We start from the raw sequence: 71,094 nt of genomic DNA on the forward strand, positions 1-71,094 counted from the left end.
AGTTAACGTAACGTTATTAGCTGTTAGCTAGCTGACGAATGCGGATGTAACGGTGTGTGGAGTTACTGTGAAAGTGCTGTAAAAGTTAAACATTAGCATTAAGCTAACAGTAGCTCATCACGGAGCCCGAACACAAACTGACCAGATTTAAGCGCATCTTACCTTTGACACAAATTACCGTTATTCCATGTTATCAATTCAGTAGCAGCACATAACAGTGTGTCATGCTGACGGAAATACAGAGTACTTCCGCCGGTTGTATTTCATAATAAAAGCATATACATTACATGAGGCTATACTTACACTCTCTCCCAGGGATGTTAAACTCATTTTAGTTCATGGGCCACATACAGCCCATCTTGATCTCAATAAAAATAAAACCATTTCATAATAACCCATAAATAACAACAAACAACACCTCCCAATTTTTTGCTCTATTGTTAGCATAGAGAAGTACAAGTGCTGTTTGATTAAAGACAACTTATTTTCAGCTAAAATAAAATGATAAATATAATAAGTGCAATTTCAACATTATGTCTTTTTGTTCCTATATTCAGTCAGTCTGCTTCTCACTGTCATTACATGTGCATTTTTCCATACATTCCCGTGTAGTAATGCTGGCATCATCACACCAAACTCAAGTGGAAGCTATTGAGAAAGCAGGTAAAGTTATCCCCTGCCTTACAAACTATTTGCATATGAAAGATTTTTGCAGTGCCTTACTAATACGATTCCACTGATGTTTAAACAATAATAGTCTGATTAAAATTCTTTGGTAGTGACGCTTCTGAATTACAATAATTTACGCAATATTCAGTATCAAGTTAAATATGACCACAATAAGTATTCATTGTTTTTCGGAGAACTGTATTTGTGTCAGGGTTAAAAACTGTTAAACTGGCTCCTGAAACTTGACACCTTGTAGCCTTTACCAGTGCATCGCTATTATCTGTGCAGAGTCATCCAGTGGGCCGGATTGGACCCTTTGGGGCCATATGTTTGACACCCCTGCTCTAAACTCTATACATTACATATGGCATGTATTACAGAAAATACTTTTCAATTTAAGCAATCCATTCCCATCAACTCGCAAGTGTTTGTTTTTAAGAAATATATATTTATATGCATTTTTGCAAGGGATTCATTTGATCTGACAACTATGATGGGCAAAATCTCTTGGAGCAAAAGCTCCTCAATCGCTTTCACTTTGAAGTCAGCATCTACAAACAGGAAGTCATTGCTGCTTTTTGCATGGTTTTAAGTAGCTTGATGAAGCTCAAAGCATGGTGCATGTTTTGTGTAGATACTTCCTTTGTATGGTTTTCAAAATACAGGTCATTCTTCCTGTTGACATCGGACCTAATTCTGATTTACATAATATTTTTCTATTTTTCTTTCAGTATTTTATTTGCATCTATATATTTGCATACATTTGCTTCATGTTTCTTTGCCACTGCAAAGCTATTTCAGCAGTGTTGTTCGCAATACTAATAAGGGCATGTATATTTGACTTCAGCAATATGTCAGTTTTTTTTATAGATTGATTAGATTTTGGACCAATATTAGTCCTGGAATCTGATGATTTCAAGGTTCTGGTGCAAATATAGGATTTTAGCAGTCCCTGGAATCAGGTACATGTTGGCTAAAGGATCTTTCTTCAGTTTTATTCAGTATACTTTTCTCATTAATGCTTTAGATAATGAAAGCACCGCTTTATAGAACATAATGATGATTTAGTCAAAGGGGTGAAGGGGTTGGGGGGATTTGAAACTGTGTTGTGTAATATTTGTGTGCACACTTGTGTCAGTGTGCTAACATTCTTTATTTGAATAATTGCAGGACTTTGTTAGAACCTTTGTTTGAAATGATCTTGTCCTCTTCTCTTTCTTAGCAAAGACCTTGGCCATGACAAACATTCTCATCAAGATGAATCCCCATCATGCAAAGCCTACTGGTCATTTTGTCCAAAATCTGTCTCATCCCACCTGCTGGGCCACACTGGCTCTGAGGATAAAGGTCCTGTCCTCCTGCCAACAGAGGAGGTGGGTGTCCAGCTGCTCTTCAGCCTGCTTCAGGTCAGTCTTGATTCTAGATGGCTCAGCATGTCATCATCCTGTTGAGCGATGTGGGAGGTCTGCACTCCTCAAACGCCTTTTTCACTACTTTTTCTTGTGTCCTTCTACTGCTGAGAGATTCCCTTTTAGAAAGATACGTGTCTAAAATTACAAAGTGTTTAATAAATAGTAAAACAGAAACAGCAGGATGTATAAATCTCTCTGTTCCTTGCTGTTGCTTTGCTCTTTATTATGTTAATTTGATTATAAATGTCTTTTCCTGAATAATGACTGTAATGTTTTGTTTTTCATTTCATTCAAGATTAATTTTCTTTTTGGTTTACTGTAATGCTAATGTATTTTGTGGTGGATTTTGCAACAGATATTTCCTGGGACATATTTCCTTGGGTGCAGTTCCTACGGTGGCGTTGTCGAGCTGTAAATGTTTAAGCCTTGGCTAGCCTCTAGTCACAGACATACATTTAACCTATTATGTTCCCGAATGCCTCAAAGAATATCTTCAGAGCATGAGCGAACACTGTTAATAAGTTTTTCTCTTCTCAACTACCATTACATAAGCTTTTCACTTCACTTAATTATGCAAAAGAGGAAGTACTCAGATCCTTTTCTTACAGTTAGTTAAAGTAAAACTATGCACAACAAAAATCTGAATTCAATTTCAATACACGAGTATTATGAAAATGTACTTAACATTTGCAGAATGGCCCTTTGAATATTGTTTTCTATTATTTTATTGTTTTATTATTAGTCCACTAAGAGTTTTTTTTTAACACGATAAATAGTTGTAGCTTAGTTTCTTCACCCTTGACAGTCAGACAGAGTGTATTGTTATAAACAGTGCCCTCCCCAAGCTGCTCCTCCCTCCCCTCTATACCTCCTCCATACTGTGAGGACATGACTGTGGACTGTAGGCTTACTGTGAGAATGACATTAACATGTGAGACAGGCCTGCACTGTTTGCAGATGTCAGAGACTTGTGATAAGCAAGCTGCAAGCAGAGAAAATTCTCCAAAAGATCTACACCAAAATGTCCTGAAGACCTCCATGTTTTTGTTTAGTTTCAATCAGGGGGTTTTCTTTGTTTTTCAGATCTATATTACTGAGAGAATTTGGGCTATTTACCCTGGCATGATTGTCCATGTTTATCATGATCTTTCAAACTAAATGAAGTAATTTCAGTTTTACAAGCTCCACAGTTTAACTTTTTGTGGCTGTGTGACAACATTTGTCATTTTTAAACATTAGACAAAATGTAGAAATGAGACTGACCCCCCCCCCCCAAAAAAAAAAAAAAAACCCAGTGTAATATTACAAAAGAGTATCAAAACTTGGGAGGGGACACTGTTGATGTTGTGGTTTAGCCTGTGAGACTGTGATGACAGCAATGACGCTTCACCAAACAAATCTATCTTCTGTATTTATTTCATACTTTGTGTTACCCAATGTCACTGTGAACAAGATGGCATGGATTGGGCAATGCCATGTGGAACGACTACACTTCCTTTTCTTTTGTTGTCTTGTGATTGACCAAAATAGGCCGTAATTACAAAGTATGGAACGTTTTGTCGACATCCTGTAATTGTGCATTTACTGCATGACTCATACATCCTCTGGTCTCGCTTGCCCAATTTAAGAGCCTGGATTGTCCTCTGGTGGTCAAATGTTGTTCCATGTTACTTGTCAGGTCTTTGTGCTGAACATGGTGTGTTACCTACACAGATAGTTTGTCAGTGAGCTTCAGTTGTCAGATAGATAGATAGATAGATAGATAGATAGATAGATAGATAGATAGATAGATAGATAGATAGATTAGCATCTAATGTAATATTTTTAATTGTACAAAATCTTATTAACTTATCAACAGGCTTAGTGTACATCAGGGTTATGATGAAAATAAGAACAGTCACAGGAGTCAGGTAAAGTACAGAATATTACTGGTCATCTTTCAGACAAAATATTTAGAAAATAGGAAGATGAAAAAATCTATTATGCATTTCAGCATAAAGTCCAAGAGTACACCCTCGTGATCGGACTGATGAAGCTTAAGTTTGGTACATCCACACATATACTATGAAAACACATTCTCACTCCGAACTCATCAAATACAGATGCTTAGTCAGTGGCAACATCATCAACATCATCAAACTATGATGCATAAGAACCCCTCCAGCGTCAGATTTGGATAATCAGGGATGGTGTGTCAATTTCCTCTTGTTATGTCTTTTCAAAAGAACATCAGTTTTCACAGGAAATGTAGTTCCCTCCTGATAAATGCATGCGGTCTCCACAAAATAACCTTAGAATTTAGGTAAAACACGTTGTTTTTAGGTTTACTTCCTTAGATTTAGGCAACAAAAGTGTGTGGTGAGGTTTAGATACAACAACAGGGTTTGGCTTAAAATAAGTAAGTTTGTTACTAATGTAATGTCACGAGTCATACGTCATATACATCATGTGGCATACATCACTGGCCTAGCATGCTACACATATTAGCACACTACAGTGTTTTTAAAATAATTGACATTTAGTTTTCCATGATAAACAAACAGCAGTCTCCTGGTTGAAAGTCCAAAGTTTGTTTGACTCATCCATCTTCCCTCCCGCACACCATATGCAGACACTCGCTCATTATACTACAGCAGTTGCTTGGAGCGTCAAAAAAAGGCCGCCGTGTTGTGCGTCTCATACTGCCACTATAGGGTGCATCTGTGCGTCAGGATCTGATGGCTATCACATAAGGGAGCTTCTCCTCGACTCCTCAAAGCTCAGGGACAGGGTAACTGTTCCACTGCCAAAGCTCACCCTTGGCATATGCTTTCCTGAAGTCATGTCGCAGTCGTTGCCGTTGGTCTTGAGGCTAATGGATGAGGACGGAGTCGAGGCAGAGGATCCGCCGATGCTGCCGGACTTTTTTCGTGCAGCTGTGTTGTGTTTCAGCGTAGCTTTGGCAGCCACTTTGAAAGCGTGGGCTGCAGTGCTGCATCGGACTTCCTCGATGGTGTTCCTGGAGGGCTTGAAGAGGATGATGTAGACCTTGTTGAAGAAGATACAGGCCAGCATCCCAAAGCTGGATGCCAGAATAGCAATGACCTCCACAGCTGAAACAAACTTGCCATAAGTACTACAGTATGCAGGGATGAAAGAGATCCAAACGATAAAGAATATGAGCATGCTAAAAGTGATGAACTTGGCCTCTGTAAAGTTCTCTGGAAGTTTCCGTGATTTAAATGCAAAGAAGAAACATATAGCTGCAAGGAGGCATGTGTAGCCAATAAGAAACCCAAGAGCCATCACAGATCCCTCATTGCAGGTGATAAAAATGATCTCATCGATGTCGTGATTCCTGTAGCTGGATGGAGGGGCGTTGTAAAGCCAGACCACACATATCATAACTTGGACAAATGTGCAAAGAAACACCAACAGAAACTGCAGGTTTAATCCCCACCATTTACGATGGAGGCTTGTGGGGATCTTGGCTTCAAATACCAAAAGTACTCTGTTAGTTTTCACCAGGATACAGGAGATACAGAGAACAAAACTGATCCCAAAGGCAGGTTGGCGTAAACGGCATGTCCAATCCTGGGGCTCTCCAATGAAGACGAGGGAGCTGGAGAAGCAACAGATGAGTGAAAACAGGAGGACGTAGGACAGTTCTCGGTTTGTGGCTTTCACAATTGGGGTGTTGCGAAATCTGACAAAGACTCCCATCACAAAGGCTGTTAAGACAACTCCAAGCACTGCACATATGGCCAAAGCTATCCCAAATGGTTCTGTCCAGGAGAGAAACTCAATTTCCTTCAGGAAGCAGAATGTGTGGTTCCCATTGGACCAAGAGTTATTTGGACATTTGGTGCAAACACTGGCATCTGTATAAAAAAAATCTGTGTTAGAGCATCAGCATTAGCCAGCTGTAACATTAGCAAACATGAGATGGTAAATGTTTGGCATCTCAATACCTTTATGATAACTGTACTCTCCATCTGAGCACTCAGTGCATTCAAAGCAGCATGTGGGCATACTGTCTATGATCCCCTTTCTTGTGCCAGGATCACAGTCCTCACTGCAGTTAGAGAAAGGCACCTATAGGATGTAAACAGACAGAAAAGTTGAGAAAGAGCAGGAAATAGAGTTATGATGCATCTAAAAAGGTGTTTAAATGTAATTGGTCTGAGGTTTTCTATAAAAAATAGTGAGTTTGGAAAAGGGTGAACTATTTTAGGGGCATATCTGCTTTTACTATGAAGTCAGCAGTAGAAAAACAACAGGAAGTCAGGAGCCAGACATTCATACAAAAGACCCCCCCATTAGATTCGAATCAGCGACCTCGTAGTTCATAGTCGGCACCTTAACCTTTCAGCCTCAGTTATGCTTTCCACACAGATGGTTGCACAGACATGAGCTGATGCAGAATTGTGATGAGTTACTTTTATACTCCACGCAGATTTCTCCTTGCGGCAAACCTATATTCTCCCAAATTGTAGGGGGCAGTGTCTTGAAAACTCACATCTACAGCATGGTATCTCCATTTTCTCCACCCAACTGTGTCTGCGTAGTCAGAAAACCTTGGATATGCACAGACATGTAAAAAAACAGCAGCATAGGACCCATGCAAAGGGGTGTGTCTGATGGTGTGATGTCATTTTGTCCATGCATAGCCTTGCGACCCTTGCTGAAGCGTCAAGTATAAATCAAGCATTAGATTATCAGGGCTTCTTTCGAACTGAGTGACTGTTTTCTCAGGCTGGATTATAAAAAATAACGGCAGTCTATGACACTTGAGACAGCTAACACTGAAGATAGCACTGAAATGAATCACAGGATTGTGACCAACACAGAAACGTTTCCTATTAGTTTCATGATGTGTGATCAGTCATTCGGCAGGTTAGGGCAGACTACGTTACAACATTGGCACTGCGTCCTTGTTTTTTATAATTTCGAAATTTTTTATCAATTATCATTTATCAATCATCTAAACAATCTGAATCAATATTTGTGGCATTTCAGTGTGTGGATATTGTACTTTAATGTATCACATGGACACAACAATGACTCCGAATGAATACTAATGTTGCTCTGAGTTTGCAGGATGTTTATATAAGCAACTGTCTGCTAACATGTTTACATAACAAGTGTAAAAGGTGATCATTACGTATGTCAGTGTTGTATAAACAATGAGTTCTGCTGCCCCCAAGTGGACAAAAATCAGTTGATGTAGCTTTGATGTATACAATTGTCCAGTTATAACTCCAAGGCCATTTTAGCTGTAAGACTGAAGGGAAATAGGGCCCTGCAGCAATTTTGATAATTTACGAACCTTTCATGTCCCTGAACAGCTTTTTATCGGTTTCAGTACGTTCTGTCCTTGCTGTGATTATCTGCTTGTAATTTTGATTTAATCATACCAGGAGGAAAAATAGACCAAATGACAGGGGAGAAAAACAGAGTACATTAATGGGAACATCCTCTACAAAACAGTTTGACTAACCTCAGAACTGTATCCATTCCACAAAATCTTTGTCTTATCAATGAACAGCTTGGCTCCCCTCTTGATGTGTATGTTGTAGTATCCGACCTCCTCAAACACCACAGAGCCGTCCTCAGCTGACCTGTGCCAGTTTATGATGGTGTAGTATGCTGCCAGGTCTGCGTTCTCATCAAAGTGCATCTTTTCCCCCATACTGTTGGTGTAGTTCAAATGTCTGAGCTGCTTCAGGACCTGTGAGGCAGAACCACACATTTGGATGATTCAGACTGGCTAAATAAATGGTTAGGTACTTAAATGCGTTGGGTACACATGCAACATTTTACCTGCCATGCTTCCATTTTCTTTATATCTGCACAGGAATTGTTGGCAAAGAGTCCGTGGCCAGGTGTGCAGGTGAGTATGTCCTGCAGGGCCTGTGCAATAGAATGAACTGCAACATACACATTATAGGAGATTCGAAGGTGTGTGTAGTCCAGGTACGGGGTCTCAACACTTGTGATGTCTTCCTCACCAGTACACAAAGGCCTGAAACTAGTGCTGTCATTCTCACTCTCTTGCTGTCTCAGGCTGTCCTCAAGATAACAGTTGAAGGTTTCCTCCCAAAACTCCCTGACAAATTCATTATGACTGTCTTTCTTTGGTTGGACTTGCTGTAAGAAATCTTTAAAGCCAGGAATATGTCCTGCCTTTAGAGCAAAGCCAATGGTACCTGCCACAACATCAAGATACTCTGGTTTAGCAATAAGAGAGGAGCTGGCCCACGCTTCACTGGCTAACCAGATACGATCTGTGATGTTTCTCTTCACCATCTCTTTGATCAAAGGCTCGACATCTGGGCCGCTGGCAAACACAACTATGACTTTAGCTGTGGAGTTCTCGATCCTGTCAACCAGTGCTTGGATTTCATGATCCTCAAAGTATTGAGATATGAGCTCATTCAGGTGAATGCAGATGTCTCGCTCCTCCATCTCCTTCTCAAACTTTTCAATTCCTGGACGTCCATAGTCGTCATCTGAAGCCACGGCTATGACCCAGTTCCACTGGAAATACTCAATGATGTCTGCCATGGCTGTGGCCTGGTACTCATCTGTAGGAATGGTTCTCATGAAGGACTTGTACTGATTCTTGTTGCTGAGGAGGCGACTAGAAGAGGCATAGCTGATCTGAAACAGGAAAGATTTCAGGTTAATCTATCAGGTTTTTATTGTGTCCTGCTTAATTATCTTCATTCAGTATAATTTTTTTTATCATTTTGTTGATAAACCCATCATTCAGGAGGCCTTTCCTGTAAAATGTGTAATCCACTGCAAATCAATTGTATGTGGACATCATTTTCAAGATACAAGGTTGCCATGTGACTATGCAGGAAACACAACATTCAAACTTGGCCACTCCTCCTTAGGCCTCATTTATCCTCCTCTTAGATACAAAGAAAAATCAGTTAATATCAAACTTTATAACCGTCACTGCCCACATACTTCCATGCATCCTTTATGATGGCATAGATAAATCTATAAGATGGCACTAGAGGGTAACGTCAAAAGTTTCTGACACCAACAAATATGGTGACGGTGGAGGAAGTTGCACCACCGTTCCACCATTTTTTAAAATGTCTTCGGCATGTCCTACAGTCGTGTCTCATTTGAAACACACTACAGTGATACTACTTTGTTTCATCCGTGTCTGCAAGCTTTCAGAAAACGTGCACAAATATGTACAAAACTGATGCAGAGTATGAACAGAAGGCTCCCTCCGTGTCTGTATACATATCCACTGTTGAGCTTAAGTGAGCCTTTACACTACTTGTATGTACACTGCAAGCTTCTGTTGTAGGAACATTACATTTGTTGTCATGGAAAATCTGATACTTTAGCAAGCTAACTAAGCTGACTGTTGGCACCTACCTGCCCAACAGAAATTGGGCCACATCTGCATTGTTCACCCAGATTCACTGTCATGTTTAAACAAGCCTTGCCTCTTAGCATTTGGCCTCACTATATTTGCTTTTTTCCAGCGCTGTGTCCATGATTCTCATAGCTTCCTCTTGGATGCATGCTGCAACTACCTGGTCGCTACCTTTTTATAAAGTCATGACCTTACCTGCACATTGTTAATGGCTGGGGGCTTCACACCCATGAACCTCCCAAACAAAGCAAATAAGAAGAGAATAAAGGCAATAAAGTCTCTGATAGATACAACACCACACAACTCTAGTGAAAGTAATGATTGAGAGGAATTACTTATGTATGAGCATACTTTTTTGTTTTTAGGAAAATCCTGCACAGTGTACCTTTTAAGCCATGACTGAGGTGGAGTTTTAATGTAACACTGTTAAGGTAACGTACCTGAGGGATATAAAAAAGACCCAGTAGGTTTGCGACTGCTGTGGAGACTGCGGATCCAGCTGCTCCTACTACTGCAATGGTTGCTGGGATGTGATCGGTGCAGTTACAAAATTCATCTAAATTCAGGGAGTCAATCTTATTTTGAGCCACAAAACTAAGCGTAGCTTCCAGAGCTTTTGACACTGTGTTGCATGTGTCAAAGATCCTGTAGCCCAGGGTGATGTTGGGCAGGAGAGTACTGCTGTTGTTTATCTCATCAATAGCAAAAATCATGGCCTGGAGCCAACGAAAGCCACGGAAATTGAACCTGTTGAAGCAAACAAGGCACAGACTTAGACTAGATGAGCACACTCATTCAATCAAATCACATAAACATGTCTCAAGGTTTTACCTGACACACTTTGTGGATTCAGGCCGGGCTGCGAGGTCTTGGTCTTTGGATGCAACTCCAAAGTGTATGGGGAAAAGACCTCCGAGCAAAATATCACCAGTCATCTGTGCTCTCTGATGGGGCCCATAAGTTGAGATGACATAACTGGACCCCAACACTATCACGTAATACAGAACCAGCCTCATCTTTGTTTTTCAAATGGGTAGGATTATTTTCTACAACTCCCCAGAGTGAAGGTGTTCTCGGTATTATCTTCTCCCATCGATCTGCGTGCTGCACTGTTTTATGTTATTCATATTTGCACTGATGAGACTGTCTGAGGAAAAAGGAAAAACATGTTATGCTTTTGTGGTGAAATAGGCTTAAAGTACATCTGATATTCATTATAATTTATTGTGATAGTGGAAAATTAATCAGCGGCAGAGGAATGCTTTACTTGAAATTCAACAAGATATAAACATCAATCTTGTGCTGTAGCAGTGTGGCTACCATCCAACAAACTCCAATCACTGAGCTCACTTTCCCATATAAACAGGAACAGAGGGCGAGAATGGTGTTACAGGCCAACATGACCCGAGGCTATTATTACCTACTCACTACGCAATTACATTTTTAAGAGTTTGGATGCTTTTTTTAAGGAGTTGACCGCTCTAGTAATGTTTGTGGCTTCGAGTAAATAAATCTGAATCTGAAATTCAACATTTCACACCTCAGTAACACTGCAGTCGTGCCGCTCGAAATACCCGTCTGAACCGAAATAGATTGTGGATTTACATGACTGAAGTCACACTCTAATGACCCTCCTTCCTGCAAGTGCTTGGTCTCATGCTGTGGCCAGTGAACCCAGTCACCATGGAGAAAAGGCTGCTGCATCTGGCTAATACTGTTGGAAAAATGCTGGGGCAGAGCCGTGATAATGAAGTAACTAACGGCTGGCTGTAACAGACACTGTTTGCCATATTAATCATTATTGAGAGAAGTTCTGCGCATGGCAATATTAAATCTATTTTAATTTCTCAATATTTTGAATAAAAATGTCAATTTCCAACAAAGATATTGCAAATATTGCAGAATATAATGTTATTATTATCCAGTGCAAATGTTATATCTAATGTCCCCAAGTCTTGGGTGACATTGGAAAAATGCCCAAATTTAAAAGAAAAAAGACAGATCTAGTATTCACATAATTCCCTCCACTTCCAAATTGATAAAAACAAATTCTCAAAGCACATTTAAAGCTAAATCAGGAACATAACTGACCGTAATTTCATCACCTTTTTAATTACTGATTAATCCTCAATTAAACCATAATCAGAAAGGTAAGCTCACTATGGCTTTATACTATAAAACAGTTCTTAAGTACTTTTTAACACCAAAAGTAAAGCAATTAAAACATCAAGAATGGAAAATAATAATCAAACTTACCTCCTGAACTTCTGAACTCCTGAGTTTGTGATCGAAACACGCTTTAAAACAGTTTATCTGCAGGTACACGTGCAGATTTTAAGGCCTTTTTCCTCAAAATATCCAGGGTGTTGAATGAATTCACTGGACAATGGTGTGAGTTTCTGAACCTCGTTGTGCAAATGAATCATTAACAGGGAGAGGGGTAGTCCATTTCCTTCAGCTAATGAAGTCTATGCACAGCTCACTCCTCCTGAGCTAAAGCCATCATGACCTAAAGTGGCAGAGCTTTACTGATTTAGAAATGATCTGCCATTACTGCAGCATTACGGGAGCATGGACACTAAGTAGAATATGAGATAAAGGAGACACATTGTGAAGGTTATCTTTGTCTGCAGCCTTCATTAACAGATGTGTATTTCATGTTGTGTAGCTGGATGTGTCTGTATTACTACAAACGTCATAATTTCTTTTTCAAGCACATTTTAAAGGTATATTTAAAAAAAGATCTTAAATTAAGTCCAAAGTGCCACTGTGCAATTTTATTCATGCTCATTTTATCAATGAGAAACTAATATATAAACTTGTTTCTCTTGGCACCTACAATTTAAGATTTGATGTGATTAAAATCCAGTGATTAGTTTTCTGGGCAGGTTTAATCTTTTATTGCATTTTTCAGAAGGGCTGCAGCATGATACCAGGAACCCCTAGAAGCAGTGGATCGTACCATTATGTTCCTCAAACAATTAGCTGCCGCCTCATGCTCTGATGAACGAGTCTTCAATTTGTTGCTGAGCAGAGGTCTCCAGTGAAAACAATGTCACTTTACAACATGTTGACTTATCTTTGGCACAACCTGACGCTTTGTCCATGAGACATCGGGCACACAGGAGATACTAAAAGGTTAAAAATAAAAAGTCTGCACTCTTAAGTTACTTCATAGTTTGTTATTTGTTTCAGTCTTCTTTACAGCCGGAAGAACATCGTCTCCCTGACTCTCCAGTTGTAAAAGAGTTTAATTGAATAAAGAAAGGCTAATTTGGACCACAACATGGTGACCTCAACATGTTAGAGCTGTTTGATCAGCAACAAGAGATACAGAAATACTTTTAGGAGATGCATCAGCAGAACTGGAAACACTGCCCTCATGGGGAGGATGAGGCCAATGATCAAACACAAGTAATCCGGATTTAGTAGGATTAGTTTCAAGTATTGAATATTACTAAAAAGGGATTTCCAGATTTTGTAGTCACCATATCACCATTCTTTTAAAAGTTACTATAATTCTTATTGAAACAAATCACTTTCTAAAGATAATAAGAGAAGTCTCTAAATATAGTATAGGGAGTTTTTTTAAATCCAAAAAAGCAACAAAAGGAATAGTTGGACAATGTGACAGAGAACTAAGGATTTATAGACTGAACAGGTTTTAGGATACTGAGTTGAGCTGTACTCAGTGGCGTCAATGGGATATGGGGGCATGGACCTCTTGACACAATAGCTGCCCACCACTGGCCCCTTCCTCGTGAAAATAATTGAAAATGATTGAAGCCTTTGTGTGGTGTTTTCAAACTTGAGAGGGCACGTTCCCATTAAGTGTTCTGTTCCATACAATCAATGCACTTCTTCAAATTAAAGCTGTATACTTTTTATGGAAAAGGACAACCAGCCTATTTTAAGAACAGTAAATCGCCTAACATGTATGTACAGATATATAAATGATATTAAAACAGGACTGTTGTAGAGCTCACAATGTTAACTGTACCTGTATTAGTCTGTGCACATCAGGTAATTAGTAACATTAACTGTAAATAAGAAAACAAAGTATGTGATTCCTTAACTCTCATACTAATATAGTTTTCAGCTTGCTAATATGCAACAACAGCATACTAGAATTCCTGAAATTCAGTTATGGCTTTTGGGTTTGGTTCCACCCCAGGATTTTCAGTGGCCTCATCTGGTGACCCCTGTGAAACATTTCTGGGGGCACCACTGCTTTTACTGTTTTCACCCAGCATTGATTTTTTTCTTCAGCTCAGAATAGAATGAAATAAATAAAATATGAGCTATCTGAAAACATATAAATCTTTTCTTGCATTTAGTGCAGGGTTGAATGATAGAGTGTAAATACATACAATAAATAAGTCACATTTGATTACTCCTGCAGCCTTTTCTTTGTGTATCATTTTAATGAGTTTCATGGATAAAAGCAAAGTGACAGCATTACTTCACACGGTTTTCAATAGGTCTCTGAGTATTTAAAAATACTCAGTAAATAAATACTGTAAATAACATGGCAGCAAATGGTTATTTTGTGTATTGCTTGTTGCTTTTTAAAATCACAGTTAAGGCATCAGAAATTGTGCTGGACAAAATACTTTCAATGTCAATCATGGGATTATTATTATTAGTAGTAGTAGTAGTAGTAGTAGTAGTAGTAGTAGTATTTTATAAAAGTCAAGAATGGGAGTGAGTGTTGGGGTGACCTCTCACCTGGTAGAGTATATCTCCCTCTCTCTGACACCTTTCCTGTCTATCTTCAGCTGTAGTATCATCAAAGTCAAAAAATACCCAAAAACAACAACAACAACAACAAAAAAGAAACGAAAGAGAGTGCATTTAATTCAATCATACATACATGAAGAAAGTGCTTAAAAACTTTTATGACATGCCAGAGGTGCCCTCAAACAAATCATTCTGATCTGGTCTTTTTCCGAAATGGCACATACGTCTGAAATGTAACATAATGTGTCAAAAATGTTGAGCGGCGAAGAGTTCACAGTGAATGGATTTATCCCCACAAGTAGTGTGTGGTCAGAGACAGATCAAAACACAGTCTCAAACACACACACACACACTACAGCATTCAGCCGAAAAGGTAAGGATGTCTTTCTCATGAGAATATAAGCTACTGGATATAAGTTTGTTCAGCTCTAGGTGTATAGATCATTTTGAAATTAAAAGTTGCCATCTGAGTCGATACATCATGTAAATAGTAAACTAATAAATGTACAGTAGTGAAGCTGCTCACACAGGCCTTTATAGTAAATGATCCACGATAACACTTGAACTGATCACCATCAATACTCACTGTGTCTGACAAGGACCAGTAAAACTTTATAACTGTATTGAACAATGTGCAGGGTGAGTAAATGACTTACTGTGGGTGTTAGTGTGAGTGTGCTTATTGAATACAATGTACAAGGTGATCTTTTGTTAGTGATTGCTGGGCTGAAAGATGTCCTACATTACATATATTTTACAGCTAAAATAATAAAATCATGGTGGCGTTGTGAAACTGTAATCGCTTTTTGCACACTTTTACAGTTTCAACCTACTGCAGCATTTGTTTTTATCAAGAGCTGAACTTGTTCTGATAAAGTATATGGACTATAATAAGATAAATGCTGCAGATTAGGATAACATGAATACATTTATTTGTGTGTTACATTTTGAATGGGAGCATTTGAGTTGGAAATGTACTTACACTAACTTTATTTTTAATGGAAAATGTTATTGGGCATGGTGTGTGTTATATTTGGAGCAGCATCCTGTATACTAAATGTTAATATGCAACCAAAAATTAGTGTTTTCAAACCACTGTCTACTGAGACATTTTCTCGTTTGTCTTCAGGCCGTTTTAAATTCAAAATATATGCTTAAATTTTTTATGTTGCTGTATGTTGAGCAACCAATGAGACACAATGACTTAATTAATTTAAACAGCTCTGTATAAATACATAAGGGGGCACAACTTAAAAAAGTTTAGTAAAAATTCTACAATTTTTTAAAAGTGTATTCAGCTTTTAGAACAATGCTGACCTTGTCTATATTTCACAAAGCTATTTAGTTGACACAACATGCACACAGTTCAAAATGTTAAGTTGGCAGAACTTTTTTCATTCAAACATTGAAGTAGGCTCAACTATTTTACTTCTCTCGGGGCAAGTTGGCCCAACTTTCCACAAGTTGGGCCAACTTTCCACAAGTTGAAATGTGACGTAATGTCAACCCATTGCTGTCGTTGGGTGAAGTAATTATTTCTCTAAGTTGGCCCAACTTTTCTACTAGTCAGAATATGAAGTTAGCTCAACCCTTTGCAGTTGTTGGTCCTACTCTTAATACAGAGTTTCCACACCTCCATAAACATCAAATTCAAAGCCTTTTTTTTTTTTTTTTAAGAAGGGGGTTGCTAGGAGCAAATCACCGTACTCGCGAGCAGAATATGCCAAGGTGCCAGAAAACCATGTGTCAAACTTGTGTAGAAAAGAGTATCTGCACACTTTGATCAATGCAAGTATCTTTAATGACCCAAGCTTTCGGTCAGAGGACCTTCATCAGGGTAACAAGAAGGGGGTTCAGTGGCATAAGGTAGTTACAATGGGCCCCAGTGCACGCTATTATGAGGGGCCCTATTACGCTCTAGTTACAAGTTATGAAGCACACACACACACACACACACACACACGCACACACAGAGTTTTAGGTGTATATATTTTAGCAACAGTGTGTCTTACTACCGCTTTTATGTTACATCCACTCGCAGATACTTTATATTGGACACATTAACATACATATTACACAGCAATCATCATTACATATCTGTATAAGACAAATCTACAAAAGAAAATAGGACATTATTAGTTTATCTTAATAGTTTTTTATTGGTAAATTATAGTTTTTTAAATAGTTTATGTAGAATAAGTTTATAATTTGTAATAGATTGACACTGTTTTACAAAACCAGAAAACCATGATGGAGATGGGTTTACCTTATTTAGGGCATGTATGGAAAACAGCGCCATTTTCTTTTTAATGTCAGTTCTTCTTTGAACACGGGCATATTTCCAGGTGGCAGTCAGGCCCCTCAACCCCATGGGCCCCAGTGCAACCGCACTGCCTGCACTGTCTATATTTACGCCCCTGAGGGGGTTGCTAACGTGGTGAAATGAGACAACAGAATGTCATAATGCCAACCCATGCTCTACATCTGTCAACATGCATGATACTGTGTTGAATAAACATTAAATGCTTAGTTTTAAAAGAAATTACAGTGCAATACAGTCTTTGTTACTCAGTTAATCTGCCTGATAATCCGATAGTATTCTTACGAAAACTGCATGTTTAAATAATAACTACTGGTTTAAAAAATACTAAAAACTGTATCTTCAGAGATTTTAAAAGCACAATATACCATGCTGTCATTAATTCAGATATAAAAAGTTGGTCCAGCATTACAAAATGTATCAATTCAACATTAATCAAGTTGTTGTTTTTACAGCGAGGATGTCTGGTGCAAAGATACTGACACTCCTGCAGAGTCTGTCGCGTAGGAAACCTCTGGAGCCCGAAGGAGAGGTGTCAAACTTCCGCCGATGCCTGACCACCCTTGACCTCGTGGCCCTGGGGGTCGGCAGCACACTGGGGGCCGGTGTGTACGTGCTGTCCGGCGAAGTAGCCAGAGCTGTGGCTGGACCGAGTATCGTAGTTGCCTTCTTGATAGCAGCAGTGGCCTCAATCGTTGCAGGACTTTGCTATGCTGAATTTGGAGCTCGTGTTCCCAAGACTGGCTCTGCCTACCTGTACAGCTATGTGACTGTGGGGGAGATATGGGCTTTTATCACTGGCTGGAACTTGCTGCTGTCTTATGTCATAGGTAAAGAGGTTATTAGTCATCTTGGAAAAGTCTCTTTAGTAAAAACTTTTGTTGTGTTGTTTCAAATGAGGCTCAAATCTAAAATAAAAGTTAGGTTGGAAAAGTTTTTTATGGTTGCTTATAACACTGGTGACCCTACTGTCAGCCATTATACGAGTTTCTGTTTATTTACCCATGTTGTATCTTTTTTTCTTCCTTTTAACTGGTTTTAAGGGACGTCAAGTGTTGCCAGAGCATGGAGCGGGACCTTCGATGACCTCATTGGAAATGTCATTGCCAGCTCTCTGGGCAAACAGGCTGCGATGGACTTACCTGGATTAGCTCCCTACCCAGACTTCTTTGCAGCCGGCCTCATAATGCTCTTGGCAGGTAAGTTAATCTACACCCCTGTGACTTGTTACCAAATGTAAGAATTTATTATCGGAATTTATGGGTGGAAAATGAAGGAAAAAATAGTATAATCACATTTTATGATGTATTCTTTATTTCACACTGAATATCTTTAAAACAATGTGCCACTGTGTTCACAGTTATGATCAATGTTGTTTTTTCTGTGTGTTTTCCTTGTAGGGATTCTTGCATTCGGTGTTAAAGAGTCAGCTATTGTAAATAAGGTTTTTACAGCAGTTAACATCCTGGTGTTGCTGTTTGTCATCCTCTCTGGATTCATTAAGGGCGACATCAACAACTGGTACATTGGTGAAGATTCACTGCTAGATGGGTATGAGTATGGGTGCTTATTTTTATCATATGCATAAAATGAAGAAGAAAAAAAAGTGTTTCCACACCATCCAACACCAACATGTAACATCTCAACTCATGATGTGCTTTGTTGTGTTTAATAACAGTATCTATCCTTCAGTTTGTCAGTTATTGTTGCATGACCAAGCATCAGCATGTTGAATCTTTGCAGAAACTTCACATTGCTGAATGACACCACCAGATATGGCAGTGGAGGATTTTTCCCTTTTGGTTTTGAAGGGACATTAGCAGGAGCAGCCACATGCTTTTATGCATTTGTTGGATTTGACTGCATCGCAACAACAGGTAAATGCATTAAGAACAGATGGGGCAAGACTGGAAGAGGATGCAGGAGCATAGCAGGATATAAAATACAATAATTTAATGTTTATCTTCAGGAGAGGAGGTTCAGAACCCTCAGAAGTCGATCCCAGTCGGCATCGTGTCGTCCCTCCTGATCTGCTTCCTGGCTTACTTCGGTGTGTCTGCAGCCCTGACTCTCATGATGCCGTACTATTTGCTCAGTGCTCATAGCCCACTGCCTGTGGCCTTCACATACATCGGTTGGGGCCCTGCAAAGTATGTAGTAGCTGTGGGATCCCTCTGTGCGCTGTCAACAAGGTATGAAACACAGTGTGCCATTCATAAACCCAACTCAACTGAAAGCCAAATCAATCATTGCTTGGATTTTACCTTGATTTCAATTCACAGGATAGTTTAATTCTCATCGTCCTTGGCCAACATCTATAGTACATTCTAAAAATGACATGATAATTATTGGTGAGTTATTTGAGCTTCTTCCCACAGCCTGCTAGGATCAATGTTCCCGATGCCTCGTGTTCTTTTTGCCATGGCCAGGGACGGACTTCTCTTCAGACCTCTCAGTAAAATGAGTGACAGACAAAGTCCTGTTATAGCGACCCTGGCTTCAGGGGTCGTAGCAGGTAAAACTGCCCATACAGGTCATAATGATTTGAAAGCTTTTCTCTGTATATTTCTGGAAGCTTTAGTTAGTCCCTGTCTTGGTTTTGTTGTAAAAAAAAAAACCTCCTGTTTTGACCTCAGGAGTTCATGCTCACTGCTGAAATGGTTAATGAATACTGCACTGATTCTAAAAGTGTAAGTGCATTCATTTGAGGGGCAATATGTGGTGAAAGGTTAGTGTGTTCCTGCTGAATAAATCTGCAGAATGAACCCTTATCGTATGTGTCAAGTGATGATGATGATGATGCATAATTGTAGACCAACATCTGGGTAAAGTTATTGCTGAAATATGATTTATAATATGATTTATTGAAATTAGTGCAAGAGGATTCTGTAAATTCTTCTTCTTGTCATTATTATTCATGTTTTTTCAGCTATCATGGCGCTATTGTTTGACCTGAAGGCGCTGGTTGACATGATGTCAATTGGAACCCTCTTTGCCTACACACTTGTTGCCATATGTATCCTCATATTAAGGTAAGAGTCATCAAAAGTGCTTACAATATTGAAATCATGTACGGTATTATTACTCTTTTATGGTATTCCTCACTTTCACAGGTACCAGGCAGACCTCAATGAGGATTCAAGTTTCAGCAAACTGGAACCGTTTACAGTTGCTGGAGTGCTATTTCCTCCTTCACAAGCAACTTCACGGACATCAAAAAATGCATCTGTTTTAATTGTTTTTATTAGTGAGTGATCTCAACATCATCCTTAAATAGTATACTGGAGATGATTTCCGCTGTTAATAATCATTGGACTTATATTGTTCTCCTCAGTCTTTATAGTTATCATCCTGAGCCTCATTATATCTGGGACTATAAATGCCCTGCAGGCCCTTAAATGGTGGAGTTTACTTTGTGTCTCTATCATCGTGCTGATGCTGGGCCTCATTACCCTGATCATCTGGAGACAACCACAGAATACAACCAAAGCTGCTTTCATGGTATGCCTCAGCTATTGGAAGCACACACGTAATGATGCACTTTAATATTGATTTCAGCCACTGGAGCTTCATTACTGAAATCATAAACTTTGATTACTAAGCGTAGGAAAACACTCCCAACAGAAAAAAAGCCAACCACTGACATTTCATGTACTGTATATCTTGCATCTTGCAACCGGGAAGTAGTACATTTATTCTTTGCATTGATATTATTGTCATAATGTTTTTGCTCTTTCACATACACAGGTTCCCTTTGTGCCATTGCTTCCTATTTTCAGCACCTTTGTCAATGTCTACCTCATGGTTCAACTCGGGACAGACACATGGATCCGCTATGCAGTGTGGATGGCAGTAGGTATGTGAAGAATATCACCATCTGTCATTCAAGCAAAACATGCATAAACATCACATAAACAAACATGACCAAACTTTCTCTTTTTAGGTTTAATCATCTACTTCTGTTACGGCGTTCAGCACAGTGTGCAGAAACAAAGGCTCCAAAATTCAAACAACCATGTCAGCATTCACAGCATCACCACCACAATGGAGCAAAACTTTGAACCTGACCAAGACTCTAGTGGCAGAGCAATGTGATGTGATTGATTTACTGATAGGCATTTAGCATGGGTGAATCATCATGCAAAGCTAAATGCTTTAATTTCAGTATAAATCTGGCCAGTGTGCATATCTCATGCAAGTCTCCTAATAGTGTTATTAGGAGTAAGTGAATTAAAAAAAGCATTTCAGTCACAACCTCTAACCTCCATTTTTGTCTTGTTTTCTGTTAAATTGAATGTCTTTTTTAATAAATGAAAAATTGCAGTGAACACATGTAAATCACACTGCATGAAGCTTCATACAATATTGTGTTTTTATTTTACTGTTTCAGTTATTGAGGGTAAGATTTTACCAAGAAAATTTAAAAAATGATAATACTCTTTGTGGCCGGGATTTCTTTTGCTAAACTCATCAACTGTTTTTCTATGGTTTGTCCAAAGCACCCTACTCCTAAGATGGCAACACTCAGGGATGCAACGGCTTTTTGGTGTGCGTTGTTTTGTCCTGTTGTGCTTCTTAAGTCAGCGTTTTGCCACAGCACTTGGAGCTCTTTCATTCGAGAGTTACAGTAGGCTACTTTTTAAAAGTACCTTTGTCATATTTTTATTGTAATTTTTTCTATTCCTTATTTAAGTTCTTGAGTGTTGCAGTACTTTGCCTTATTTGTATTGCTCTAAATAGGTTCACTGTATGTTTATGTATGGACCAAAAACCAAAGTAAACTCCTTGCAAATGAAAACCTACTTGCCAATAAATCCTTTTCTGATTCTGATGTAGCCTAATCCTCTGTCATTAAACCAATGTTTGATGTAGTCTGGTTGTATCACTTTATATTATCATGTAAAATGCACGTGGAATAAACATGACATTTTAATTTTGGAATGAGCAAGCCTCAACTTATTTGGGACCCCCTTGAAAATGGAAGGATTTATTAGTTGATAATGGCGACACCTGCTGGTTAAACTTTGGTATTACCTTTGTGCACATGGATTAAATCTGATACCATGATAAACAGTTAGTTCTTTGATTGTTGTTATTTTGTTCAACACGCGTGTATTATCTTCAGTTTTTATTGTATTGTTAAATACTGAGGCAAACTGACAAAAATATTCCGTTTTCAAAACCAGCGCGACACAAGCGAAGCAGTAAAACATCTTGCCGCGATACTTCCGCTTTCAGAGGCGGTGTTGCGTAGGATGCGTTGCGCGTGACGTCGCTTGCTTTAGCCAATCGGCGACTCGCCCTGCAGGGGACGCGCATTGTTCAAAAACCAAACGCTGTCGGGTAAAATAATTCAGCTGAGGTACACTGAGCGTTTCTCTGCTTCGATACCGATAAGAAGCAATAGGTAAGTGTTAGTTTCAGGTAGTTTTGATACAAACTTAATTCAGTGTTTCCGTCTTTATTCAAGTACTTAAGTTTTGGCGATTTATTCAGTAAGTTGAGAACATTTACATAACGTTTCTCGAAACCAGGCGCGCGCACTTTCGACATTCGAGGTAAGGTTCTGTTTTTAACCTTTGGACAATCGATGCTAACAACAATAACGTTACACCTGTTAGTTACGATACAGCTAAATGTTGACCTAGCTAATAATACAGTGGTTTTAATCAAGCTTATGTTAGCCAAAAGCGACATAAGCAGTGTTGTGTTAGTTTGGTAGGAGTGACCACACGGTTTTCAAACAAGGACACAGCTTCTCGTTTACCTTCAACGGTAACTTTACGTACGTTAGTCACGCGCACTCCTCGTGTTGCAATTTGGTTAAAATGTTGGCTCCCTACTATTAAAAAAGAATAAACTGCCCTCAGGTAAACATACATAACTTACATTAATTGCAAGGATAGTTTAGTAACGTTAACATTATTCTCTATTTACGTTAGCATAATGGTACCTGGTGCTAAGGCACGAGTACCGTTAACGGTTAGTCGCTTATATGCATGAAAGGTTTCACTGTAAACAAGTAACGTATATATTTTGTAAAAACCTTTGATGCCATCCATCTAAATGAACAAAACAAACATTATAGGGTGATTTAACGTGCATTATGCTCTCCAGTGTGTGTCTCTGTGGAGGATTGCTTTACCTTTGCAGTCAACATAATATTAAAAATTGATTTCATGATGTCATTCTTCTGCACCCATACTAAACTCGTCAGGACAGGTGATTGCCCGGGATTTCATTTTCCTGTCTGACTAGTCTTTGAATTGTACTGTTTGGGTTTGAAGGGCAAAGTAGGCTTCTGTCAGTTTCTGTGTTTAGTCACCTTGTCACATGACACACCCCTGTTTAAACTGATCCTTTCAGTACAGTGAGTTGCTGCCAATTCCTCAGTGATGGCCTAGTTATAGGTACTAAAATATGTTTATTCATTGATTTCTTTCTACTGTATTCTGATCAATCCTGTCCCCAAGCATACATGCAAAAGAAAATGACAAGGTGGCAGAATAAAATTTATTTCCAAGCAGGTTTTCACCTACAAGGAATTTGCTCTGGTCTTTGCATACATGAAATATAATGTAAATGATACAGTACTGCAATAGTCAACAACATAAATACAATACAGCATAAAAAATTGCAATGGAAATATGAAAAAGATGCTTCAAAATATTATAACATAATAAATATGTAATGCATTGCATGTATGCATTTCCTCACATACACAGCCAGGTTTTAAAAGTGTTGCATTTACTTTGCCTTTAGAATAACCACATACTCATTAGGGTTTGTCTTCTTGTAACAGGTAAGCATGGCGCTGACTTTGTCCTCCCCGTGTGGGTTCCGCTCTGATGAGGACGAGGATATGGCTGTGTTTGAGTCTACGGCAGCAGAGCATGGAGGCATGTCCAGGCCACGTCTACCTGAGATCTCTGTCATCTCCCCCGGCCTAGACAACCGGCCGTCCATTTTAATGCCGGTGAGAGTGCTATTTTCTACGTTTTTGCTGCAGTGCACCCTGTGGGGTTTACAGTGTAAACAAATGAGGTTTACATTCAACATTTTCCTGATGTGCATTCCTCATGTGCATTCCTAAGGGTGTAACAAAAGCATTTGCAAACTCCTTTATGAAATGTTTTGTAACCTATATTTTATCGACTTGTTGTCTTCTCCTTCACAATTTTAGTTCTTCGTCTGCAACAAAATATTAACTGTGTTTTTAATTTGTGTTTCTAGAAACTTGCAGGGAAACCTGCAGCGGTGAGACAAGGAAGCTGTGAGGAAGGGAACACAGAGAGGGTGAAGGTTTTTCTGCGCATCCGACCACTCACTGAGGTGGAGAGTGACCAGGGAGAAGAGCAGGTGAGACCATGATTTTGTGGGTCGATTATGTGCATTTATTGCTTTTAGCACAACTGTACTCTGAACTCAAGGTTCACTCTTCTTTTAGGGTTGTGTAGCTGTCCAAGATGAGGAGACTCTGCTGCTCAAAGCTCCAAAAGAATCTCAGAACATGAGGACAGCAGAGAGGGGCATCACCCAGAGCATGCACAAGTTCAGTTTCTCGAAGGTAGGACAGTCACACTTGTACATAGTTTCAGGAGCTTACATGGTAATCAATGCCAGTAATAAATGAGGAGGATCCTGAAGGAAAACATCGTATATTTCCATTAAAAAAGCCACATGCTGATGTTTTCTCATCCCCCATCTTTCACAGATTTTTGGGCCAGAGACCACACAACAGCAGTTTTATGAGTGTGCGATGAAGACGATGGTGAAAGACGTGCTTCATGGAGAAAACCGACTCCTCTACACGTATGGCGTCACCAATTCTGGAAAGACTTACACTATTCAAGGTATGATTGTTTTTTCCTGGACACATCAATATAAAGCCCAGTTCAGACTGTGATGTTAGTGTTTGCAGCTCTGTGAAATGGTTTTAGATGCTGATATTGCATTCAGTGCTTATGTGGTCAGTTAAATGCAAATTTTAAATATCAAACTTCGCCCTGCAGGCAGCGGTCGAGAGGCAGGCCTCCTGCCCCGGGCTTTGGTATCCATGTTCAGGAAACTGCAGGGTCGTCTCTACGGTGCCATGGACCTTAAGCCTGTCATGAATCAGGATGTGAGGCACCTTGACTCTGGTGAGGTCAGGGCTGAGGAAATCCGCAGAAACTCTCTGCTCAAAGAGGTAAACAGAGGAACAACTTTATGCAATTAAAAATGTAATTTCCTTGTTGCACTCTGTCCCAGTGTCTCTTGCTGACAGGTATATAGCAATAATATATCTTTGTATATTTCTGGCACTGCAGAGTGTCAGTTTTAATAACGTTGTCATCCTGAACTCAGGCATAGACAGAGTTCCATCTAGTTCAATGTCAACCAACCTGTAGTAGGCTCAGTTTAAAATGTGTTTTAAAGCCCGAAAAATATCCAGCTAGAATCAATGACATGACTCACATTAAGTGCTACAGATAGAAAATGACACTTCTTTCTCCACAGTATCTCTATTGAAAACAAAAAAACACCAACAACAAAGAAAGTAATATAAATAAGAGTTTATGATTGAGTAAAGGAAATGACTGTTAATGGTCTGAGTGGGTGGGATTTAGAAAACAAGTGATCCTGTTTTAATGCCACCAAGTTTTGAACTGTCACATAAAAACTTCCAGCACCTGTTACACATCAAACCTTTTTAAGAAAGAAGTCTTAAGTATAAACTTCTTTTATATTATTTTGGTTGATCTGAGTAAACACACCACTTAGAAAGAATACATCAGCTCATATCTGTGTGGAAGAAGACGTTCTAATTCTTCCTGTTTGTTACAGGATGAGAATATGAATTCTCGTCGAGGTGGTACCACTACAGTCTGGGACAGCGGCATCGGAGGACTCTCCTCTACAAGTCACATTGCCACGCAGCTTGAAGGTGAGGAGGACAGCAGTGTATTCCAAAGGGGGACACATTTGGCAAATTTGCAAGGGCTGTTGTACTCATATTGTATAAGATAAATATATACATATATATATATAGGTGGATAGTGTAGGAAATCTTGATATGGTATTGACAGCAAGGTTACCATTTTACTCGTGCAAAAGCACCAAATTAAATTATATTTGTAGCATACATCCTGTCTCATTCATACTTACTTAGCTGAACCCTGCCTCCATTGCACTGAAATCAATACTGCCAATGTAACAAGCTTTATTTTCAAACACATCATACATGATTTTTACTTCCCTCTCTCTGCAGACACTGACAGTGTTTGTCTGGAGCCTGACAGCCTTTCACACAGTGGAGATGATCTGGAGGAAGGAGTGCAGTTTTCTATCTGGGTGTCCTTCTACGAGATCTACAATGAGTTCTTGTATGACCTCCTGGATGCTTCGCCCTCCCTGCAGCCCAGGAAAAGGGTCACACTGCGGCTTAGTGACGACAAGCACGGCAACCCCTATGTGAAAGGTAACTCGCTCATTCTCAGAGTTGATGTTTATAGAACATTAATGTATACACTATAATACTAAAACAGTTTAACCTCCTGAAGCCCAATCTCAGTATGCAGCTTCTCCCATGTGATGTGGTGTAAGCAGGAAATGGTGAAAACTGTAAACGCCTTCTTTTGGGACACATTGTGCAAGAGATGATGAAATACTTAAACTGGTCTGTTTGCTTTGTTTTGCTTCGTTATATTGACATTAACGGATAAAAATCTGTACAGTAGCACATAAAACATGTTTTGTCAAGTATAACTTTTTGCTTCTTTCGTCTTGTTCTATCAGACCTCACCTGGATCCAGGTCCGCAGTGCAGAGGAAGCTTGGAGAATTCTGAGGGCTGGACGTCGTAACCAGAGCTTCGCCAGCACTCACCTCAACCAAAACTCCAGCCGCAGGTAGGGGCACATTAAACTTGAGCCATATTTTGATTTATTTTGACATGTGTTTGATGCACTCATTTCATCTCTGATTATAACTTCATCCCACATAGCCACAGCATTTTTTCCATCCGTGTGCTGCACGTCCGTCCAGAAGCAGATTCAGCCCAGGCCATGCACATCAGCGAGTAAGTTGACCTTTCGTTACTCACTCTAAATTTCAGCTTTGGTTGATTTTGCTGTATTTTGACTTTGTAAAAGCGATAAAACACCGCTGTGTCTTGTTTTGTCTCCCTCTTAGACTGACTGTGTGTGATCTGGCTGGGTCTGAACGCTGTAAAGAGCAGCGTAATGGTGAGAGGATGAAGGAGGCCAGCAACATCAACACCTCCCTTTTAACACTGGGACGCTGTATTGCTGCTCTGAGGCAGAACCAGAACAACAAGTACGTGTTTAACCATAACTTGGAGTGATCAGTTCGATGTGGTAGTAGTGATGTAGTACATTAGAAACACATACATAACTCTCATGCTCAGCTTCCTTCACGATCACTTCTGCGATAATGACAGTATTGTTCCATATCATGTGAGGCAGTATTTCCAAGTGCTTCAAATACAAGACTTCTCATTTTAAGATATTGGACTGAGCTGTTTGAAAGACAGCTATACTTTAAAAACTTTTTAACCTCCACAGATCACGACCCCCTCAGGTGGTGCCCTTCAGGGACAGTAAACTGACTCGGGTCCTGCAGGGTTTCTTCTGTGGCAGAGGAACCTCCAGCATGGTGGTCAACATCAACCCATGTGCCTCCATCTATGACGAGACCCTCCAAGCCCTCAAATTCTCAGCTATTGCCACTCAAGTAAGGAGCATCTCCTTTATACTGTTCATCTAACTTCTGTGATTTTTAGAGCTAGTCTTGCATGTAGGGATGAGACCAAAGAAAAAAGAGAAAAAACATCCCTCGTCATTTCAGCTGGTCCATGGCCCGTCCACAAAGACCAGAGTGGCCTACATCCTGTCCCTGCTGCGTGAGCCAGCAGCAAACGGTAACGACAGCTCGATAATGGAAGAGGAAGATGATGAGAGTGATGTTGAAGATGGAGATATCACCATGTTAAATACCGAGGTAACTGCCTCCACAGTTATGTGACAGATAAATGTTCACTATTCTCCAACCACGTCCATAACCAATTGTCTTTACTTTGAAAACATGCTCATGTATAAAGCCAATAATACATTTTAAATGTTTCAAAGACACACACTTGTCCAGTGTTGCTAACAGCTGACTGTGTTTTCTGAAGGCTTTGCTGCAGGCCATTGATGTCCTGAAGAGAGAGGTGCAGCGCCAGCGGGAAGAGAAGGAGGCTCTTGAGGCAAATGTGAGAGAGCAGGTGGTCTCTGAGATGATGGAGATCATCAATGGGATGCAAGAAGGATTCAGGTGTGTGTCTGCTTTGTTTAGACCAAATGTTTTTAAGATGCCTATATACAGGGTTCCTACGCAAGTATGGAAAGTATGGAAATTAATTTGATCAATTTCTAGGTATTAAAAAGTATGGAAAATGAAAAATAAAGTGTGGAAAATATGTATGTTTCCAGACTATTACCACTGTTCTAAAATACTGTTTTCTAACATAGAAAATTATGTATTTCCAAAAATAATTTAATCAATCTGGATCATGTTTTATGCCGGGCCAAGCACAGTTTGTGTGAGAGCAAACGTCTGAGAAAACATACCGCCCCTTTTACCTGATTGACAAGTGATATGTCCAGTCGCTGCCCCATGACCCTCCTCCAGCCCCCCAGGTGTCAAGTTTCACTCCAACACTGCACCTTCCACAAGAAGACGAGTTTCACGTGGTTCACAATGGGTAGATGCAAGTTTTTGGATGGATGGCTTGACAATACCGTATATAAATACTGGTTGGCCAAGGATTCCCAATTCACACATAGAGCTAGATGCAAGCTTTTTGTGAAATCTTTTGACATCGCCAACATGGGGGAGAAGGCGATTCTGAGGCACATGAAAGGAAAAAACACAGATGTCTCGTTACTGCATTGCTTGCACCCAGAGTCCCAACCTTTTTGCCTCAGCCCAGACATTGAACCTGAGTTTTTATTTGCATGCCATTATGGTACTTGGCTACAATCGCCTATTAAGAATAATTAAATATAATGTGAAATATGATACACTGATATATTTACTCAGATGGTGCATATTCTCTGAAAAAAACAACAACAAAAATTAGGGTATGGAAAAGTATGGAATTTTGAAATTCCAAATGTGTAGGAACCCTGTATATAAAGCCCTGTTTCTACCAAACACTTTCGGTATTTGGTACCTTTGGAACCAAAAGTAACCCTTCACACATGGTACCTAGACCCTAGCGTTTCCACCGCAAACAGTACCCTTAAACGTGGGCAGGGTTGTTCACTCACTGCTCCGTCCAGCACTCACTGTATTTCCTCCTTTTCAGTTTGCACCTTGTTTATCGTCCACAGAACGAGGCTGCATGCCAACATTTTCAGAACAAAATAGAACAGGCTGCAGTGGGGATATTTAAAAATAGCGGGTTTGTGCATTTAGTCCTTCTAAGGCAAGTTCAGGGGTTTAGTGTTGCCGGAGCCCGTAGTGAGGATACAGTTCACATAATTCGGTCTAATCAATATATATTTTTAAATGCTTGAAGATCCACTCATTACTTAAAGTGATCCGTACTGAACTGTACCATACCGCTTGGTGATAACGGGGCACAATACTAACCAGGCTGCATTTGGGACATGTGATGAAAGCATTTCTTGCAATGACATATGTGAGAACAGCCCTCTTGTAATAGAATTTGCTAGCAGTTGAAAAGTGAAGCAGTTTCAGGAAAACACAGATGATTTGCATTCCTTGTATTTTTTTCATCAAAGAAATTGCCCTCAAAGCTGTAACATTAGAATAGTGAGAAAATGCTGGAATTTGAAATGAATGCAGATCCTGAGTTGCGATGTGTTCCTGCCCTACAGTGAGACCTTGGAGGCAGAGAGAGCTCTAATTGAAGAGAGATACGAAGACAAGATTACTAACGTGCAGAAACATTTGAAGAAGTTCTACAGCCAGGAGCTGAAGGTGAGACATAAATCATCAGCCATAAGTTGGCATTACTTCCTGGCAGTGTCTGCCCCCATGGCAGGGTTTCAGCGCACACATAATCTGCAAAACTCTGCACTACCTGTTGTTGTATCTGTGTCGAGATATTTTTTGCTAATTTTTTTCTTTTCATCCTCCCTTAGGAGCGTGATCAGGAGATTGAAGCTTTGTCTGCTGCACTTGAAAAAAACAAGGCAGCTGAAGCGGCGCCCGTGTCGGTGCCACAGGAAGATGCTGAGGGGCCTCGACGCTCTCAGCGCCTCACTTCTCAAACAGAAGTCGGCAGACTGCATGCTGAGCTCAACCAGTGTCGTGTTGAGCTGCTCACTAAGTCACAAGGTGACTGAAACACTGCTCAGATAATGTGTTAATGTTAGGATGTTGCTAGTGGTAGCTAACTGTCTTGTTCTGCTCACCTGTGCAGAGCTGACAAAGCTGAAGATTCAGCTGGAAGTCCCAGGCTCAACAGGCACCCTCACCGGCGCTGCTGACCGCAAGCTGGAGGACGGTCAACGGGTCAGTTACTGCTCCACTATATGAAACGCAACATTGTTTTTGCTGCAGGCGAGTGTCTTCATCCTCACAAAGACTAAAATTCTGACTCTGTCTAACAGAACCTGCGTCAGCTGCGCCTGGATTTGCAGAGGCTTGGGTTAGACTTGCAGTCTGGTGAACGAGCCTGCTGTCGCAACACAGGAGGGGAGAGGCTGCGGCAGGCACTAACAGCTGCAGATGAGACACTGGCCAAACAGGTAAAGCCACAGATACATACTTTATATTATTTTAACCATTTCAAAGGGGCTAAGCCCTCTGTGCTGTGAGAAAAGGTGCCTAAAACATTCAACTAAGACACTGTTTGGAAAAGTATTCATTTGAATGTAGCTCCGAAGTTAAGCTTATTTATTTTGTTGGTGATAGTTTGTGTCGGTTTATTTACTGAAGTTACTCCAGACTTCAATGTGATTTAGAGGTTACATTTATTTTCTTTTGTTGGATAAGACCAGTTTGAAACTGGACATTTTAAAAAAAAAAGCTCTCTATTGCAAATGGAAAAGTAAAAGCAGCTGAAGCTCAGCTGATAAAGAACTAGCTGAAATCACATACTGCCATCCCTGTAAGAACCTCTGCACAATTTCAGTTAGGGCAGAGTTCTGATAGTAATTACATGTCTCCTCGCTTTGAGGCTGGTTATAGATTCTCTAACTTTAGAGAAGCAGAGACTATTAGTATCTGTTTAAAGTGCAGCTCTCAATTTAAAGTACTTTTGTTTTTCTCTCCCTCTGCTCTCTTCACTAACAAGCTTGACACACAGCCAGCTTTTAAACTAAATCTAGGTCTCTAACATCTACACCAGGTGATTAGTGTGCAAAAGCATGATCAGAAGTTTCACTGTGGCTCACTTCTCTCTCTCAACCTCCCACCTTATCCTTCACTCCCCACTCTGTGGTCCTGTCTAACCCTGTTGACTGACTTCTTCTCAGGACCAGATCCTTTCGGACCTCCAGAATGGCCTGATGCTTGTAAAGGCTGACTTGAGACGGAAAGCGGAGACCCTGGCCCAGACACAGGCTGCCCGGCCCCAGCTGCCCCCGTCAGGCTCTGCTGCCTCCAACACACCAGCTTTCTGCAAGAAGAGGGGCTGTGGGGCCGCCGTGCCAAGCGACACCGAGAACCGGCCTCCGAATAAACGGCCCTTTTTCCAGTCTCTGTTCCCGACACGTACCCCAACACGTAAATACAACACTCGTGCTGTTGAAGAAGCAACCCTTACCCCCTCCTCACGAATCTTGCGGTCTCGCCAGCAGTCTCCACCTCCCAGTCCTTTCCCCACCCCTCGTAGTCTCAGGGGGAAGTACTGAGCTCTTTGGAGTGCGTCCTCTTTGATATTATGCAGAGAAGAGTTTTACTTGCTGGTAACTTTATAGTATTTTTATACTGTTTTGTATATAATCACTGTTTGCAGTGCGGTTAACTCACTGTTGTCATGCCAAATATACTTCTGATGTTCATGCCAGTAAAACAGTTATGCTTTAAATGGGATTGCAGTACACTACCAAGGGAGTTGAGGTGCTCTTGAGCAGTAAAGCTGCTCAGTGGCTAATGGTTATGGACTGCATAGTTAAGAATAGTGCATGTGTGTGTAATCACCCTTCACTGCTTCTGCACCTCCTCTGCATGCACCTGTTTTCAAGTGTCTATAGCAGAAAAATGTATTTTATTTCCATGCACCGTAAAACATGAAAATGACATTACAAAGAAAAACAGTCCTAGCAGGTATGTTTTATTCAAACTATTTACATATATACAGCATTGATGAGGCCTGACTGCAAGTCAAAACATGGTGTTTGTGTGCTGTCTTTGTTCTGTGTGTGGGTGGGTGTGTATATGTAAATATTTCAAGGTTTCTTTTCTTTGTACTGAGTGTCTGCTCTGACGGATCTTTGTGCTTTTTTTTTTTTTTAACAGTTGACCTGACATTTACTTATACAAATGTTGCATGTTTATTAAACATATTCAAACACTTTTTGTATTACGTTGACTAAAGTATGTACAATATGCTAACTGACCCAAGCATTCATTTCAAGAGCTTGTTTTTGCATTACATTGTGTCTTATCCTGGACAAAAATGATCAGGATTGCAACTTTTACAAACAAACGTCATTTTAATGTCATTAACAAATCTCTGCGCCAACAAGTAAATCCTTCCAACACTGTCTTTTGGCAAAGTCAAACCTCCCCAAGCAGTTGGATTTACAAACTGTCCATTACAAAGCCAGTGAATAAGCGGGTGGGTGTCAGGGTGTGAAGGAGATAAGGTTCAGCGGAGACACCCTCCTGACGGGAGTGTTGTTGTTTGAGAGCGGAGCGAACAGATCTGCTGATGGCGTCTCGATCTGATCTCTGACTTGTGAAATTTGCCTCAGCAGAGCCTTTCCCTCTTCGCGAGCCTACGAGCAGAGTGACCACCGACACCAGTTAGTGCGTTACTAATGCTTCCTCTCCACTGCAGTGACTAGAACACAGTGCTCACATCATGCAGGCACACTTACGTCATTGTAGTCGCAACAGCGTTGGGCACAGAGGGACGCCTCATCGTAGAGCTTGTTCTTGAAATAGTACTGACCCAGGTACCGCAGGGCTGTGCTCACCTCCGCGTGCTCCAGCTGCTCCTGTGATGACAAGATTTTAGTTGAAGTGGATTTCTTCCAAACAAATGCAATAAAGGGCAAAAAACATTAAATCCTTTTTGATTGTTGAACATCTCATTTAAAAACCACAGGCATTAATATGCTGCTCTAACAGCCTCCAGTCTTTTCAGTTCATCCCAAAGGTCTCAGATGGGGTTGAGGTCAGAGCTCTTAGCCAATGAACTTTTTCCACACCAAACAAAACCATTGCTTTGTGCACGTGTGAATAATCATGTAGAAACAGTAGCAAGCCAAACACAAACTCCTGCCACAAAGTATAACTATTTGCTGTTGCATTAACATTTCCCTTAAGTGTAACTGAGGAGCCTGGCCAAAACCATGGCTACAGCCCGGATCAAAACCACACACAAGTCTGTTGGCAGGAGTGTCAAAAAGTAGCATATGTATTTGGATCCTTTATAATGCTTACCCCACAAGAGAAAATGTCTTTGATGTAAAGCATGTAACACTGGGCAGCATCATCAGACTCATTCAGCTGTTCATGGAGCCTGCCAAAAGAATAAGAAAGAATTCACATTGGCTCCTATTTCTGGGTGATACAATTTACATGTTGACATAATGACAACAGAAGACAGCAAGCTGCAGACTGGATCTTCATTTTGTGCTTAAATTTTAAATAAAATGTGATGTGAGCGACGTTTTTTTGAGCCCACATGTTGTTTGATTTTCTTCAATCACATTTCCTCAGGATACAGCAGACACTTACTTTGCCAACTTGAGAAGAGCCATTTTCTCGACATCTCCGACAGAGTACGCCCTCCAGTAACACTAGACAAAAATAGAATGTGTCAAAAACCAGCCAGAAAGCTTTGTGAATTTACACACCAGGAGTCGCTGGCAGTTGTAATGTACGTACCTTTTTGGCTTCCACTTGCTGTGACAGCTTTTCATAGCTTTCCCCCAGTGCGACCAACATGCGTGAGTCATTAGGCCTATGGAAATACATCACTGTATGTCAAAATAAATTATGAAATTTATATATCTTTCTACATAACTTTGATTCTTAGTAACACCTGCAGTTTGTCAACATCCATACCTGAGCTGGTGAGCTTTTCGATAATAGTACAAACAGTAAAAGGGCATCTTGAGGATCTCATATGTCTGACCCAGGCCATACCAGGCACGGTAGTCTCGCTTGTTCACTTCAATGGCATGCCTGATAGGAAACAGTAAAAACAAGGAAACAATACAGCTGGTATGAGTCGTCCACACTGCTGTGAAAGATGTGGCAACAAGTAACTAGAGACTGTCTTGAGATGCCATTTGCAATACAGTGATCGGCGACTTAAAATGAATGTGGGCCAGGGATGTTAAGTGGTGGGACCATTGACCCTTTCCCCACTAGAGCCAGGTGTGGGGCTGTGTGCCTTCTCTCGCTGGATTTCTGACCACTACTATAATCTATTCCTGACCATTCCCACAGGGTGTGTGTCAGCGGCTGCCTGCCCACACAAACACTGACCACACACCCATGCAATAATTGATTATCAATAGATTGAGTCTTCTCCTGTCTCACAAGGAAAATACATAATTTTACTGTGGTATTAAGGAAGCTATGCATATCTGTTGGTAATAAGTAGCAACATTACGTCTTAGTGCATAATTACAGTAATTCTGGTGTCTTTGGGATTTGCTGTATTATTATTATAATCTGTAATATTCCTGACAAATTCCTCCAAATGTTCGATTTATATTACTTTTCTTTTCATTGTTATGCCCTGCTGTTATCTTCTTTTCCACTAAACTTGTTGATGTCTCCATCCTTCATGTTAATTAATCTCCAGGACCCACATGTTAATTGTTTTAACCACCTGCTCTCACCCTCAATAAAGATAAAACTGCCTGCTCCTGCATGATTTGTGTTGAGCCCAACCACACACACACACACACACACACACACACACTTCTGGCTCCCTTGCTTGGACCACAGCCATCTTGAACTCAGCCTTCATTTTGACCTCAACTACACACCTGTGACGACATCACGTTGACAGAATCTGTCCACAGATAGACATATAAACACCTGGCAAAATACTCAAAATGGCTTCTGTCTTAGTACTGCCAAAGTAGCTGCAACTAAGACCACTTTTTGCCATGATGACAAACACATACACAGACTTACAAAGTGAAAACAATACCAGCCGTCACAACGCTATCACAGCTGGTAAAAACGTCATCATTTACCCACTGAATAAGACACTGATATAGCCACCAAATTAAGAGCAGTCTATGCTCTACATCATCTTCAGTCTGACCTGTAGGCCTGGATGGCAGCTGAGGTGTTCTTCATTTCCATGTATTCATGGCCCATGAGAGTCCAGGCACCGAGGCATCGAGGGTTCAGTTTGAGGGCCCGCTGGAAGTACAGAGCTGCCTTCTCATGCTGAGATCGTAAGCTATAATAGTTACCTGTGGATGAGAGACAACTTATTACACACATAACCCTTTTACAAAATACGCAATACAAATTAACTGACCGGCTGATAAATTTGTATGGGACATAAATTAGAAAAGAGCGAGCAAATACACCTGTGAAGCTGTAACCAGTTAATACGTTTGTGCTGTTACAACACACTTTTATGAACTCATCAATTAATCGTTTCATTGTTGAAAACTTATGCTGCAGAATCAAACAGTGGCATTAGTGTTGATCAGATTATCTTACCGATAACACAGCACGTCTCCACTCTGTACTTGTCAATCTCCACCAGGTTGTGGGCCAAGTAGCTCAACTCTGGCTTCATGCTCTGTGGAAAGATTCATTACCATCAGCAACAGGAAACAAACAAAATAAAAAATCTATATTTTATATTTATTAATGTGTCTTCACAAGAACATCAATCTGTTCAAGACCAGCTATTTTTATTTCACTTAGATCCTGTTCTGAAAACGTGACTCACAGAGGCCATATAAAAACATCAAGATACCCCCTCTGCCACTAAGCATCTGTCCCACTTAAATGTTTATCCCTACTGGCTGATGCTTTTGAGACGTCTAACCTCCCAGTGAGAACATACTTCTTCAATTCATCACAAGTGGTGAACTCACTTTGACATAGAGCAGGTTGGAGAATGTGTCCATGTTGTCGATGCGATACGGATCCTGCTCCCTCAACTCGTTGAAGAGAGCCAAAGCTTGGTCAATATCTGAAATGAACAGAAACAGAGTGCTGCAAAACTTCACCTGTTCCCTTGACGTTACTTCTGACAGGCAAAATCTCAAAATGAAAAGGTAGAAAATGAACCTCTGATGTTGTGGTAGGCCACGGCAATCTGTGAGATGATGTAGGTGCTCTTCGAAAAGCCGGCCTCCATGAGGTTCTGGTATTTCTGCAGCGCTTCTTTGATCATCTGCAGCTCTGTGTACATGTGGGCCATGAAGAAGTCTTTAATCCAGCAGTCTGGCAGGGACAGTGACTTCAGCTGGGGACAAAGACCAAGAGACCAGAGTAGATGGAATCATTTTAGCCCATATAATTACCTGAGATGGAACTTCTTTTGGGTTTCTTTGAATTAATTGAATATGAGAAAGTTTTGTTTTATGGGAACATAAAGTTAATGATACAATGCTATCTAATGTACATGAATAGACAAAGGTAGTTACCATTTCAATGTTGGTGACAAGGTTACTAAGCTCCAGCCAGGCTCCCCAATGAAGAGGAAGTGCATGAATTGCCTCAACAAACACCTCCACCGCCTCCTTCAGCAGATCCAGCTTTCGTAGCACCACCCCATACCTGTGTTACCACATTCACAAACACATGTACAGTTTATGAGCATTCCACTGTATTCCTCTGTTTACTCTGAGTAAAGTATGTACACATTGGAGGAAACATTCTTACAGGTACAGGGTGAACCCGTCCAACTCTCCTGCTGTGTGTTTCTTACTGAGCTCAACCCTCAGTTCTCGCAAGGCTTCATTGCGCACCTGACCCTTCTCCAGAGGACCTGGTACCACACACAAAAAAATAAGTTTTAAAAGGGGAAAAAAGTTCTTTTAGTTCTCTTTAAAAAGGTCAAACAGACAAGTCCTCACCCAGGCTGTCCACAGTCTCATCGTCCTTTTTCTTCTCACCTGACTGAAGACAAAGACGGAAAGTTTCAAAATGGTTCACAAGCATTGTAATCAAAATAAAATCAAAGCTCAAAGGATGTGGACACGAAAGATATCTACAGAACCTTACCAGGTAGCGAGAATACATATAGAGGAAATAAGCCTTCTGACTGCAGCAGCCTTTCAGAAAGTAAGCGGCACGGTCATACTCTTTCAGGTCAAAGTAGGATTTGGCCAGTGTAAGTGCATCCAGGTCTTGTGCATCTTCCTGTATTTGAGAAAGACAAAGTAAAAGAAAAGTTACCATAATCACATGTATCAAGTCAATTTTATTACTAAAAAAAAGAAGATTAATCTCACTAAAAAACAAAAAGGGCTTTCATAAAGTTGTAACTGTAGGTCACTTCTGAACGCATGATCAAAAGGCAATCTTGCGTTCTACATAATAAAAACTGTCACCAGGGGGCAGTATAACTTTTCCCTTCTGGAGAAAGAGACACTACCAATAAATATTAAATGGCAAACCAAACTACAGAATGAAGTTCCACAGCTCTGTTTATCCTTTCCTTGTGTAAGACAGCTGACTGAGTTTTTAATGCTCCAAAGTATGTTTTTGCTTCTTTATTTTTCTTGTTATCAACAAATCCCATGAACAGACTAAAACTAACAATGTATGGATCCTACTAACAAGTATCGCATGTGTAACCAAGTCCTGATTTATCTTATTTCTCTGTGTCACAGATCACCATTGTTGTCTAAAAACTACTACAAAAATATCAATGATCACATTCCACTGGGTGATATGTTCTTTTATTAAATGAATGTGGGCACTGTACTTTATTTAAAGTAGATCCCACATACACAAAATAGTTTTGGGAAACAAATTAGCCTTTTGAGGACTGAATAGTAGAGTATATGAGTGTATGAGTATATATTTGTTATCTATTTTTAAAGACTTAAAACTATAGGGACTAATGTGGTTGGGGGCCACTGGTGGAGGTTAGGCTGCATTTTCATTTTTTTTTCTCCATTTTTTCATTTTCATCATTTCATTTTCATGCTGTATTTCTATTTCTATTTTGCACGGAGCATTGGAACAAAAACAATTTCCCCCCCCTGGGGATTAATAAAGTATTCTGAATCTGAATCTGAATTTTGAGGAAATTTGTATAATATGATACAGAAAACATCTACATTTCTATTTGATGGAATGATAATGCAGCAATAAATCAGGACACTGATACTGAACTAGGACAAATCATGTCCTGCCAAATAAAGCAAAGAAACCTTAAAATTGTGACTTATCAACACTCTAATTCTGTTTCTGGGGTGAAACATTATTTTTAAAGGATTTATTTTTTACGAAATAAATATGATTTACAAAATATTCTGATCTGCCTTCATTTTTTAAATTGTAAATTTGCTCTGTGCCAGAAAACACCCTGTCCCAGACAAGAATTCACAACTTCAAACAACTAAATAATGTGTTGAAGCCTGTAACATGTAAAACATGTGCTGATTAAATCGGTGTCAAAATGTATTGTTATATTCAACTTTGTTTTCTTTTTCTCTTTTTTTTTTTAAATGAAAATGTTGGTCCTTTAAAGCTGTGTCAAAGATTTTTTGTCATTTCCCTCAGATTTCAACAAAAACATAATTTAATCGTGCATAAAAGGGGTCAGCTATATCCTAAAGATTACAGTCTCACCTCCAGGTTTCCAATCGGGTGGAAATGCTGTTCAAGCACTGGTAAGCTTTCTATTTATCTGGTAAGTCTCAACCATGACATTTCAACTCCCTAGCCCTTCTAAATCAAAACTAAATAAGAACTATAGTTTGAAAATGAGTATTTTGATAAGCATTAAGAGAACTTTTAGCACCACTGAAAAGTAAAATGTCTTCTCACTACAAGTGCTGTGAAATTAAAAAATATATAACTTTTTGTCAACTCTGTAAGACATCATCTCCGTCAGACTTCACCTCTGGTATCCATTATGTATGCTATTTAAGAAAAAAAAAATCACCGGGAGGTTAGCTCATTACAGGGTTTAATAGTCAAGACTTTGATCTTTTAAAATATATTTTCCCAGCTTAATTGAAGAGGGAAAAAAAGGTTTTGTCCCAATTCTCAAGAATGAGTGAAATTCATTATTGGGTTTGAAAATCTCCTCTGGTGTCAACATTACACAGCTCCAATGAAAAGCTGAAACATCCTGATAAAGAATATAATGTATGTATGTGACCCTATTAGAAAGCATGGGATACAATGATTAATTTAAACCCTCAAGCTACGTCAAAGGGGACCTGAGGGAAACTGGATGGTAGAAATTTAAAAATGACATGGAAACTGAGTCGATGCTGGCAGTGCACAGTACAAACCTCAGTAAAAGGAGGCGATGGGGGTAATTCATCTTTGGGAAGAGGCTCCAAAGCAAATGCCAACTCAGAAGCCCTAAAATGTAAACACAGCAAGCATGTGACAACTGTGTCATTGATTACAGTCATTTAATCACACCAGATTTCTCCTTGCAGCAAGCACAAAGTAATTTTGTCCAGTAACTTTACAGTTACATTTACTAATCGACAACAATTAACAACAATTAGCTTAACGACGTAAATGGTAAAGGAAAAACATTGCTGCATATCGTGTAGCGTTTATACACTTTATTACAGCCGTATTTAATTTTCAACGTAAGTAATCAACAACGCTCTTAACTGAAATGTATCATTAGTAGTAACGTTAGTGTTAATAGTTTTAATCCATTTTAGCTCAATTGTTGCAACCTAACGCAAATGAGACTTGTCAAAAGCCCTGCTAACGTAACGTTAGCTAACTGATAACTGGCGGTAACGCTTAGTCTGTAAGGTAACACAGCAGAAAGACAGACAGGTAACGGCACATTAGTCACAGTCAGTCTCACCATTTCGCGCTGTGTAAAAGTCCTCTTTCTTTACAAAGCGATATCACCGATATTAGCTGTTTCTTGATTAGCACCAGGTCTCCAAACTCACTACAGAGAGCCGCCATTTTCATATTTTACCAAGCTTGTATGCGATTGGTGGAAGTTACAAAGCGGTAGTCCCGCCCACCAAGGATTATGTCACTTCCGCTTCGCCCTTGCTTCCACAATAAAAGCATTGTTGGTATTTTGTCGTGAGAAAAACAGCATTTGCAATTAAAACCCTGTAACTTATCTTTAAAAAATCACAGGTATTAGTGTGCTCGCCTGCACATATTGCATTTTAACACACCCACATATACCCAGCCAAATAACAGCATAGTCAATGCAAGTTGTATTTTTCACAATATTTCGTATAGACCTAGTCAGTAAACTACATTATTAACTAAAGGCAGAAGATCAAGCACATAATACAGATTTTTCAGTAAACAATGACACCTAAAAACTTAACTTACTAAACCTATTGACTGAAAATATGCATTATGTTATGCAAAATATCAGTTTTAATTTTCAAGGTCATGCACCAGAACATCTCTCTTCAGCCACCTCAACACTAAAGTTAATGTCAAGGTTATTTAATGTCAGACTGCAACATGTGGATTAGAATTCTAATGATTTCTCCATAAAATGTATGAGGTTTCACTATATATGTGGAGGTGGAGGCAGGCTATGAGTGTACAAGTAGCCTAAATGTAAAGCAATTGAGTTTTTCTAGGAGTAGAAACTTATTTCAGCTCCGTCAGTAGCCTCCAATAGCTTCTCTACCTCATCTTATTCAAAGCTTTGTAGCTCTGATGCATACACTTAAATGCTTCACTCCAGCCTGCACAGCTTCAATCTTTTTTATTTGTTTGCCTGAACTGTGGCTCTTAAATGGTAATGTCTCCTATGTAATTTCTGTCTCTGACAGTCTTGTGTCAGTGGAACAAATGTTGCAATTTCAGAAGTAAAAAGAGGCAATGCACTTAAAGTAAAATGGTGTCTAATAACAAATGTGTTTTGTAACATTTATGCAGTAACTTAGTATGCACAGTGGTGTTTCAGTCCAGTACCATGTGAGGTTTCCATTCATAGTTAGAGCAGAACTGTTTTGTTTTCTCCACCTGCAATCATATAGCCTATGGATAAAGACACCACAACACCATAAGGACTTTTCACTCTATATTTAACCTTTGGCTGAGACCTCCGTTAGCCCAGGGCTTACAGCTCTGTTAGCCCTGAGCTTACAGTCATTTCACACTCAAAACCTTCAATTGCAGGATATCCTCACTGTTAGCCCAGGGCTTTACCCTGCTTCAGAGCAGGGTTATCCCTGACTTTCCGAGGTTAAAAAGATCAAGGTTAAAAATAACTGCTGTGAAATGAAGTTAGAACAGACTTATATGTTCATTACCCATCAAATGATTGTGATGTGGCTACAGTGTGACTAAGTCAAGAGCGTAAAATATTCTGAAGACGTCTGATATCCAGCTGTGAATACATAACCTGGGGCTTACTTAGCTCGAGGCTGTCTATACACAAGAGTCCAGGTTAGCGTGAAAAGTCTTTGTTTGGATTGGTTTTTGGAGCTGGTACTACAAACATACCCACAGTTAATTCCAGTATATTCATCATGTCACCATGCAGTTAGCTACTGCATACCCCACTTGTACAGCCATAGCATGACTTCCAGTTTTCAGATGCTTGCTGATGACTGCTGTAATGTCCCTGTTACTATTTAGAGCGACAAAAATCCTAACCTGCAGTTTATTTTCAGACCTCTCCCTGTCTGGCACAAAGCTGCCTGCATGGCTCTTAAAAGGATAGGATGGGGCTGATCTTCCTTTGGTCTAAAAACCTTTCAGATAATCATATTTGAAGTGTAAAATGTGAAATTAAGCATTTATTTCAAATAGATTTCTATTTAAATTCAAAAGAATTGCCATAACATCCCTACAGTTCCTGCAAAAACACTACATTTCTTAGGTACTACATCAGAATACACCTTGCTGGTTCAAATAATCTGTAACTATCCAACCCTCTGATTGTCCACGGCGACTAAAGCTTTGCTGATTATGTGAGTGTGTAATGCACTATACATTAACTGCCGTCATAGGGTTCAATCTTTATGTTCGTCTTTAGAGAGACTCTTTAATGCTCCACTAAACCCTATTTCTGTGCTGTCAGAATTATCTGCATTCGCTTTCATGGAAACAACAGTTACTTATTTAATCAATATCTAATTCAGGAGTGAGTTTTGAAACAGCAGCAATATTATAACTCTTTCTTTTGCCAATACTGTGTCTTATTCGATTGCCTGCCCGGCCCCTGTCGCTGGCCTCTATGCTCGGCCATGCTTCACTGGTGCAGAGCTGACACGGCTCATCATGTTCTTGTCCGTCAAAAACCGCAGCATCGCTGGCTTGGGGTTTTCCACCACACTGCACAGAAGTACAAGACTAGATTCTTTATGTATGCTATTCAAATTCTCTCTTTCTACTTGGAGTTTTCAGCCACTAATGCAGATCTGACCAGCCTTGGACAGACAACCAACATCTTCAGCTGATGCAAAAGTTCAAAAGTTGTAAGTAGGAGAAATTCTAAATCCACCACTAAAGCCTCAAAGGACCAGCATGCACCCTTGAAGCAGTAGACCAACAGGTGTTCACACACTGAGAGCTGCCACTAAAACCCACATGACAACTGCCAACAGCACTTTGATCATGGAGAGGGCTTGTTCTTCAAGTATTGTTTGGCCAAGATGTCTGGATAGCAAACGTGTCATCTCTTTCATGCACACAGCGACCACAGACAGCACAAAGCGCTGTCTGATCTGCCCTCACAAATGTCCACAGTCGCCTTATCCATCAATATCAAATAGCAAAAGGAATTTAAGTGGGCTATGCAGCGAGATCAATACACTCGCGTGCTCTCCTCTTCAACTTCTATTCAGTCTGGATAGACAAATTATTTGGGTTTGGTATTTGCAGTTATGAATGGCTATTCAGTGAATCTAATGTACAGCATAAAACCTTGAAACATTAGCTTGCCATTTGAAAAGAAAAAGCATGCAATGCACTTGAGAGGAAACTATGCCTGAATACATATTATGAATTTTAAAACTGCAGTCATCTATTGGTTGAGAATGATGTACAATCTGTTCCTGAAGCAAACAGACAAAACAAGTCCTTGAGTGAAAAAGAAAAGATTTGAAGAGGATTAAATCAGCAGTTCTTAACCTTTTTCATGTCAAGGACCCCTAGATTGATAGACATTAGGTCATGGACCACCATTTGGAACCCCCAGAAAAGTCACTCTTATGTCTCTTATTCACATTAGCTTCACGTCTGTGGTGAATTTAATGGTGAAAATTAACTATTCCCCATTTTTCTATTCCCCATTTTTCTGGTTACCGCCTGACACCCTCTAGGACCCCTGAGGGTATAGCAACTACCCCATTCATTATAATAATTAACATTGACTCTCTCAGTGAATTTATAGCGTAACCTTATTTATCCTTGTTATCAAGTGAATCCTCCCATCACATTTGTATTAGTGGTGCAGCATCTTAATCGAAGGCCATTGCTTGTTTTTCACAACTGTCAATAGTTTTTATTTTTCCACAGCAGGCCCTGAAGATATTTATGCTGCATGTATTTTGTTGTGCCAATAGGCATTCATTATAAACTTTAGCATTTTGGTGAGCAGAAGGCATAAGCAGTGAGCAGACGTTTGGCAGATGGGGATGGATTGTACAAATACATAAGTACCTAATGTTGCCAAGGGATGGCGCTGTCTAACTGGATTCACCTTCAGTGTTGGAGGAACATGACACCAGACAAAAACTTTGAAACGTGTAGATCAAATCATCCATGCAAAATATGTTCCATTTTCATTTTATGTTTGCCTTGAAAGTGCTGGGATAAAATGATGTATCATCACCATTTTTCATGAAGTTGACCGTCCATATCCTTCCCCTATCCTTGAAAGGTACCTCAGGAGTAGCGTGTTTGAAATGTCTTTCATAATTACTTGAATTGTATCCAAAGAACTGGACTGGGAATTTGAAATGAGGAATTAATTGTGTCCGGTCCCACAGGTCTCCTTAAAGAGATGTGAGGATGACCAGAATAGTTTTTAACTACATACACAGCAGAGGGAGGATGGGCCCTCTCACAGAAGTGCTGCATGATGATACTGAGGTTCTGGTTGTTTGGTTTGAAAAACTTGACGTGGATGATGATACGCTATTATTCACTCACAAGACAGCAGAATATAATTTTCCCTTCATTTGGATGCAGTGTCTCCTCTCACCTCCTCCCTGCACTTCTGGCTTCTCTCTGTTGGACATCCTCTGTCGGACGTGTCTCCTCTACTTTCTCAACAGAGCAAAAGCCACTTTAGGAGACTGACAAAGTAATCAAGTAGCACTGCAGTTTACAAGGCCGAGCACATGGCTCACTGAGCAGGTTGAAAGAGGTGCAGAGACGGGCCATATATAGTCCATCCCTTTCACTCAGCCCTTCCTCGCTTCCTCGTTTTCATCTCTCCCTCTCTCATTCTCTTACAGTCATGCACACACACATCCCTTTTCTCTCCTTGCCTCTATAGCACTTCACTTAAACATCCCCTCCGCACACACACATATCCTGCAGGTATGGGGCAGTGGAGTGCATGATGGAGCTGCTGAGACAGAATTTTGAGACAGCTGTGTAATTGAAAAGGAAAATATGCCAACAATGCTTGATTGTTTTCAGTGGATGTGTGTTTGTAAGTGTGTGTATACGCATTCACCTTGGGACTCAAAGCTGTTTGTAAAAATCCATACCATGCATAATTATTGTATGTTTTGATTTGCTGTATTTTTTTCTTTTTTAAATTACAAAAGTCACTCAGCCCAAAAATAACCCAATAATATGAGATGCTCTATGTGAGTGAATAATAAAGCAAATACTCCTCAATTTATCTCCTCAAAGAGAGATCAAAGGTTCAAATGAGTTCAAATGGATGAGTTTTTATCTGTTCCACACCAGAAAATACATACTCATGCTCAGAAAAAAAGCCTGGATACTGTTACTTTCAGCTCTTATTTCTTCTCTTATTTCTTTTTCGCAGCTGTATGCCAAAGCAGTATAAGATTGTGAAGTAGATTTGCCTCCACTGCTAAGGCTGGGGGAGATAGTAACAAAATACTTGAAAAAAATTATCAACTGAAACATCTGAGGCAATAGAAAAACATATTTCCTGCGCAAAAATCCCCGGCAATAATTTCCCCTTAAAGCAAAAACATTTCTGTACATCTGTTACATTTGTGTAAATAGGCGTGAAAATGCAGCTTTACAGGCGTGCCCAGTCCCTGCGGTTCTGATCTTCAGGGCCCAGCGCAGGACCCTGTGATTGGCTGTTGATGATGTTGTTTAGTTGGACTGAGAACAGCCAACAGCCATGTCTCATCAGGGCAGCCACCACCTGAGCACTGGGCACTGCACCATACTGCCTTCACAGGGACACAGTCACCCGATTGTATTTATGGCCTTAGTGGGACTTTTTGTACCATAATGAGACAGTAAATATACCAGTGGTGGAGGAAGTATTCAGATCCTTTACATTAGTGAAAGAAGCAGTGCAACAATCTAAAAACACCCAAGACAGTCTTTGATTCAAAATCTACTTAAAGAGACAGTTCACCCCAAAATCAAAAATATACATTTTCCCTCTTACCTGTAGGGCTATACATCAATCCATATTGTTGTGAGTGACTGAATGTTGGCGATATCAGCTGTAGAGATGTCTGCCTTCCTTTGGAGCTAGATTGCAGTGGGCTTGTGGAGCTAGAAGGGCAGGAAAATATATTTGAAAAACTCAGGAGCAATGTCTCTTTCCAGAAATCATGACCCGGTGACTTAAGATAATCCACAGACCTTGTTGTGGGCAGTTTCATGTAGGAACTATTTTCTTTCCACTGAGCTACACCAGTCAACTGAATCACCACGCAGAAGAAAGTGTGCATCTACTTATGGACGAGAGGCTCATGACAGCGTGAGATGTAGATATTAATGGCATCTCCTCAGCTGAGCTGTAAAATTAGCTAGCTCAGTGGTGTTAGATGAGCTAGCAGATGCATGCTCCCCTCTTCATTATCTTGAGTAACCGTGTCATGATTTCTGGAAAGAGACATTGCTGTTGAGTTTTTTAAATGTATTTTTTTGGCACTTTGAGCACCACAAGCCGAGTATTATCTAGTTCTATTATATTATAGACAAGGCAGACATCTCCATGGCTGGTATCTCTAACACTCTGCAACTCACACCAAAACAATCTAGACCAGGGGTGTCAAACATAGGGCCCAGGGGCCAGAACTGGCCCACCAAAGGGTCCAATCTGGCCCACTAGATGACTTTGCACAGCTAATGTTGATGCACATGTGAAGGCTGAGAGGTTTCAGGGGCAATTTAAATAACAATGGATACTTTCTGATATGATAATGATATTGATCATTGTGCAGAATATTGTCAATCAGCAACTTCAGTACAAAATAATCTCTATCAGACATCTATCCTAAAAAATATTAGTGGAACCCTGCCGCTGAGGCACTGACAAAACTTCAGATTGTAAATGGTTTGTAAAGCAGGGGATGACTTCAGCTGCTTCTCCAATAGCTTTTCCAATAGGAAAATTATGAGAAAAAAGCACATGTCATGAAAGTAGACTGACTGAATGTGGAAAAACTGAGACATAATGTTGAATTGGCACATATTTTCTAGGATATTGCGCGCTGTTCATCATTTGTTTTGAAAATGGTTGAACATTTTCAGACAGGACTTCTTTACACTAAAAAAAGAGAAAAAATTGAAGGGGATGCTGTTTATAGGTTATTATGCAGTTGTTTTACTGGTCCGGCCCACTTGTCTAAAACGAGGTTGACACCCCTGATCTGGACTAACAAATATCACTGCAGTTAAGAGGAAATAGTATTTTTGATTTGGGGGTGAACTGTCCCTTTAAGTAAACAGTTAATACTGATGTGTCAGCGTGTAAGCAGCATCTGGTGGAACTATAGCACTAACCACTCCTCGACTTCTAAAGGAGCCACAAATAAAGTTTTATTGTCGGGAGTCATGAGTCAACAGGTTGGGAATGCAAACAGTTTAATCTTTAACAATGCGTTTTATTTATGAGCTTATCAAATGTTTCTTTATGTAACATCTTAGTCTTTAAAGTAACCATTAACTCCAGTTGTCAGATAAGTGTACTGCCATAAAATGTGCTTTATTTCCCTCTGAAATGTGGAGTAGAAGTATAAAGCAGGGCTCTTCAACGTTTCCATGCCAAGGACCCCTTAGCTGAGAGAGAGATGGAGCAGACTCCCTCTACTACATATACTGCGTCAAACTGGGATGCAATTGAGATAATTCTCAGGATATTTTTGGGTCTTTATGGTTTCTGCTCACCTGTAGCTGCTTAGTCAGCAGAGGTTGCAGCATGGCTAGGTGTATTAGCCTCACCCTCTGCACTTTCGTCTGTGATAGCTGTTAGCACACTAGTCCACCTTGCCATTATGGACAGGTGCTGCACAATGACTTAGCATTGGCTAGTTCACATGATTGCACAAAGATTCATGGATAATAGATAACCTATCATTAATGTTAAATGGAATGGTAAATGGACTGCACTTGTATAGTGCCTTTCTAGTCTTCCGACCACTCAAAGTGCTTTTTACACCACGAGTCACGTTCATCCATTCACACACACATTCAAACACTGGTGGCCAAAGCTAACATACAAGGTGCCACCTGCTACTCAGTTTTTTTTTTCTTTAACACACTCACACGCCGATGAAACAGCCATCGGGAGCAATTTGGGGTTCAGTATCTTGCTCAAGGATACTTTGACATGCAGACTGAAGGAGCTGGGGATCAAGCTGCCGATCTTCCAATTGGTGGACGACCCACTTTACCTCCTGAGCCACAGCTGCCCCCACATATATGTTGTGTACTGTTAATGAAATGTTTTTTTTTTCCCTGAATAGGCCAATTTATCGTTGCTGATATTATATACGCCTCATGTTAATGTGTATTTTCAGAAATAGTTCAATAAAAAAAAAAACAATACTTAAATTCGAACTTTAATTAAATTATCAAATAATAATTTGGCAGCCCCTCTGCAGTATCCCTGAATATCTCCTTAAAACCCAGAGTATTAAGTATCAAAATATTACTGTAATGTCACCCATTGGTTTGTGAACTCCCATTTTGAAGCCTCAAGTTTGGCATTACTGCTGTCGCCATCTTTTGGAGCAAGGAGTGACCATATTTGGGCGAGAGGCTGGCGCTGTGGAGGAGCGAGGGTTGGATCTGACTGAGAAGCCAAGGACACTATCAACCTTAATTATGTGTAACTTTAAGCTTTAATAACATGTAAACGGGTGAGTTACATAAAAATTAATCCCCGGTGTAGTTGTCATGAATGTTGAAATGAACTAAAGAGACCAAAACTGTTTTTTATACCAGGCTGTAAACATGTTTATTTATTCTGTAAAGTTGGGCATTTTAACACGAGGGTCTGTGGGGATTCACTGGCTTCTGGAGCCAGCCTCAAGTGGCTGTTCAACTGCAGCTTTTGGCACCTCTGCGTTGGCTTCATTTTTCAGCCCTGGAAATTGCTGCTTGAAAAATACACAAGTTAAGGACTTCAATATTGTAATTAATTACAGTACTTGAGTAAATGTATGTGCTTTCTGCCGCTGAAAAATACATAAATCCCCCTAAGAGGTGTGGGGAAATTGTCTGCAAAACACTCCACACACAATGAAAAAGCACAACACACTGAAGAGTTAAAGTGAAGTAATCGTAATTACAAGGAGACAAACAAACCTTATCACAAGAAGTCAGACAAGGATGTCCCACAGTATGCGTATTGTACATTTTACAGCATTTCAAGGCAGGAAAGCAGGCTGTTGTTCAGTACATGATAGTGAGGCAATTCAAGATCTTAAGTCTCTTTCCTTTCCACCTCATGTCTGTTGTCTATTCCTTACCATGAAAGTGTTGTGATTGAGGTTATATGAGGAGAGAGGGGAGAAAAGAGAGGGAGGCGGATTCTTCAAAAAGAGACAGAGAGGGAGAAAATAGGACTTCACATATAAGTTGTGAAGTCAGTCAGGCAGAGCGCTGCAGTAACCGCATTCTTCATGTCAAGGTGGCATGTGATGTGTCCCAGCAACATGTCAAGCCGTGGATAATGGCTGAGACAGATGTGTCGTGTCTGTGCACAGAGGGGGAGAGGGGATATGTTTTGGGTACGGGATTAATTTGCCTTTTGGGACAGGTGCTGAGAGGAGCGGGAGCAGACACAGTAAATCTAATGTTACATGCAACCCCCACCATCCAACTTCACAGGACACTGGCAACATGTAACAGCCTAATTCATATGGAAAATCTCTGTCAGCGATATGCTTTTACACTAGTATTATTTCCTGTAATGCAATACCATTCTTGGTCGTCTTTGAGCAATATGGATTTTGACTGGTCGCTCTCATGTAGCCAGCTGGTGATAGCACATTATACCAAGTCACCCTTGATTTAAACCAGACATTACATCATATTTGAGCTGAAACAGGAGAAAAAAACACGAGTGCTGGTTTGTAATAATTTCATATCACAGTGTCCGCGGTCAGCTGCAAGAGTTATGGCGCATGGATGAATTTAAACATGTAATAAACCAGTCAAACATAATTATCAACAGATGTAATTCAGGTCAGGAATGGCAGCTCAGAGTGGGGATGGGCATGATGTGTTGCTGCACCGAAGGCTATGTAAATACATTATTTAATATTTTATGATTCATGACTTTATACATGAATTCTGATGTCAATTCTCTTTCCTCCACAAAGCTGAAAAGACATATCACAAATTTATTACAAGACAATATGTTCTATGCACTCTCCATCAAACGGTGCTGTGCTCTCAAGTAATTAATAACAAGGAGCAACAGTGTGTGTTTCTATCCCACCTTTTACAGCTTGTTCACTATTGGAAGTTAGCTTATTTTTCATGGCATGGCCCCAAAACAAACTGTTTCTTGGCCACTGCTGGAACAGAGACTGATGATGATGATGATGCAGCATCAAAAATCGATGTAAATGTAATGCACTAACCAAATTGTCGTGGCAGGTTGTTTGGAACTCTTAAACATCTGTGGCGAACAACATAAACAGACTGCCCCCCTCCCAGATGCCCAGAACTCAAGAAATCAACACTGAGGTTAAAGATTTGACCTCTCTAACTTCGGCAACTGGCACTCTGACCTCTAAAACCTCACTGACCTCCCAGTGGGGCAGTCATTACCAACTCACGCTGTGGAGCCAAACATTGTTCAAACTCACAGAGCTCTATTTTAAATTCTAGCAGAGATCCTAAAGTTGTGTATAAAAATGATGCAATAAAACACAAAGAATAAAAAACATGGAGTCTTGGGTTCCAATTTTTCAGTTTTCATTTAGTTTAAACATCACACAGCTTCACTGCATTGCTCAAACAAGCTGATACAAAATATTTATGTCAGTCAGAACAACATTAAACCTGAACCTGCAATAAGTCTAATGTATGTTGGTCAGTGGTTTTAAAGGAATACCTATGATTATTTCTATGCCACTTACTCACCCCTTGTTCCATAGAATTTGGGAATAGAACTTTTTTTCGCAAATGCCTCCTCAGTGAATGAAGTATCCAAAAGAGGCGAGCATTTTTGATTAATTCAAGTCAAATAACAAATGGGATTTGGGTTTAACATCAGCAAAACTATACAACTTGTGCAGTGCAGGTCTCATTTATTGAGTCGTTTCTCTTCTTTAATTTTATTCATACACAAATGAATGTTAGAATAATCACACATCAAGCTTTGCAGATGACTCTGTTATTATAAGCCTTCCCCGTGGATCAGAATATGATCATGGCCCAGTGCTGGAAGACTTTGTTAATTGGTGTGATCAGTCTTTCCTCCACATTAATGTGTCTAAGATCAATGAGATGTTTATTGATTTTCAGAGGAGGCCCTGCCTTCCTGCTCCTTGTGTGATCGAGGGGGAGCCGGTGGCAGCAGTGCAGCTGTATGAGTATTTGGGCACTGTCTATGATGACAAGTTTTTGATGTGAACACTGACAGCATCTGTAAGAAGGCAAACCAATGCCTATTCTTTTTAAGGAAGCTGAGGAGTTTTGATGTAAATAGGACAATTGTGCATTTATTGAGCTGGTTCTTTCTTTTAACATTGTCCGTTTGTTTGGTAATCTGAGCCTTAAACTAGAACAAGCTGTAAAAAGTGGTCAAGTTGTGCTGTAAGATCACCGGTGTTACTTAAAATAACCTCCGGCATCTATATGAAGAGAGGGTCACCTCTAAAGCTCGGTCTATTGTCTCAGACTCTCAACATCGCCTCCATGTTGAGTTTCAGATGCTTCCATCACCTTTTGCCTCCCTAAATGTAGCACTAAGCATTACAGATCGTCCTTTGTCCCGTCTGGTATCGCTTATCTTAACCAGCAGTGACCACCATGATTTACCCCTGACAGTGTGTGATTCTGGATTCTGTGTGTTTCGTATTCTACTGTCTGTCTGTATCCCAAATTGCTCTTTGGTGACAATAAAGTTTTACCTTACCTTACTTATGTTATGCTCAGTGCCTCCCAAACACATGCATTTTCACTAAAATCTTACTATCTAAAACACCTTTGCTCAAACAGCACAGGCGCATTCCTCGTCCGTTCATGAAACTGTTTACGCAGAAGTGTTACAGAGCATACAACTGGGTAAATGAGACTTAGATTATACTGCATGAGTTGTGTGACAGTTTGCATACAGATGTTTTGATTTTGTTTTACTGTTGTTAAATGCGGCCCCCATTTACTTCAGTTCATTTAGAATGCTCTGCTCTTTCGGATTCTTCGTTCTCCATGGAGGCAAAACAATTTTTTTCCTGCATGTCATGTAACACATAATACGTAATTGATCAACAAATCCTCATATGGGGCAACCACTAGCTCACCTGGTAGAGCAGGCGCCCCATGTACAAAGGCTGTGTCCTTGTCCTTGTCCACGCAGCGCGCGTGTCGATTCCAACTCAAGGCCCTTTGCTGCATGTCATCCCCACTTCCTCTCCCCCCTTTCATGCAAAATCTGTCCTATCAAATAAAGGCAAAAATAGTTTTTAAAAAATCCTCATACAATGGTTTAACATCCAGCAAATAAGTGCTCTATGAATGGCGTTACATACTTGACATTAAGTTACAGGGGTTAGTTTTTGGCAAGAAAAGTTATAAAGATTTGGTTTAGGAAAACAAACATGGTGATGATGTACCTTAGAATGGCTCAAAGTTCACTCAAAGTTCACACAGCTCTGAACATCGCTGTCCTGGGGGAAAATCCTGTGTCTTGTCACTCATCCACCACATACCTCAACTTACGTTACGTGATCGCAGCCTTCCCAAATACGTGTGTTATACACAAATTACTGGCTCATGATTATGTGAGAAGTATACCAATTTTGGGTCATTTATTTTTGTAGACATACGTACACATGAGAACAGTCATACGATCATTTGGGGGGGCGAAGTATTCCTTTAAATTTCCAGCTCTTCAGGTATAAAATGAACTCTTGCAAACTATTTAGACCGAAAACACCAGAGCTTGAAATGACCCTTCCACACCACGCGATTTTTCATGATGACAGAAATACCATTTAAATGTAAAGGTGAGGTTATTTGCCTCGTGGTTATGCACTGCTGGTGCCACATCTCCATATATTGTCTGTGGCATTTAACAGTTTTGTTCATCTTACTGGAAACTCCAGTCCGCTCTCCCTCCGTGGAGAGTTCATTTCCATTGTTGTAACTGATGTTTACATCCTGCTGGAAGCCACTGCCTTCTTTTGTGAGCTGGCTCGGCTCCTCTGCTCAGTGGAAGGTTCCCACGCTAAGAGCTGCTATCGTGTTTGGTAACATTAACCACACAAATCTGCCTTTTGAGCTTGCTAACGACAGGCAACAGAAGACATGCCCCTGTGGACAAAACACTACACTCAAGCGGAGTTTCATGTCAAACACTGATGCTTACCTCCTGCTCCTACAGGCTCTGCTGGGACTGTCTGACCATGTCACGCTGCTCCTCTCAGGGAGTGCTTCAAGAGTACAAACTGGGTTATGTTCACTGTGGCTTGGGACATTTTTGACGAACTTGCTGACATGAAGACATCACACAGCATATTGCTGCGTGTGAAGATATGTGCACCATGGCAACCGCTGGCAGTGAACTGCTCTTTCTTGAGATCAAGGACCCAGAAGAAGCAGCATGTTGGAGACCTCATCAAGGCTCCAAGAGAGCCGAAAAATCACTGAGTTCCCATTATGCCACTATTTTATCCCTCCGATTCAGACTGCTTTTTGCGTTATTCATGCTTTGAGCTTTTAAAAGCTGAGGAGGCTATATATCAATTTAACTAAAAACTAAAAAAATGGAAAAAAAATCCTTCCTCTCTTTCTCCCTCTCTTTCTGTCTCCCTCTTTGTTTCTCGCTCTTAAATACACACAGCGACCGTGAAACAAAACTAATTAAAAACTAAGCAGAATAATTAAAAACTGATGTGAATAAGGACAAAAGAATCACTCAGATGACTTGACAGCTGATTTCAAAAAGGGACTCACTACTTTGTGTTTTTTGATTTTCACAAAGAGTTTGATCTCCTGCATATCAAGTAAAATTTTTATTTTGAGTGACATTTTTTTTATACATACCGCTAGGCACATTTAACTCCAGCTATGTTCCAAATAATTACAAGGTTTTACATATTTTATGGGTTATTAGCTGAGATACTTTACTTTATCTTCAGAGGGGGGACATATCTCTACTTCTACTTTCATTTCCTCTGGTTGTGATGTGTTTTTGTTAATCAATCGACAGTATGCGATGAGCTTTTGTTTTAAACTCTGATTTAATTATTCTGCATTAATGACTTACAGGCGCTGGTGGTGTGCAAAGAGAGGGAAGTGCCAAATGTAACAGTAACATTACTTATATAGCAGCTGTCATTCAAATGAGCAACTCAAATAAGATGAGACAAGCAAAGAACAGCAGCCAACAATTGTCTTGTACATTGGTACATCATACTCTACAATCATATAGTGTGCATCATCAGTGTGTTGGGCAAGAGAATGGTTGCAAGAACATACAGCTAAGACAAACAGTGCCGTTAATGAGGTCTCTAAAACTACTTGGAGACACCAGAATTTTGAGCTTCAGTATCTGTTGTAAATTATTTCCTGAGGACGGAGCAGCATTTCTGAATCTCATTCAGTCAAACCATCACAATGTCCAGAACTGATTAAAAATTGACTCGCTGTAGGGAAAATAAAGCTTCATCCCAACTTTTTTCCCCAACTTTTGATGGAGTTCATACATTCAGGGTTGGAAATTAGCTCCAGCCACCAGCCAGACGCTGGTAAAATATGCAAGTGGCTGCTAGATTTGCTTCACTCACCAGCCAGAATAATCCCAAACAAAGAAACAAAAAGAAACAATGGTAATCTATTGAGTTGCTGGTGGAGTTTGTATTTCACCAGCCACAATGGCAGGTGGACAAAAAACTAAATGTCCAACCCTGCGTACAAGTAATCGATATAAAACTTCCACATGAGAAAATGTTGAAATCAACAGATCAGTCATTCAGCTCCATAAATAATTTAAGTGTGAGTGCATTTTGTGTCTCGACTCTTACATCAGAACATCAGTAGCCATTATTCTTTAGCTGCCATGATGTATTTTTGAATGACAGCTAAGGCTTTACTTGCATGGACACACACACACACACACACACACACACACACAAACGAGGGAGAGAAAGAGTGAGGAAGAGGGGCGAAAAATTAATTTTTCATGTGTCAACACTGGGAAGTGAGTCTGCATTTTATAGTGTTCTGACAATTCATGTTTTGGTTTTTACAATCTACCAAAAAGAAAACACACATGAATATGCACAGCAGTGCCTTAGATTACAAATGTACACGCACACAGTCGCTACAACAGGGTCAAAATATTGCAAATGATGCATGATGCAACTGTGATGTGAGTACAGCGTCTTTCTGATGTGTCAGAAGCAAAAGAAATATACAGCCCCTCTACATTAATCTTCTTAAAAGCCTCGAACCATACTCGCTATAACAGCCTCGTAAAACTTTTATCATGTGATGTAATTATGATCTAAGTGTGTTTTTAAGCTGTAGGATGACTCTAATTCAAACAAACTCTTATTATATTCTGTTATACCCAAAGAAAATGAACACTGTGATGTGTCTCTGATGGCTTTCAGAGGACCTGTTTGGTCCGTTCGTGACACAGTGATGCTGAATCCTTAGAAACCCGCCGGGGGAGGCAGAGGCCGCTACGGTCAATTAATGTGGCACCGCTCTGAATGTCAAAAAAGTAAAATCTAAAACATAGTATCCCATTTTTTATTTCAGTCTTGTCTGCAGCCAAAGGTACTCTAAAGGACAACTCTTGAGTCAGCTCTTGATTAAATAGATCTATGGATCAATTTTTCATCCTCAAAACCCTTTTTTAAATGACTCGAGGCAATTACTGCAGAGTTTGCCAAAGGTCTCCTCTGTCTTTCCTCGCTCTGTCTCTCCCTCCTTTGCTTTCCCTTTGCTTGCATCACTCACATCTGCCTTTGTGGAGTGAATTAGTAAAAGACTGCACTAATAAAAGAGCAGCCAGCCGAAGCTGACTGATTGAATTAATAAGCAACATAATCATAGCTGATCTGTAAAGTTATCTACAAGCCAAAGCATTAAGAGCACTGGGTGTAGCACACTGGAGAGCGTCTGGCTGCCTGTCACATCTCTGCATCTGCTCCCTGCTGCTGTCAATCCCATCTTCACCTAATTGCTGGAGATGGAGGGTTGCAAATTGTCTTAAAGAGCTCCCCGTCTATTTAATTTTGTTCAAATAAAAACTTGGAGATGCTCGGTTTGTTTACGGCTGCCTTCTTCAAATGTTTACCGCAGTAGAATCAAAATAAACTGAGAGATTTAGAGTCCCTCATACATCTTGCCGTAATGGTTTGAGAAGGATTTGATTTTAATATCATGACGTGACAGACTACACTATTTCACCGCGCTACTTAAATATTACAAAAACACTTCCTGAGCCAACATAATCCATTCAGGATTCCCAAATGTGCCGTGTGGCTGTTCTCAACTCAAAACAAGATCTCACATTGTTCACATGTTTGTTGTGAGGCATCTCAAGTATTCAGGCCAAAAGAATGATATATTTCATCAGTGATTTGAATTAAAATTCATGGCTTTTAGGTTTTGGGTTAAAGTGCCTGAAAGGCCGGAGTTGCGACCAGCTAGTTCTTTGTAATGTCATCGGAATGCATCGCGCTAAATCGTTTTCATTGTGTACAAAGTCCAGCAATGGATCTTGGGAGATTTGCGGGGGTTGTTCAGTTCGGTCATGGCTCAAAAAACTAAAAGACCTCTAACTGAGAATTTATGATACCAACACTTTAAATACCGCAATTCAGAATGATTACTGGTGTTTTTTTGCCATGTTACCAGCATGGTTCCTGGGGTGGCATTGATAGTCTCTTGGTCCGTCTGTCCACCACTTTGGCCCAGAGTAAAATGTCTCAGCAACTGCTGGATTGTTTCCCATGACATTATAATGAGGCAGAAATGAGTGGTTTGGAGTGAAATGTTTTGACAATAATTGTTGGATGAATTGCCAGGAACACTGTTACAGATATTCATGTCCCTCACAGGATCAATTTTGGTGGTCCCTCGATGTTTCATAGTGCCATCATCAGTTCAAGATTTCACTTTGTCCAATACTTTGCTTTGTGGCCAAATACCTGCAAAGTTAATTCCCATCAGCATCAGCTGTACTTTGTGTTAGGTGCTACTTAGCAAAAGTTAGCATGCTGACACAGTAAAGTATGATGCAAACATCATAAAAATGACTGCTGCCTTCAAATAGGGTCATGTTTATTGTGTTCATGAAAGAAACCCATATGGACTCTTGTGATGCTCATGACCTCAAACATGGAAATTTTCAGTATGCTCCAAGTTCACAAGTTGTGATAACAGGCTACATCCATGATTGTGATGCATTTACTGACGTTTTCAGAATTGATGGAGGTCACAGAAGTTATTTTTTTCGTGGATCCTACGTAAATATATTATAATTTTAGTCGTATAGAGTTTGTCTTCAGAAAAAATGTTGATATAGCCAACTGTCTCATCTTTTCCTTTGTCAATATGCCTTTCCATTTCCTGCATAATGCCAGAGACAATTGATGAACCCAGGCGACTCGCTTTAGGTTAATTTCCTGTATCTTTCTCACCTGGGTTTCACCACTGCCCTGCCCCTTTAGGAGACTTGCAGCGGCCTTGAGTCCATTTATTCCAATAGGAAAAGTCAATGGGAGTACAGGTTATGACTGTTTCCTTCGACCCATACTCACGAAAGTAGATATACTCGACCCACTTTTCACAAGGCCTGACCCTTCTAAACATTCTGATACTGAAATGACATTTTTTCAGATGGACGAATCAGGAGAACATTAACTTTTTTCGAGACATGTCTGTTTTAGCAATGCACTTTTCTGGAGTCTGGCAACAACTGGTGATCTCACACTCGGCTGATATCAGACCTTAGCAGATAAAAACTAGCGGCAAAATGAGGAACAACCATTAAACTTGTACTGTATATAGCGTTGTACAATAATTACAACAATAAACTATAAAATATTTAAAATAGCTAACATTTAAAAGAACAAATAAACACAAGGAGAAAAAAAGTAGAAAATGGCAAAGATGAGACCTAAACACAGAGGCAATAAATGATGAGTCACAATTAACCCTTTAAAACCTGAGCAAATTGGCCTGATTCCTGTCAAGAGCACACAACAAAGGCAATGAGCAACTTTACAAGAAATGACCCAAAAAAATTGCAAGAAATATTTTTTTTTACTAGTTTTTGATAATTTTCTAATAATTTATTTATTCATTATTTTTATTTATATTTGTATTATTTATTACTCTCTTTCTTGTCTTTTTCAGGTTATTTTTCTTGTCACGTTTTACGCTTTTCTTGCAAATTGCAGGACATTTCTTGACAAGATGCTCATCGCCTTGTTAGCACATTTTCGAAAGAAACCAAACCAATTCGCTCAGGTTTCAAAGATTAAAATGCCGGTGAAAGGAGTCTTAATGCAGCACAAGAAAGCTAATTTCTCGCCAGGTTTCAGGCTTAAGTAAAAGCCAAGTTAAGAAAGATATGTCTTAAGGATTCTTTTAAACATGTCCACTGAGGTGAAGTCTCTCAGATGCTCAGGGAGACGGTTCCAAAAACTTGGGAGGAATTCTTACATTCTCACATTCTCTTACATTGTAAAAATGTAAAGCCTTTATGTCAAATAGAAAAAATGTTTTAACATTTCAAAAGCTAAAGTGAGCGTTATCTACTGCCTTGCACCTTTTCCTTGAAATCTTGCCAAACATTGATAGCAGCAGCCAGTCACGAGTCTTCCTAGCTTGTTAGCTATAGATGCCAACTCCAAAAGAAAATAAAAGTTTTGCAATAAAATAGAGGATCAAGTAATGCATGGACAGATTTGTTTGCTTTTACTTCCAGCTCTGCAAAGTTTAAGTGCCAAATAATCATAAATAGTGCCCTGCAGAGTAGCCACCTTGTGGTAAAACATATGCTCATTTAGTATGAGCTGATTTAGATTTGAGAGGCTGTTTTACCTTCATTATAAGGCTAAAATATGTTTTGCAGCTCCACACAGATTTTTTTTCATTGTTTTTGATCAAAAATGGCTCTTTTGATAGTAAAGGTTGCCGACCCCTGGGCCCTGGACCCCTTGTTAAGCATCATCATGTTAGCATTATTAGGAGAATGTTTGTTAACATCTGTTAGAATTAAATTCAAATTGCTGCTGGCCTAAGTACTGCCCCTCTACAGCCTGGAGCCACTTGCAGCCGTACACTGTCTTGTTGTATTGTAGAAGATGTTTTTGTAGAAGAAGAATGAAACCTAATTCCAGCAGTGTTATCCAGTGATTGTTTAAAGATCATATTACTCAATGAATTCAGAGATCACACAGATTTTGAAGGGAAACTCAATAAATAGTGTGAAATTGCCAAGGGACACAAGTTAACCACCGTATAAACTGCTTCTTTTCACATCTAATCCATATTTTATATCCTATTAAAAATATCGGAATCAAACAGTGATGACAGTGTAAACAGTGTGTTTCAGACTGGAGCTCATGCTGCACCAGTAACTAGACAAAAACACAAACCAGAAAGATCTCTGACAGTTCCAATGCTTCCCACTCTCCCATCAAATGAAATTGCCTTTCTCCCACTCTGTAACTCCCTACTGATTTTCATTTCTGAATAATCATTCCCTACATTATGTCCTACTCCAAAATCCTCTTTCAAAAGAAAATACAAAGAAACAAGATAACAACATGCTATTTGTTCATTTTGTGCTTATTACTTTAAACACACTATTACTGAAAGTGGAATTTCCTGTCCGTAGAATACAAGGACCACAAAATAGCCTCACCACAGCTAACATGGCTGTACTTTGCCCTTCACCTACGCAGAAATACTATTAAACACCAATATGGTTGTCATGCCAGTGGCCGCACACTACTCACACGACCATCAACAATTCAACACACTTGCTCCCACCCTCGGCTGTACCTCAGGCTGTGGCTGCGTTATTAATTTCCATGTAGAGGTATCTGTGTTTATTTATCCACAAAATTCCTGTAAATAATTGGTGTTTGTGGTCGAGAGCAGCCGTGTGAAAGAGTCACTGATACCCAGTCTATTAACTTGTTGACACTTTGGGGTCGGCCTGACTCTGGGCTAATGTGGAGTGTGACCGAGCAGAACCATCTTCATTATCCCAGCGTAATGTTTCATCGCTTCAGGCTTGTGCACTGATGGCCACCCGCCTACTTCTCTGCTTCAACCACTCTTCTTCTATTGCTCCATGTCTCTATCTTCTGTAAATGGGAACGGCTGCTCGCCATCCGGCGTTTTTTCAAAACATTTTTTCCACTGATTTCTAGTTTATTTCACCCTCCGTCCATCCGTCTCCTTCTTCTGCTTCCATCTTTCTCTGTAGTGTCAGAGCTTTATTGCGTCATCTTTCTTTGGTGTACTTGCACTCATATTTCCTCCTCTCATTTTGCTGTGCCTTGAGATGTTGCCATCTGTCTGCACTTGCTGGCCTGACTGCTCTTGTGTTATTTGTACATCTCCTTCACAATTTTGTTGGGCCAAATCACAGCTGCTCTCTGTAATTTTCTCTTCCCTCAGACGTGTTTGGTCTCCGTAGCATGCTGAGGTTTTTCAGCTGTTTTTAAGGTAACAGACCTGAGCTGGCAGGGCGTCTCTTGATCTCTGAAAGAACTTCTGATTGACTGCTGCTTGAAAATATTATATTTTCCATGTCAACAGAGACAGTTAAATGCATTACAGCTATGTGAGAAAAGCACTTGTTATAAAACTCAAAATTGCATGCTATGCTTTTAGTAGTAATGAAATTTCAGCGTTGTGCTGTGACAGGGAGTCAGGGGAACACACAGGCTTTTGAAACATGCCCCCATTTTACATTATTTGCATTCTTGATCCTTATTGTAAATCATTGCGCATCTACATGAGCTGTGCCAATTAAAGTTCAGGGAGTAAACAGCTTCAGAATAATTATGCATTAGAGGAATAACAAGTAATATGAAGCTGTCCACAAGCATCTCTCACTGCCTTTCCATTCCTTCCACACACTGTCATTTTGTCACTTGCTCTGTCAGGAGCTCTTAAGTCATGCTAGCATGGAAGCATGAAAAAAAAACAAATTACCTTTTCTTTAAAAGATTAATTGACACAGATGTGAGGAAGAGCAGGAAAAAATAGAAGTCAACCAGGTGCAAACTATCTATTCAAAACACGACCTTCATAACACATCCTCCCCAATTCTCTCCCACATTTCCTCCCCGTCTCGTCCCCACACAGTCTAATAAGGCATAAAAGCTGCGTCCTCATCTCGGCGCTACACCTTATTTTGCTTTAGGATTCAATGTAAGTTGTTGCAGGAGAAAAATAAACGGATTTGTGAAGCATTCGGGAAGCTATGTAAGTATTAACATAACATTATCTGATGTAAGTGAAGGGAGGAGAGGGCAAAATGTTGTTGTCGTATGATTTATAGCCTTCATTTATATATGTTTTCAGTTCCTGCAAATTCCAAATCCATAAAACAAGACTTGTAATTTCTGTAGGGGATTTGGCCTTAGGTCCTGCATTAGAAGCTGAGTGTTACAGGCAAACTGGACAGACTTTGGTCAACATCCTGTTCTGTCTTTTAACAGAAGTTTACAGGTTTAAAGACCCTGAAACCTCGGTTTTAAATCAATAGTATTTCTAGATGCCATTAATGACTAAAAAGGCAACAATCAAAGTTAGAGGTATAACATTTAATATGTCCACATTAAAATGTCTAAAACCGGCGTCATATCCCATTCACTCACTCTGGTTGCTCTGAATTCTGAGGAAGCATTACCAGATGATATGTCAGGGAGTGAGGAGGGAAGCCTGTGAGCCACTCTGTTGTTGCCAGCCCATTCTTAATCTGATGTCGTCAAATACCAACACTTTGTCAGCCACCTTTCGTGGTGTTACAATACATCACTAGTCTGCCAGACAGCAACTATTGCGACAGTATGATATGCCACTGGACCCTGTCATGTTGAAAGACTGCAGATAATAATGTAATATGAAGGAGCAGGAAAGTCCAGCCTGTTTTCATTCTGAACTCATCAAATACCGCCACTTTGCCAGTGATTTCAGTGTGAGACACCTGTTGTCAAATGCTACCTTTTGTGCAGTATCATATGCCACTTCTTCAGGTTGAAACGCTGCTGGTAACGACATAATAGAGGAGCAAGAAAGTCTGCCGGGAGGAGGCCGGTGCTCACTTTCTGTAGTGTAGAGCCAAACCATAATGTTTTTTTAAACCTAACCACGTGTTTTTGTTGATATCCTGGCAGATGTTGCAGTGTCACAGACTGTCAACAGAAGACAAAGGACGATACCTACCATACGCATAATATGTTGACGTAAAAGGCCACTGACAAAGCGGCAATTATGTGACGACTTGGGGTGGAACTCCTGATGGAACATAATTATTCATCACTGTTTGCTGCCTATTGTGTCGCCAGAGTTTTCTCTTTAAAGCCCAAAAATGAACCAAACGACCCATAAAGATTATTGCTTTTGATGAGAAATAACAGCGTTGAGCTACACCACAAATGGAGCGACACCTGCGAGCTACTTCAGGCAGTCAGCTCGAGCTGCACTTACGTCATACGTCACTCATGTCATCTACAAACACACCCTCCAAATTTGGTGGTCTATTTTAGCTGCAAAATATTCTCAGCTCCTTCTTTGCATTGTCTATGCTGCTGTGGCCCTGCATCAGTACTGCCGCTCACTCTTTCAGCCCCACCTCCACCCCAGCATCCACCTGCAGGCTCCGGCTAGGGGGGAAGAGATTTAATCATCACTTCCCAATATCTCATGTAAACATATCTGCGGGAAGTGATGAGGCTGGAGTATAGACGCCAAACTCTTACTATGTTCTGCTGTTGAAATAAACATTTAAACATGAGTTGTCTGACTGAACTGAAATGGCCATATAGCGGTATTTGTAACTCGTCTGATAGTAAGTTGGTAAATTAACATTACGTTACTTGTGACAAAATGTGACTACACACGAGAATTAATTAACACTTTCATACATTTCTTAATTCATGAACATGATTTCACAAACCTGAATCTGAGTCACATCAGAGTGGTGGTTGTTTGATAATGACAACATCAGCTCCTATAATCCCATGCCACTTTATGACATCATCAACGTCCTATTGATTTGATTGAGAGAACCCTAGGGACAGAAATTTCATACTGTGCATTTAAAGTTTAAAAAATGTTGGCAGAAAATGTCCAAGTTGGACGCCATCGCTCATTGTAAGAAGCTGATGGGGAAAAAAGGGTTTTCAGGGTCTTTAAAATCACTATGGCGAGCAGCCACCTGCGGCCTGTTAAGTATGAAGTATGGTCTAAAAACAGCTGGAGTGGCTGTGTCAACACATCCCCCCGCTGGGCTGCACATTCCCTGAGCTCCCAGAGAGTGAGTGTGACACGATGAAGACCATCCTCCTCCTCTCTCCTGTGACTGGAGGAGGCCACATCCAGGCTCCCTTGAGGTCAGTCATGTTGACCCTGCTGGAGAAGAGGTTCAGCTGGATGACAAAGGAGGCCCAGAGTGACCCCTGTCCGAGGTCTCACCATGTTTTTTTATACATAAAGTCACTGTGAGTGTAATTTACAAAAAATATATTTAGTTCTGCTTGTATAATTGCAAACATGTGTCAACACAACCTGTACTGTATTCACTCACTTCAGACTTAGACCCATTTTGATAATCTTCTTAGTCAATGCTAATGTCAGCCAGCCAATTTGATTAACGATTAAAAAAACACTTTTGCAACAAACTGGACTGAATGGATGATGCTAAACTAGCATTCATTAATAATTCTCCAGCTATAATTCAACGTAGGAACTTGCAATGTTGACAGAAAGAAAGACATTGACAGAAATTCCGCAATTTGAGTGGGACAGACAGAGCAAAATGTCAAAATATATTTTCATGTTCAGGAAATCACAAAGCGTCAACTGACTTCCACTGAAACCACTGACATGATAATTGCAGGGGTATTAGTGATAGTGTTGACATGTTTTCATTAATTTTCATTGGTTTCTTCATCACTGTGTGTTTATACCACTCTGAAATATGACATCCCACAGAAGACATTAATTTGTCCTACCAGTGGCAATACACGAATTAAAGATCATGTGTACGTAATTCTGCAATGAATCAATAGATCGCTAATAAGCTTAGAGGTGACAGTGCAAACATACAGGCAACTTTCATGAGATGAAAATTGTTTAAGTATCAATTTACTGTGTAAATGTGATAATGTGATGGCGTGCAGTTCTGAGGGATGAACTGCTGTTATTGCTGCTGTTCTGGCATCATTTTCTTTTTATTTCCCAAAGTGGTCACAGTATAATTTCTCCAACCCTCAATCAAAAAATGAATCTCAACATCTTAATGAGTTCCTCTTGGTGTGAAATAGACTGAAAACAACATCCCCCGGACTAGACGGGGGCTCCTATGGAGACTCCTGATGTTTTCTAATCAACTCTGTCACAATCCATGTGTTAAGGTCGTTTATGAGCGAGGACGTTCTCTGTACTGTCAAAGACTGTTTACAGGTAGAAAAAAAAAATCTCTTGTTCTTACTTCTGTGCCATGATCCAGTTTGACAGCCTCAATTTCACACGTTGCGATTGGCGGAAATGCCACAAAGGTCTCATGTATTGTTTGATATGATCGCACTGCTATGGTGTGTTAACAATGCATGAACAAAGTCTGTTGCTTCAGAATGATTTACAGTCAACCAAAACATCTCTGTTGTTTTCGTCAGTGGAGAGAAGTGTTTGACCTTGAGATTATTTGCCCATTGACCTTTAAATGCACTGCGTCTTGTCAGAGAAAATGGTCCTTGCATGCTTTAATTTCCTTGAACCGCTGCAGCATCTGAACCTTTTTCAATTCAGGTTTACGAGTGGTCTCTGTGCTGTGATTCCCTTTGCATGGGCCCCGTAGCTAATCAAAGCCTCTCTTTCTGCTTAGCTGTCATGCACACAAATTCCCAACAGCACATCCTTATTAGCCCTGAGTCTAAAGCGCACCGAAGTCAACTGACAAGCCCTCCAGGCCCTGCAAGAGCAATTCTTAAGAAGTATTTCATTCTGTCTGTCAGACACATGTGGATCTGAGCTGATGACTTTGCATCTTATGTCTGAGACTCTCTCCTCCCACCTCGGCATCTGTGTTCAGGGTGTAATGATTTCAGAGGAGGTGCAGCTGCGTGCACAGCAGCCGCAATCATTTTGACCCAAGCAAGGCCAAACTTGATATGAACTGAAGATCAAGAACAAAATGTTCCCGGAGTCGCTTTGATAACATCTCATCATCAGTAAGTGTCCTACTTGTCCCCAGAAACTAGGGCCAGATTTCAGGTTTTGGAGGCAGGTGATAAGCCACTAAGGTGCATGGATTTATTTTTTTCATGCTTCAAGGTGTAGTGAACTGATGTCACTGCCGATGGATAAACTCGTGAAGAATGAAATAGCTCTTTAGAACGCTGAAACCCCTGCATGTTGTTGCCATCTCACGCTGTGAGAGGTCACTGAAATTATGAACTGCAGCACAAATCTGCAGGGTTGTTGTGGGAGATTTCGTATAAAGCTTGCTGTTTATTTTTAAGTTAACTTTGAGAATAAGCCTCTTGAGATGTACCATCTTGCTTTTAAGGGGGAAGGGGGCTCATTAGAATCAGCCACTGAAAGATACCTGAAGTGTCAGCTGGAGTGCTGACAGAAAAGTCAAAAGACTAACAAGCTATTTGTAGATACAGTATGAAGGACGTTATAGTGTTGATATTGATGCCTTCTCTCTGTTTTGAACTGACTTGGTCACCCATCTCAGCTTTGACCGTACAAGCCGGGACTTGGGCTTGATGACTGGGAGACATGACTTACTTTATACTCACCATGTCTTGAAACTTGAATGTTTATGCATGGTAAAATCCCACTGACAAAAATAAGACCGCACAGTAGGCTAATGAAGCTCAGCGTAAGTTCAATCCAGGAGACTTACTTTATGCTATATACATTCACAATTCTCTTTCTGTCCTGCTCCCACCATTTCCACTAATCAGTTGACTTTGGGTGTTCCCTCTCCTGGTTAGCCAATCAAACTTTGCCACAATCTCCTTCAGCCATTCATGTTGCGGCTGCCAAACTTAAAATCTGTTCTCCTCCCTGCTCCTGTCAGCTGTCATTTTAGGCAAAATCGTTGCACCCTCCTCTCACCCTGTTCACCTCCAATCACCTTATCCAGAGCCGAGGACCAGCTCATCAAAAGCCCACTCCTATTCACATCCAGATCCTCAGCTCCCTCTTTATCTCATCTCATCACCACCACCAGTGTCTAGACTCCATAGGAGTGTTCCCTTATCTACTACGTCTTTACCATCCTCCTGGAATAGATGCCATCACAATGGGGTCTGATTTGCAAAGACTTCTCACATTTCTCATACGTATGTGCATGTTTAAAATAAATGTTCTTTTCTCTCAGAACAAGTCTCTCCTGATTGAAATGTAATGTATCTTAACAATGTAGGCTACATAAACATCATTATAGACCTTTCTCAGACATGTTTTAAAGGATTCAAAATACTCAGCTATGATTAATATTTTGCTGAACATTGTTTTTCCCACATGAAAGTTAAAAAAAAGAGTCTGAAAAAAGGGCTGGAAGCTGGAAGCAGATCTACTCTTTCTCCCTCACTGAGAAATTCTGGGTTTTGCCTCGCATTAGGTTGACCAGTGAAAGAGCAGTGCACATCAAGATGGCTCGAGGAAACATTGGAGGGATTCAGCCGTACATGTTTGAGCCTTAGTCAGACCCAGACTCAGATGAGAAGTCTGTTGTGTGCCAAAAACTGTGACTGGCGGGTGAAGTGAATAACATTGATCATCTCGTTACAATGCAATGTTCAGCTGGGAACCTTTTGGTCCTGGCATTCATGTGGGCACGCTCTGCCCACCATAACGCCACAAAGTGCTCCAAGGATGATGTTATTCTGTAGCCAGATGCGGAAGTTAGCGTCACCCTGGTTTAAAAGCCTATGGGAGTTTTCCATTGGATTCTGGATTAGCAGGATTCTGCAGAAAATAAGATGTGGCAAACAAACTTTTATGATACCTACACGTTGTGTTCAGCAAGATAATGTTCACGAATCAGCACATCTTATATGATTTTTGAAGCCTAAATCAAATCGCCAAAAGTAAAAAAGCTAACATCATGCTATAAACAAACTACACTAGATTCGCATGATGTAACATCCCCACCACAACAAGGCTGAAAAGCCTTGATCATGTTCTGTAGTCTAATTTAGCCACTTGGTAGCAACCATCTTTTTTTAAAAGCTGAAAAAATAAAATAAAATAAGATAAAATTAAATGAATTAAATTAAATAGAATTAAATTAAATTAAATTAGATAGAACTAAAAATTTCACAAGTGGGGGATTTACTGACGTACTTTATGTCATAGAAAAAAACGTAAAAATCTGAAATCTTCTAAGCTTGTGTTAACCACAGACCTTATTTTAGGCATCTAACCAAAAACCCATTGGGAGGGAACTAGGAGTGCTAAAATTCAAACTTATTTTCAGGTTTTAGGACTCATTCCTGTCCTAATGTGGGGGCCCAATGTGTGGCAAGTATTAGCCCCCCCATGCCATGCCACACTGCAGAAACTGCTCAGGAATGGTCAGAGGAACGTGACAAAGAGAGGCGTCAACTTGGCCTCCAAATCCCCAGACCACAATCTGATCAAGCATTGTGGGATGTGCTGGCACCCAACCTCACAACCGACAGGTCTCAAGGATATGCTGCCAACTCCCCAGTGCCAGACACCACAGGACACCCCCTCTCAGAGGTCCTGTGTCCATGCCTCAACAAGTCGGAGCCAAGTCCAAGATCCAAGGAGGCCCCGCCATGGGTCAGGAGGTGCATCTGGGGTACTGGGTCTCATAAATGCTCATTCAGATTGAGCAGTTTTGTGGTGTGAAATGGTGCATTGTCCTGCTGGGTGGGTCACTGCCATCTGGGAGTGCCTTTGCCATGAGGGGGTGTACTTGGCCTGCAACTGTGTTTGGGTGGGTGGAGTGTGTCAAGTGGTGTCCACATGAATGCCAGGGCCAAAGGTTTCCCAGCGGAACATCATATTGGAACAAGTCGATCAGTGTTATTCACTTCACCCAGCAGTGGTTTTAATGTTTTGGCTGATTGGTGCATATACTTTTCTTACAAAATACCAATACGTATTTAACCTACATCTGGCTTCTCCTCTGATACCCGTCCTTTCACCGTAGCAGTATGGTAATGATATAGAGAGCCCCACCCTGCAAGTTGGGTTTGGTTCCTTAGATATGTGATGTATGAAACCCTGAAGTCTGAATCAATTTTGTCTGTCTGAATCGTTTTTGAGATTGATTCACTGATTCATTCATCGATTCACTGACTGCAGTCTGGAGTGCAGTTAGTTCTGAAATGCTCAGCCATGGCACTGACTGCTTATTTTGTTCATGATATGTCATTAACATATAAAAAATACCATATGCACATATCAACAAAAAAATACTTGATTCTAATTGGAGGTTATCTGCTTTGGAAGGCCAACATTGACATACAGATTTTAGAAACCTGGGAGACAGTTCACACTTGTGACTTGACTTAAGACTTTGCTCTGACAGTCTTAAGACTCGACTCAGACTTGTTCCGGACTCCTGTAGATACATTAATGTGTTCTTAAACCCATGTGAATCTTGTGTAATCAAAGGAAATATGGAGCTCTCCGTAGGTCTTCCTCCCGCTGCGAGCGCCCACAGATGAGCCCGAACTGGAGCTTATTCTGTTCCTCTGTGGCAGTGACAGAGCCGATGGATTATTCAATAGTGTAATGAATGAGGTGTCAGAAACATTCAGCTCCGCTGTTGGGCAGAATGATTTCTCTCTGTCTACCTCTGCCTGGCTATACGTTGCACTTATTGATTATGATGAGGCTTTCTCCTCTCCAGTTATTACAATATTGATCTCAGACAGATGCAGAAGAACAGAGTGAATAGAGGAGTGAAGTTTCAGAGGCCGAGGAACTAAGAGCAGAGGCGGTGAGAAGAATCAATGGGCTTGGGACGGACCACATATAAGCACACTAAGCTGGGTATGGTATCGCTGTAGGAAATGTAGACAGTTTAAATATCCTGAGACATGTTTTCTTTTTTGGATTTGAGGTCTCTGTTAGGGAAGGTGATACAGCAGATGGGGTTACTGCAAAGTGTAGTTTTCTCCACAGAGCAGAAATGTGTTTTTATGCTTGCATCCTCTGGATCTCAGACTTTTTCACAGGACCAGCTTTTTCCAGTCCCAGACATGTTGTGAAATGTCTCTGGTGCTGCCTTAGAATTTTTCTATTTTATGTTTGGAAGTTTTGGTCTGTGCTAAAGTGCTAAATTTTACTCCCTTTTTATGCGAGCACATAAACTGTAATGATATTGCTGCATTTAAACAGCACATTTTCCATTTTTTTAAAAGAGCATAAAAACTTTTTTCGATATATTTGTGGAAAGAGCATCCAAGCTTTAACCCTCTGGGTTGGCATTTTTAGTGGCAGTAGTTGAGTGACATTTGAGTAGCTGGGAGATGTGCTGTCAACTTCTGTGGCGCGCCACATGTCACAGACCTGTAGAGCTTACGAACCATGCCGGACGTGGCACATTTGGTGCCCTAGGCAAAAAAATATTTTTCGTTTTACCATTAACTTTTATTTCTGTTTGATTTATCAGTGACAAGAACAAAAGAACAAATGAACAAGAGCTAATGAGACTAACTGTGAATGAGACTGACAATGAATGCAACAAGCACACATCGCATTAGTTATGTAGCATTAGTCATTTGTATTTCACTGGGAAAGTAGAAGCTAGTGAGCTTAGCTAGACGTACATTTTTGTTCATGTTATTCCAACACCTGCTGAGTCATTGGCAGCTCCCACGCAGTGTGTTGTCCATCTCACATTACACAAAAGAACGCTATTGATCCTTCAGTACATTACTTTGAAAAACTGCTGAGTTTCATCTCACGTTCCTTTAGTTTTGTGTTTGATTTAAGTAGAAGTCTGTAGGACTTTACAGAGGTCGTCCTCAGTGTGTCCATGGCTGTCTCCCTCCACTTTGTCTCTAAACACAAACTCCACAGTCAGAAGGTCTGGGGAGGATTGCATCCCCTCAGTTCATTTCTGTGTCTGTTTGCTCCCTCCTTAGAGCTTAGGAAAGCAGAAAGCCAGTCTCTCTCCACACTCAGCCTCCCCTGGTGTGCGACCTCAATTACAGAGGCAGGGAGATTACGGGTCAGAATTAATACCACTCTTAATCTGTACACACTCCTCTCCGACTCCCTCTATCTGCTCTCACCCGCCGTCTTTAGTGTCTTGATTCAGTGCCAGTTTCATTTAATAAACACGAGATAGTTTGACCACTCAGTCCTCCATCACTTCCCTTCTTGTCTCTTTCTATCACACGTGCACAGACATCCACTTTCTTCACCTCTTCTCTGGAGGCGTTCATTTTCATGACACTTCGCTGATGATTGGCTGTCTTGTATTTTTTTCTTCACATGTCCCACAATGGTTTCAGTAGCCTGTATGTCCCTCAGTCTCTCAAACACTGACCACTTATGAAATCATCCTCCTGCAACTTTTTGTTTTTGGCTCCTTAGAGCCATTGACACTCGTATGTTTCCATGCACAGTTAAGTGGAGCTACAGTTACAGCTCGACTAGGCCATTTTAACTATTCTTGTCCCAGTATACAAGCACGGGAGGGGAATCGATTTACTGACTGAAGTATGTCCGACTCTGCTACAATATGGCCCCTTTCTGCTTGTTAGTATTGGACCTTTTTCTATCTATCTATCTATCTATCTATCTATCTATCTATCTGCAGTAATTTGCCCTTAAAAGAAAGATATAAAGTTTTCTGTGCTACAATTTTAATGAATATTATATTAGTAACCCATCACACTGACACCACTACATTTTTTATACACTCTTCGTCTAGACATATAACATTTATAGTAGTTACACATCCATAAACCAAAATCCACAGTCAGTATGTCACTTAATTTACGTGCACATCAATTAGTCTGATATCCTAAAATCCAGTTTGTCTTGTCTTAATCAACTTTTTTACAGTTATATAAGTTATCACTTTGCCAAGATTTGTTTGGTCATCTAGACTGTTGATGTAACCATTAGTTACACTGTTGCCGTCATACAAGGAAATAAACTATTGGCTGCCAGTTGCCGACAAGACATCGTGCTAATTTGCAAAATGAAATACATTCTTATCATCATCAAACTGAACTTAATGCCAGATTGACAAATATGGTGTGAAATTCACATGACATGAAAGGCAAATGAAGGAAAGTTTTTTATTATTTTCTATCTTGTCATGTTGTCTCCTCATTTATCACCCACGTCTTCCTTACTTGTTTCTTGTTGTGAAGCAAAAAAATACCCAAATTCTGTGCA

The 71,094-nt window shown here is 40.2% G+C and overlaps 5 protein-coding genes across 7 annotated transcripts in view; 2 read left to right on the forward strand and 3 right to left on the reverse strand.

Annotated features, from left to right (window-relative positions):
- The window catches only part of b4galt4 (UDP-Gal:betaGlcNAc beta 1,4- galactosyltransferase, polypeptide 4), a 9,507-nt gene extending 9,269 nt beyond the window's left edge, over nucleotides 1–238 (reverse strand). The window contains exon 1 of one of the 2 annotated variants that reach the window (XM_050040688.1): nucleotides 163–238. The gene's annotated coding sequence lies outside the window, so the exon portion shown is untranslated. The other variant, XM_050040687.1, reaches the window with a different exon arrangement.
- Nucleotides 239–3,913: 3,675 nt separating this feature from the next.
- casr (calcium-sensing receptor) lies at nucleotides 3,914–11,858 on the reverse strand. The gene is made up of 7 exons (XM_050041276.1): nucleotides 11,722–11,858; nucleotides 10,297–10,612; nucleotides 9,906–10,212; nucleotides 7,884–8,723; nucleotides 7,561–7,791; nucleotides 6,032–6,155; nucleotides 3,914–5,941 (listed from the first exon to the last, which is right to left on the reverse strand). The coding sequence occupies exons 2-7, from the start codon at nucleotides 10,479–10,481 to the stop codon at nucleotides 4,806–4,808; spliced, it is 2,823 nt and encodes a 940-aa protein (XP_049897233.1). The 5' UTR covers nucleotides 10,482–10,612; nucleotides 11,722–11,858; the 3' UTR covers nucleotides 3,914–4,805.
- Nucleotides 11,859–14,528: 2,670 nt separating this feature from the next.
- Nucleotides 14,529–21,429, forward strand: zgc:175280 (cationic amino acid transporter 2 family protein). The gene is made up of 12 exons (XM_050041277.1): nucleotides 14,529–14,578; nucleotides 16,981–17,355; nucleotides 17,569–17,724; nucleotides 17,926–18,076; nucleotides 18,269–18,402; nucleotides 18,495–18,717; nucleotides 18,904–19,040; nucleotides 19,455–19,557; nucleotides 19,639–19,772; nucleotides 19,860–20,026; nucleotides 20,273–20,381; nucleotides 20,469–21,429. The coding sequence occupies exons 2-12, from the start codon at nucleotides 16,986–16,988 to the stop codon at nucleotides 20,618–20,620; spliced, it is 1,836 nt and encodes a 611-aa protein (XP_049897234.1). The 5' UTR covers nucleotides 14,529–14,578; nucleotides 16,981–16,985; the 3' UTR covers nucleotides 20,621–21,429.
- A 408-nt stretch (nucleotides 21,430–21,837) lies between these two features.
- kif20a (kinesin family member 20A) lies at nucleotides 21,838–32,058 on the forward strand. 2 transcript variants are annotated; one of them, XM_050040754.1, is made up of 19 exons: nucleotides 21,838–21,932; nucleotides 23,328–23,501; nucleotides 23,759–23,884; nucleotides 23,973–24,092; nucleotides 24,240–24,378; nucleotides 24,538–24,713; nucleotides 25,352–25,451; nucleotides 25,776–25,985; nucleotides 26,303–26,414; nucleotides 26,510–26,584; nucleotides 26,698–26,841; nucleotides 27,090–27,258; nucleotides 27,373–27,525; nucleotides 27,701–27,840; nucleotides 29,412–29,514; nucleotides 29,679–29,874; nucleotides 29,960–30,051; nucleotides 30,150–30,287; nucleotides 31,017–32,058. In XM_050040754.1, the coding sequence occupies exons 2-19, from the start codon at nucleotides 23,334–23,336 to the stop codon at nucleotides 31,392–31,394; spliced, it is 2,739 nt and encodes a 912-aa protein (XP_049896711.1). In that variant the 5' UTR covers nucleotides 21,838–21,932; nucleotides 23,328–23,333; the 3' UTR covers nucleotides 31,395–32,058. The 2 variants fall into 2 exon arrangements, with proteins under 2 accessions (XP_049896711.1, XP_049896710.1); XM_050040753.1 differs by lacking the exon at nucleotides 21,838–21,932 and adding an exon at nucleotides 21,940–22,083.
- cdc23 (CDC23 (cell division cycle 23, yeast, homolog)) lies at nucleotides 31,976–39,845 on the reverse strand. Its single transcript, XM_050040755.1, has 16 exons — nucleotides 39,719–39,845; nucleotides 39,177–39,249; nucleotides 36,928–37,065; nucleotides 36,780–36,822; nucleotides 36,586–36,691; nucleotides 36,348–36,480; nucleotides 35,989–36,166; nucleotides 35,793–35,890; nucleotides 35,410–35,491; nucleotides 35,000–35,153; nucleotides 33,781–33,900; nucleotides 33,601–33,676; nucleotides 33,451–33,512; nucleotides 33,154–33,232; nucleotides 32,586–32,705; nucleotides 31,976–32,483 (listed from the first exon to the last, which is right to left on the reverse strand). Exons 1-16 carry the CDS (start codon nucleotides 39,829–39,831, stop codon nucleotides 32,331–32,333), a joined length of 1,728 nt encoding a protein of 575 aa, XP_049896712.1. The 5' UTR covers nucleotides 39,832–39,845; the 3' UTR covers nucleotides 31,976–32,330.
- Nucleotides 39,846–71,094: the final 31,249 nt, after the last annotated feature.

This window comes from Epinephelus moara, chromosome 3 (assembly GCF_006386435.1).
Source record: "Epinephelus moara isolate mb chromosome 3, YSFRI_EMoa_1.0, whole genome shotgun sequence".
NCBI classification, from domain to species: Eukaryota; Metazoa; Chordata; class Actinopteri; order Perciformes; family Serranidae; genus Epinephelus; species Epinephelus moara.

Bases quoted from the DNA above. Each gene is read 5' to 3' on its own strand.
- kif20a (XM_050040754.1), top strand. From the start codon at position 23,334: ATGGCGCTGACTTTGTCCTCCCCGTGTGGGTTCCGCTCTGATGAGGAC. The intron at 23,502-23,758 runs GTGAGAGTGCTA...TTGTGTTTCTAG, and splicing joins GGCCGTCCATTTTAATGCCG to AAACTTGCAGGGAAACCTGC. The intron at 23,885-23,972 runs GTGAGACCATGA...CTCTTCTTTTAG, and splicing joins GTGACCAGGGAGAAGAGCAG to GGTTGTGTAGCTGTCCAAGA.
- cdc23 (XM_050040755.1), bottom strand. From the start codon at position 39,831: ATGAAAATGGCGGCTCTCTGTAGTGAGTTTGGAGACCTGGTGCTAATC. The intron at 39,250-39,718 runs GTGAGACTGACT...TTTACATTTTAG, and splicing joins CTTTTACACAGCGCGAAATG to GGCTTCTGAGTTGGCATTTG. The intron at 37,066-39,176 runs GTTTGTACTGTG...TCTCAAATACAG, and splicing joins CATCGCCTCCTTTTACTGAG to GAAGATGCACAAGACCTGGA.
- zgc:175280 (XM_050041277.1), top strand. From the start codon at position 16,986: ATGTCTGGTGCAAAGATACTGACACTCCTGCAGAGTCTGTCGCGTAGG. The intron at 17,356-17,568 runs GTAAAGAGGTTA...ACTGGTTTTAAG, and splicing joins GCTGCTGTCTTATGTCATAG to GGACGTCAAGTGTTGCCAGA. The intron at 18,077-18,268 runs GTATGAGTATGG...GAATCTTTGCAG, and splicing joins GAAGATTCACTGCTAGATGG to AAACTTCACATTGCTGAATG.
- casr (XM_050041276.1), bottom strand. From the start codon at position 10,481: ATGAGGCTGGTTCTGTATTACGTGATAGTGTTGGGGTCCAGTTATGTC. The intron at 10,213-10,296 runs GTAAAACCTTGA...TTGCTTCAACAG, and splicing joins GAATCCACAAAGTGTGTCAG to GTTCAATTTCCGTGGCTTTC. The intron at 7,792-7,883 runs GTAAAATGTTGC...TCTGCCTCACAG, and splicing joins AGAAAATGGAAGCATGGCAG to GTCCTGAAGCAGCTCAGACA.